Source organism: Pecten maximus, chromosome 6 (assembly GCF_902652985.1).
Source record: "Pecten maximus chromosome 6, xPecMax1.1, whole genome shotgun sequence".
Taxonomy (NCBI): domain Eukaryota; kingdom Metazoa; phylum Mollusca; class Bivalvia; order Pectinida; family Pectinidae; genus Pecten; species Pecten maximus.
This window is the reverse complement of record NC_047020.1, coordinates 41,595,211-41,667,299: the sequence shown is the minus strand read 5'-3', so window position 1 is coordinate 41,667,299 and position 72,089 is coordinate 41,595,211. Positions and strand designations below refer to the sequence as shown.

The following is a 72,089-nucleotide window of genomic DNA, read 5'->3' as shown; positions in this document are numbered from 1 at the left end:
TTCCGGTTTTCGTATCAAGACTGCCTTTACGGCATTTGCACGTGTATTGCCAGCGGGCTATGCGATTTAAAACAATGAAATTACCTTCTGTTGGCTGATGGAGGGGACTATCTTATGAAGCACAAAATGTAAAAAAAGAAAAAAATAAACTGTTGGGTTTACGATACTTGTCAAATCGAATTACTTTCAGTTTTGCTTACATTACTGAAATACTGTTCAATGTTCACTTTTTAAGGCATTGCGTATCAAACATGAGAGCGGGTGAAAGGAAATTTGTACTTATGAATTATTTCGTACCAGGTACTATGCGTGTCATGTTACAGAGCGGGCTCTCTGCAGACGTTGAATTATAAAACCATTGCTCGGGTTGTACGGGAAACTATGGCAACCCATCTATAAGCTGTATAGTCAATATCAAACAATTTTCTGTCAAATGAAAGGTAGCTTCAATATTATGGGCGTTTAGTGATCTAAATATGATTAAGATACAGACGTGTTATTTTCTTGGAGGGCATATTATATATGGATCATTTAAAAATGAGCCATCAATACACAAAACCAAAACAAAATCGAAACAAAAATAACGAAAGGTTGACTTATTTCATACCTCAAAGATAAAAAAGGTTGACAGATGAAGGGAATAAATTATTACAGGATCCTACGCGAGTGGGTATGTCATATGTAATCGATTTAACCACTTAAACCTGATCAATAATTCCATATTCCCAATGTATTTTATATAATAAGAGGCTAGTTTTGACTCGGGCGATCTGTTTTTCTATATAAAGACACTCGTGTGACGTCATATGTTTTTTGTGAGTCATGACGTACGTAACAATAGCGTTATTAGTATTTGAAAGGGTAAAACATGGCAGTTATAATAATCATAGAAATAATACTATTGTAAAAAATATCTACTAAAGATATGCAATTATCACTGTTACTACATGTATATAGACATACAAAAAAATGTAATTGTTGATCTTAGTACAAACAGCAATTTACATCACAGTTATTTCATTATCTAAATTGACGTTCAATACAATAACATTAAAACTACTATAGAAACAACGACGTTTATCCCATGTTTCACTCATTATGGCTTTCGGTAAATGACAAGTTGTCTTATTTACATATACATTGCATGTTACAAATAAATAAATAAAATAATAACAACATAAGCGCTTATATAGCAATAGTAATATTGTAGTTATTTTATGTATAGGTTTATATAGGATCATAAATAAATTAAGGCATCCAAGCAACAGAATGCGATCAGTTTTTTTTTTTTTTTTTTTTTTTTCTTTTCTTATCTACTGTTATTGCAGACTAATACTTTATAACACCAGTTGTTTTTATATCACAGTGGTCAAAAAAGCAAAGTTTTAATTATAATATATATGCGTGTTTATATCGGATTTATCATTCCATAGATTTTTATATAGAACACGATGTCTTGTTACCTTATCCTGTACTATATAAGTTCGATAGTTTCAAAGATATGTAATATTATCTTTCTCAAGCAAAGTCTATCCGTTGCAAAATATTATATCCACCATAGTCAGCATCAACCGTCGTATCGAGCATTCACCTAATATGGGTTGTATTGATGTGTTCTAACGATGCAAAAACAAACATTTACGGTTGTCCATTTTAAACCTTAATCAAGAAAATTATTGATGAAGTTCCTGGAACATATAATTTTTTGATAGAAAACGGATATGTCATTTCTGATCCATCATGTCTCATTAAATTGTTTTCCTCTCATTAGATTCATCGATTATATTCATCATCGTATATGACACTGACTCCAATAAGCGCCTTTCTAGTTTAGATATATGTTCACCAGATTTGACATAAAAATCTACTTACAAATGAGCCCAGATGAATATTATTACCACTATCGTAATCTGGACTGCTAACGTCAGTGGTCATTTAACGAAAAATTCCATCACTTGGCTTTAATAGCCGCCATAACGTGAATAACGCCGTGTTGATCTCCGACCCAAACACGTCCATCAGGATCTGTCGCGATTGCGCCATCACAGGAGGGGTAATCCCCGGTGTAAATGCACCTTGCGTCGCCACCGTTCACATCCAGGGAACAAATTTTGTTCCAAGCAGAATGTTGGAGCGTAATCAGAAATCGTTTTTCTTCGTTAATGTTACAAAAGCAAATGTCAAAGGGTTTAAATGGAGATACCTTAGAACCATCCTTCAGCTCTCCATTCCATTCCCATAAGAATTTTCCTTCTTTGTCAACCGCTTTCACGATTCGTCCGGTATCGCTCCAGTCGACAACAACAATAATAGCGAGTTCACTGCTTTTGCAGCTTACCCTTCCTGGTTCTAAAAAGTGTTGTTTTGTTGCAGTGAGCTTAATCTCTCTTGCTGTCCTGTCCCCAATCGACATTTTGGCCAATCTATTCGGCTTCTCTTCTACAGTCGAACAGAGGCACACTAAAACATCCTCTCCCTTTAAACAGAGGCCTCTTGTGGTGTAACCTTGCTCGAATTTGTGAAGTGATATTGGATTTTTCCCTTTTCCACATTTTTTTCAAATCAGAGCCGTCCCATGTCGTAAAAAGCACCTCGTCGTTTTTTGTCAAGCAGAAGTCCTCAAGATCCTCAGAATCCAAATTTCGTTTTTCAAGAATTTGACCGTTGTAGTCAACTAAATGTATGGTCGTGTCCCTGTAGCTCAGTACCCATGCCTTCGTTGAGTCAACAATGCATATTGACTTTATAAATTTGTTGTTCGAAGTATTGAAGGAGCCAAGTTCCACAAGTTCCTGATCCGGTGCTACGTATTCAAGTCGACCAATCACTTTTGGTATGATCCCCAGGAGATACTGTGATTGGATGAACTCAAGGTGGCTCGATGACTTTTTTTCAGTTTTCAATTCTCTTTTGATTTTAAAATATTTGTCTTCTTTGGAATCGCCTCCTTTTCTTATTTGGTCAATCGACTTTGCTTTTGCAATCTCTTTTTGGCGAACACTCTCAAGCTCGTCGAGAATTCCTTTAACGGCTTTACTAACTTCCTCTGTAACAACGTCCTGTCGATGCTTTACCTTCTTTTCCAGCGATTTAATTCTGTTGATGATGAATTGATTTCTGGAGTGTAAATCATCATACGCTTTTTCAAGGTCGGTAAGCAGAATTTTTTTGTGGGATTCATGATTGCAACAGTCCTTACATATTCTCCTTTCGCAATTCTCACATACAAATGTTGTTTCATTACTAGGATGGGTTTTGCATCTCGTCGCCATGTCTTCTCCAACGTGATCAAAAACAAATTTGGTAATACACAGTCCGATGTGACCAACTTCAAACGTCAATAAGAATAGAGTCAGGTATAGTATGGATATCTTATGGTGTATATAAATCTTTCACTGAAATCTACCAAGCTAATTTATTTCAATTTGGAAATGTTTCAATTATCTACCACGCGTCAGATCAAAATTTTTTATAATGCATTGATATTGACATATTTTTATCATCTGGAAGATTCAAGTGATAACAAAATTGAATCTCGCCCAAATCAGACTACATTTACCATTATAAATTGATTGACTCTTTATATGGTGCCAAAAAGCACAATAACTTGCAAACAGTCATGCAAATGAAAAAAAAAATGAAAAATTTGAACGGCGGAAGTTGTAATAAGTTATAAAATGCAAATTACATGAGTACTTTGTTAAATGTTCATACCAAATAAAGTAAAATGTTTTGCTCTTTAAAGCTGAAAGTGGCTGATTATATAAATAAGATAAAGATAACGTTTTGAGGTGGTCTACACACATATAACAGACTGGAAATGCTCGTGCTAGATAGTCAACAGATAACATGAAAAGGTCATTGTTGTTCCTGTGGTGGTCTGTCTATTGTTGTACGACAAAGGCTGCATAAACAATAACCTATTGATATATTGTAGTTTTATACATTGTTACGTACATATTGGCAAACTATTAAAGTATTATTCGCATAACAATAGGAACTAACGCTGGTTAAATATACATATTATGTTATGTGACGAGAAATAATTTGTATGATTTTTAAATCATAACCTATTTGATAACTAAATTTTATTGTTCCGACGAATTGTAATCAACTGATAACCGATTAGTGTATATGAACACAAGATAAACCAAAAATATTTCTATAGATATCAACTACAGAATTTAGATTGATGTTTATTTAATTAGTAAAACAACAAATGTAGATTTTTGGTACCAATACATGCTTTCATGTGTATCATATAGAAACTATTTCAATACATGTCTTCGTACCGTCGAAGACGTAAGCGATACAGTTTTCCTAGCTCCAGTTCAAGGTGATATGATACGTGAGGCAATTTAAGACGTATATTGGACTTGGATGATAAACAGAACTAAATTAGGTACTAATGACCTGAATTGTGTGACTTATGGGAAATGTATGCCTGTAGAAAATGTATATTGATATTAAATTTAAACAGTATTCAACAAAATAAAGATTGTCACGATAGGTGCAATCAACATCTTTTTGCATTTATATATCAAGCGTCAGTACCGCAATTTCAATACAAATAAAAACATTACAAAATGTATTATATCTGTAGGAAACATTATAACAGAGTGATATCGAATATTTCTCAAATATTGTCAAGTCCTAGATAACTTTGTCTCAGTTATAAACATACAAAGTACAAATGTTTAATTGTTTAAATATAATCATAATCAATTATTAACTTACCTTCAAGTTTCATATTAGTCTACCTGTGTAAAGCTAAGGCACAACATATCAATATTTTGGATGCAATGTCCGTTATACCGACGTCTTCGTTCCTGATCTGATCGATGAGAGCTTGACCCATGTAGGATGGAAATGATTAGATATGATGAAAACGCTCTACATTATATAATCGCTTACTGGGGCATTATAACGTTAGACTGTAACACGCATCCGGGGATAACTAACTGGATCATTATAACAATAGACTCGACCATTGTTTCACCTTACTCTTAACACCAGGACCATGGCTGGATGACTGGATCATGTCTACAATGATTCGACCATCGGTTTTCACTACCAGTCCAGGACCAGACTGACTGGACCTGTTGCCTACATAGACTGATTTGACCTTTTATCTTACTTTTAACACCAGCATAGACCTTAACTAAACGTTAATGGATGACTGGTCCATACCTGAATGACTGGAACATTTCTGGGTGACTGGACCTTTTACTTTACCTTTAACTCTAGCCTGGACCAAGCTTACAATGTCGGGATCAATTGGGGAGCCCAAATAAGTCACTTCCAGGTAATGAGCATGAAACCCGTGTGATCAGCTGTTATTTAATGTATGAAGGATGACTGTAAGTATTAGTTGAGAGCGACTCTTTTCTAATTATGAATTATAAAAAACTATATAATCCCATTAAACAAATCATTAAAAAGAATATTTTATTTTTTTATAATTATTTTATATCAAATATCTTGCCACCATGCATCTACGAGACCGTATTTAAATTTGAAACGTCACCTTTTTTTTAACACGATGTCATAAGGTCGGAATGGAGGTTAAAGTGAAAATAACAGGTTAAGTTTCCCAAATGATATACAATTAATACAGCATTGACTACCTTGTAGATTTTAAATACTTAATGGTATTGATATATGAGAGTAGGGATATAAGTTTATATTTATCAGTATCTACACAAAAGTCAGATATTGCTTTTTTTTTATTTTTTAGGTACATGTAACTGTCTCCGTGAAGTTGCATGTAATAAACTGTTTGTCACATTGGGATTGTTTGTTACACATATTGAAAAATAATCCTCAAATTTATTTATTAATTTATTATTAATGTATATTTGTGTGACAGACATTTCACAGTTACAATCATTCCAAAAAATGCTAACAATTTAGACAATTAGTTATTCTAATATTTGTTACGTGCTGTTCCGTCTTAATTAGATTGCTTAAACTTCATAGATATTACTAGGCTGTATTTAATAGTGTTACATGAGTGATCTCCCTTGTTCTAGCACAAGTTATTTCATATATTATAATTACATTTTGTAATGTTTATCGGGTCTTTACTATTAATGATACAGGGTTTCAAGATTAAAATAAATTCAATAACTACATATGTATTGTAAATTGGCAATGTAACATACATGTTACATAATAACTAGTTTAATGAACTCCATATAACATAATTGGATTACATGTATCACAAAATATATGGAAACACAAGCGTACGGTTCAAATTATTACTTCTAGATTACAGTGGCGAATTTTGTCTCGGGCGGTCATTATAGAAACAATACCGTGACGTCTTATTGTTATTATCTGTTATAACTAACGCCACCATAGCGTTATTAGCATGTACAATAGCAGAACTTATAAATTTGGTGTTCAAGGTATTAAAGGAGCAAAGTTAAAAAAGTTCCTGATCCAATGCTACGTATTCAAGTCGGCCAATCACTTTGGTATGATCCCCAGGATATACTGTGATTGGATGAACTCAAGGTGGCTCGATGACGTTCTTTCAGATGCTTTTAATTCTCTTTTTAATTATAAAATATTTTTTCTCTTTAGAACAACCTCCGTCTCTTATTTGGTATCTCGGATTGGCCTTTGCGACCTCCTTTTTACGAACGTACTCAAGGTAGGATAAAATTCCTTCAGCAGCTTTACGAACTCTCTGCATAACAACATCCTTCGTGTGTGGGATTCATGATTGTAACAATCCGTACATATTTTCCTTCCGCTCTTTTCACATAAGGTTGTTTCATTACTACGATGGGAAATGCACTTCTCCGACATGTCTGCTCCAATGTGCTCAAAAACAAGTCCATTTAAAAAGGCTGGTACTGAAGAGTCCGATGCATTGCACTGCAAGTTTAAAGGTAAATGATTTTTTTTTTAAATGGAGCCATGCTAGTTTTGTGAGTTTTATCTCCCTTTTACCAGCCAAGATAAAATGGAAAAATCTATAATCTATAATTATCATTATTTCTTTTGTATTCCTGTGACCGATAAAGTGAACAGCACTACATACTTTACCGAAATAAAGGCATACTGTGTAACGACTAACCAAAAAGACAATTGTTCAGGTTTTTTGAGAGTTTTTATACACATGCAGCAGACTGCACATGTTCGTGCTAGATGCTCGTTACTCGATACGTTGTGGTTTTTGTGGAGTCATGCTCCATTGTTGTATAACAAAGGCTATATACACGGTAGCCGACTGATTAGGTGTATTTCCTTTAAGTGTGTAAAACAGTCTGATTCAAACTTACTATATTGGATATTTGGGAATCCTTTATATATATATTTATTTTAAAAAGGATATATCATGATATTAAAGTAGTATTAAATCAAACAAATTGAATATCACAATGGCTAGATACATGTCAGCCAACGAGATACATTTCGCATGAGATTAAATCATAACGCATTTGATAATTAAATTGGTAAAAAGTGTTTACACGTTAATAAACTCATACATAATAAGTTTATATTTCAACAAAATAAAAAAATAGATAAATAACAAATTTCGGTACAAATTAAGTAATGTTTATTGTAATTGGAATGGTATTATCTTTGACGTAAGCAATACAGCTGTTGTTGTTTTATATGTGATATAATACGTAATATGTAATTCGAGAGGTGTTTGGGAGTTGGGGTGAACTTTTGAGCCAAACAGGACTAAAATATTATGTTATGGTCAATGTTATGTGCAATGTATCGGCCTGAAAACCCAGCGTTATGCAAAACGTTTGTCGTGTATAATACTAATTTGGGTCGGGTCATTGATCTAGCTATGCCATATACGGTTTATTATAAGAAACCCATTTTCGGATTTGGTTCTTCTAATCTTACAATTTTTTTTTGGTTATACTTGAGATTAAACACTGTTACATCCTTCGTATTCCCGTATTAGCAATAGATGTATTAGACCTCACTTTCATTAACACTGTTATGATTGGACTAAATGGTACCACGTGACATGCTTTAACTGGGACATTTCCCCGAAATTGCAGTACAGTTGCGACAGCCCCCGAGGGTGATAATCTTTCGTGGGGCCCTATAATGATGTCATAGAACTGCATTACAAGGGCGAGAACCCCGGGATGATCTCTGAATGAAATGTTGATTGTTTATGCTTCTATATATGAAATGATTAAATTATCAAGCCAATTTACACTTGTCCAGTTTCGTTCTGTATAATAAAATATTTATAACCCTCTGTATGAATGCATTTTGCAATATGTTGATTTGTAACGCCGGCGGAAAACATGCAAGAAAATTTGGCACTGACAATTGATATCGAATTGAAGAATTTGTTTAATTGTAGGACTTGTAGTTGGGATCCATTTATAATTGTCTTCCTGGGCAGGGTTAAGTGAAGCCCGAGCTAAAATAACCAAGTCAAGAGAGACAATTCTTAAAGGATCCCTCCACAGAGGGCCATAATTGTATAATATTGAATTCCAGTTTGTCATTTATAAGAATCATATTCCTGCATGGATAAAGTCTATGCTGATATGCTATAACGTCAAACCTATAGTCTTTTCAATGTTTAAAAACGAAAGTAATTTTTACACGATATGTCATACAATTAACAAAAAAAAATCTGCGTTTTAATATTAAATGGCTATGCCATATATTTCCTTGCATTTTCCGCCGTCTGTACGAATCAAAAGATTACAAAAAAAAAGCATTCTGCTGGCTATCTGACAGGACGGGTTATATACGAGATGTAGAATATTTGTCTTAAAACATCAACGTTATAGATTTTCTGACTGTGGAAGGAAACCAGCGTACCCGCAGAAAACCCACGTGGTCGGGCAAGTCACCCCCATACATTTTCATATCCAATCGGTTTTCCAAATTTGTCTCATTTACAAAAAAAAAAAGAGTAAACAAATTTAATTATTTAATTAGCTAAGACATGTACATTCAAATTTGTATATAAACACCTATTGAAGTCTGTCCAAGGTTACCCTGGTGTAGTAATTGGTGTCGTGCCAGGAGCCCTTTTCGTTGTTATACATTAGCAATATGTATTGTACATTATTAACATGAACATCTGTATGGACATATCACGTAATAACTCACAAGTAGACTAGAAAACTACGTTCTTAGCGCAGTTTACATTTAAAGACAATAAGGGTAATCATGACACCCGACAATGACAACGTATAAAAATACAGTTAGCGGGTTATTTGCAGACATTGTTTATTAAACAATTATGTTTTAAAACGACATCCTCACCAGCTGCTTAGGGTCACGCCAGAGTTCGTGAACACGATTCGTTGACCTGGAAATCAGAAATGTCGTTGTACTTAAAACGTTACCAGGCTGTAATTGGATAAGATATTAGTTGAGGAACTTCTCGAACCATAGATAAAACCTTGTTCATCAGGATTCTTATAGAGTATAGGGATCAAATTACATTTTGGTTGATCCGGAAACTTCCGACCAACCGGTATCTTGACAGATTGCCATATAATTATATAACAGAAACATTGGTCAGCATTTCGTCTTTTCTTCTTTTAAAATCTGGATAATGAGCAGATATGATTGTGTCCTCTGATATTTTTTTAAGGCAGATATTAGACATGTACAGCATATACATGGACAAAGAGGAACATACAACTGTACAGTTGAAATAATTTGCCAATTAGCGATGAAAAAAAATAGTAAAGTATTTACTGCTAACTACATGACGTTTAGCTATGTATTCGCTCGTTGTTAAGTATTTAACTGTCTTGATAGATTTGTATAGAATCCATGTGTCGATTAAAGAGCCAGAGCTTTCTCACATGCTTCACAAGGTTATCCGGCCGTTGCTAGGGAAAAGATAATTGATCTTACACAAGGGGTTAAAGACAGCTGGAATGCGCTATATGACGCTGCTCATAATAACGCGAAGTCATCATTTTACGTTGTGTAACCAAGTCGTAAATGATGACGTCATTAATTTTGACGCACATTCCAAGGAACTTTGAAGATGGCGCGATGCAAAACTTTCATAAAAACTTAGTTTGGTTGCAAATATGTGAGAAAAATAATCAATCATAGGTCTGTTCCGCGAACAAGGATATCTCAACCCGCGTGTAAGAGTTTGGCTGGCCAGCACTCGGTACGCCTCGTGCTGACTGGCCAAACTCTTACACTCGGGATGAGATAACCCTGTCCACGGAAGAGACCCATGTTAGATTCTATTAATCACATATACCATAGGGAGTATTTTTGATGCTTTGAAATGCTATGTTTGTTGTTCTTTTTCTTATGAGAATAAATAAGATCTCACTTCATGGTTTAATGCCCGTGCAATACCAATAAGTAGAAAGGCCTGTTGTCGCATGCAGTTAATAAATAGAACATGGAAATAATAGAAATAAATTAAAGATGCAAATTTTTTGTTTTTGTTTTTGTTTTGTTTTTTAAGTTTCTTTTCACATTACTATAATGGTTTACTAGATATTTGAAATTCGCCAATAAAGTGGCTTCGTAACGAGATTTGTTCTATGTAGATCCTTTCAAAAAAACATTTATTGCGTGCAGGTAATTGGTTTATGTATTAGAAAATCCGTGTTAGGTTTCAAACTGACATTCACTGGTCAAGTCATGAACACTTTTCTTTTTTGTGCGCGTGCGCGGAAAGAGTCTACAAAAAAATGAATACAGGAATGTTTGTAGAAAATTAACAATAACAATAATCAAAAATTAACAGGTTAATCATCTCCTGCTTGGCAAGTGAAGGGTAAAATCCATGGCTTGGCATACTGTAGTATTTTGTAGCGTCTCATTAGCACATACACGTCATTTGCGGACGGGCCTACTTAAATGTAATCAAGTTTTGAGTCACTGAACAGTGCCATTTCAGTATCATGACAAAATTGATATAATTAAATATCATTTTTTAGCAAAACCTTTTGTTATATAAATAACAACAGTTTTTATGCTTAACATATTTTATTAATAAATTAGTTTCTAGAATATTAGTGGATAGATATTATAAATTCGTGAAACGATGTAACACACCATTCCAATGTTAAATCTTACGTCATCAACAAACAATATATGAACAAAAACAGGATCAGTTAAAACTATTCGCCCGGGAATGAGGCCGCGGTGGCGAATTTCGTTTCAGAGAAAGAATGATATTTCTTGAAACCTCACCCGTGGTCCTACAGCGATATAGATAACCCCGTTTCTGTGTACCAGACCTGTGACGTCACATGTCCAACGCGATCAAAAGAATCTAAAATATTTACACAGCTAACAACTTACAATAAAGCATTGTTAGACATATTCATGAAATCTTACTGTGAGGTGATTTTTCCTTCTTAAACAAAGATGTAAAACGAAGTACCAAGAAGAACCAAAAATATATTTCAAAGTTAGTTAAGTAACATTGACAGGTCGAAATGAAAACAATGCAACTATTTGACCCTGTATCTAAATATATTTACATTTGCAAAGTTTTGTCACTATATAACAATACCAGACCGATTTGTTTACCATTCTTGCATGGAAACATTGACCTTTGAACTTTCGTATGGAAATATGACAGGGTACGTGAACTACTTTCCCCAAGCACATGGCTTTATTTACATTTACAATTTAAGTTACAAAGGGTTTGTTTACCATTGTTTAATGTATAAAAATAACATGTTTGACAATATTAAATATGATAATCTATCAAAATGTTTTTGTTATTTATGTTAATATCATAATAAAAAACAGAACTATTTTTTACCGCAGAAAAAAAGTCTCAATTTGTTGTGAAGCGTCACCATTGGCTGTTCTAATAATTGACTCCTCCCACTCTGTCCGACTTTTATGATTTTTTTTATTTACAAAGAAAAAATATTGTAATCACAAAGACTTATAGAAACAACATCCGTAAGTGTAAATATAGGGATTGGATTTCACTTTTATGTTAACCATGCTTTTATGGAGCAATTCCTCTAAGAATATATTCTAAGCGCACCCCATAGATTATTTTCTTAGAGGAATTGCTCCATAAAAGCATGGTTACCATAAAAGTGAAATCCAATCCCTATATGAACTGAGATCATGTCACATTTACAGAAGAAAGGATCGAAGTGACTTTGTTTGAAAACGTGCACCATCATCTTTTATACTGGTAACGGAAATAACACTTCCTTTTCTCTTATTTCTTCTGTAGTATATTCTATAAATAAATCCTTTCTGACCAATATTACCAAAAATACCTTCAAAATGCACATCCTGTTTCCACATTCCACATCATCTCAACCACTGCTTCGTTTTCTTAAGCGCCTCATCATGTTTACCCTCAGTCTGATTCGCTGTCATTTTACATCTTCCTTCTAATGTTATTATACGTACTTCAATACTATCCTTATATTTTTCCCTCGTAAATGAGTTTGCTTTACCTTCTTTGAAAATTTAACACCTGTGAAGAAGACCTATTTATCAACAATTTAACACGACACAATGCCGTAATAATAGATAATACTAAGACATTGTTGAGATATTCGCAAATAAAACACATTTTGAACTAAATTCTAATTAAACTCTATTACAATACTAATGTATATTAAATGTGTTAACCTTTTAACAGTGTTATAATTCCATATGTCTGTTATGTTACGTACTTTTCAAAGCGCTGTCATACCGTGGAAAATGTCAGCTAGATTTAACATCCAAAAACATTTAAGATAAGATCCCATATCAGGAAAGGAGATGCCTATCCAGATACTTATAAATAGATAAATATGTATATAATCACGTCAATTCCATAAACAAGCTATGAAACCATTTTTTTGTCCGTCGTCTTACTATAATACATGTCTATTTAGTAGCAGAAAAAAACGTTATACGTGGGTGGGTGTGAAAATATAAAAATTAAGTTGACGTGTTCCTAAGATATCTGTAACTTCCATCCGTAAATACATTTAAGACATTTTCATAGCATGTTGTCATTTAAGAACCGTCTATTATACTATCCCTTCCCATTGTAACATAAGTCTTGGTGGCAGGTATGTTACATGCATTTGTTAAGAAAAAATAAATAGTTTTTTTTTTTAATCTCTACACTAATTTTTTTATAGCCATGCATTCGCTTGAAAACGACACCAATCCTGAATTTGTCAATCATGTTACTACAATATTTCTTTCTTGTTACTTTTTCCCTTGAAAACATGACGGATTTTTTTTTTTTTTTTTTTTCCAAAATTAAGTTCTTCAGATTGTGATCTGTGATTGTGATAAGTTCATTAAAAGCAATTATTATTACCTCTAAAAAGGACACACACAGAACTAAAACCGGACATGCAAACTCCAATAACACGGTAACATCATGGATACCTAACCAATATACAGGTCCATTTTGAACCTTTGATAGTCGCTGACTATACAAAACCGTGTCGCTTTCAAACTATTTTCAATGCAAATGCAGTAAAGTTTTATCAGATTCAATATTGTTTACAAAAATATTGTTAATTTATTGTCAATTGAACGAATTGTACTGCGCGAACATAACAGACATTTTTAAATGGGGGCAGACATGAATTATCATCTAATTAATATTTCAGAACTATCTATGTAAAATAACATGAGAAAAACAAAAACTATCTAATAAAGGTAATGTATTAAAAGTACAATTTATGTTTTCTGATTATATTAATATTGAATTAAAGATTGACATTTACATTTATATTTGTTATTGTACAGTTGATGAAATACTGTTTTTATCAATAAATAAAATTTAATAAAATGATGCAAATTTAAAATCAACGCATTATTAATTTTTATAGTCAGCTTAAAGTGAGCGGATAGCAATTTCTAATCACTTATCTATGGCTCTTATTTCATCATGCTGAAAAACTTGTTGAAAGCATTTGATTCGTAATTACATTTAACACTAGGTCATCCACACATATATACACACTACGCAATGTTTAGATAAGTAACCGGATATAATCTCCAGCAAAGTCGCTACTAATCCTCATTGTAAATATTCTTCAGGAAGTTGGAATCCGTATATTCTGTATGTGTATGTAAACTTCATATGTGGTCCGCCGATGGTGAGCTGTCTTTTTCTCATTTTGGTCTAAAAACATCCTAAAACATGCTAAATAATGTCTGTAGATTTCTCTTGAGTATATGCTTCATTCATTTTTGAAATTATCCTAATTTGTTAAGTCCTCGAAATTTACGTAGCGCGTGCATCGCACATGGCATTAATGATAACATGGATTGCTCTTCGACACGTGGATTTCACAATACTGTTTCTTGGTCAACCTTTGTTGAATTTACAAGTGCGGTATGTAATCTCGATTTCCTCGTGCTTCAAGTGCACATTATATTGATCATTAATAAAGCCTTTAACTTTATCGACGATTTCCGACTGATTCTCACACATCCGAGTCCAGCAGGCCAACTGTCCGTATATAGAGTTCTTTCGTTCACGTTGCTCGCATCCGTTCAGTGAGTGAAATACGCAAGACATTTATGTTGATATTATAGCAATCAACTTTCTAAAAGCAAGTTTCTATGACCAAGGACTTATTTGAATGTTAATTGCATAATCTGTACATCTCACATCAATGCCTCGTTCACAAAACTGCCGATCAATCTACGTATATAGCCGCCATGATATGAACGATGCCGTTTTGGTCTCCAATCCAAATATGGTTTTTGGGATCTATCGCTATGGCACCATTGCAGGAATCCTTGTGCCCGGTGTAGATACATTTCGCGTCTTTTCCTTGCAGATCTATGGAACAGATTTTGTTCCATTTAGACCCTTGTAATGTTATGAGAAAGCGTTTTCTCTCGTTGATATTACAAAAGGAAATATCAAAAGGCAGAAATGGAGACAATTTCGAACCATCGTGAAGTTGCCCGTTCCATTCCCACAGTGATTTTCCATCATTGTCAATCGCTTTCACGATTCGTCCAGCCTCGTTCCAGTCGACTACAGCTATGACGGAGGGAGAACCATTTTTGCAGCTAACCTTTCCCGGTTCAGAAAAGTCAGTCTTTGCTTGGAACTGAAGTTGCCTTGCACTCCTTTCTTCGCACGACATTTTCGCCAGTCGATTCGGTTTGCTATCTCTAGTCGAACAGAGGCACACCATAACATCATCACCCTTAGAACAGAGGCCCCTTGTGAAGTAACCTCTATCAAATTCGTGCAGCGATATAGGGTCTTTGTCTTTGACCATTTTCTTTAATTCAAGGCCATTCCAAACAGTGTACAATACATCACCGGTTGTGGTGATGCAGAAGTCCTCAGTCACCTCACCCAATTCCCGTGTCTCGAGAATCTGGCCGTTGTAATCAACTAAATGTATTGCCGTGTCTTTGTAATGCAGTATCCATGCCTTCGATGGGTCAACGATGCATATCGACTTGATAAATATTTTGTTCAGAACCCTGAAGGAACAAAGTTCTACAAGTTCCTGATCCGAAGCAACATAGTCCAGTCGTCCAATGATTTTAGGTATGAATGTTTCAAGGTAATGTGATTGGATGAACTCAAGGTGGCTAGATGATGTATTTTTAGATTTTTTCATGGCTTTTATAATTTTAAGATATTGTTCTTGTATTGAATCGCTTCCTTGCTTTATTTTTACTATTGATTGTGCAATTTCGATCTCTATCTCGCGAGCAGCAACAACCTTTGCGAAAATTCCTTCACCGGCTTTTTTAACTTCATCAACAACGAGATCCGTCCTTGCCTGCACATCATGTTGCATTTTCTTGAGTTTGTTGATGGTATGGTTATTGAAATGTGAATTACGATACGCTTGTTCAATTGACTCGACTTGAATTTTGTCGTGTTCATCATGACCGTAACAGTCCTCACATATAAACTTTTCGCAAGTCTCACATAAAATAGTTGTTACATTACCAGGATGGCTTCTGCAGTTCGTCGTCATGTCTGCCCCGATGTTTTAAACAAACATGTCCTTTCAAGACGGTTGGTACTGCATGGTCCGAGGTGGAGACCTACGAACGTACAATGAGAATATGATAAGGTTAAGTATAAATATTATATAGTACATATGTCATATGCGTCTTTCTCTGAACTCTACCAAAAAAAGTATATTATCAGTGGATTGCATAGTAAAGTAAACACGAAAGCCAGCATATTAGCATTACTGAAAATAGCTAAAATAGAACCACATAACGCTATAACAAGCATAATTGAATGTCTCTGTCGCCGTCATTTCTGAAACACAAAGGCAAAAACAAAAACAAACAAAAAAACTAAAAATAATAGTTGTAGTTACTTTGCTTACCTAATACGTTTTGACGTGTTAAAGCTCCACGCTAACGAAACGAGTCCTAGACTAATTTTAATACTAAGCATGATGTTTAACACTCTTTTAATGTATCACATTTGGAAACGTTTCAAAAGTACACAACCCTCTACAATTAATTATTTTGATGCATTGAGATTGAACAAGTTTAAACAACTGGAAGATTTATCAAATTACCAAAGTATTTACTGCGGACTGCATGACGTTTAGCTATGTATTCACCCTTTGTTAATTATCTAACTGTCTTCATACATTTGTATAGTATTCTTGGGTCGATTTAAATGCCAGAGTCTCTTGATATTTTTTTTCCCCAAAATGATCAAAATCTCATTCCTTGGTTGAATGTCCTTGCCTTAGTAGAATAGCTTGTCGCGTGCAGATAACTCAACAAATAGTACATGAAAAATATATAAAACCTTTTCATTACTTATGTTCAGTAGAGTAATGTTTTTGCCTTTTGATTTTATATACTTTTTTTTTTTTTTTTTTTTTTTGTTGTTTTTTTTTTTCACAAATTATTTCCCGCATGGATAAATTCATTTCACAACGCTAAACTGAGTCATTTTTTAATTGGCAGTATAGTTTGTAACGTTTAAATTTGTATCTCCTGGATAGAGACCTGACGATAGTAAGCAGTTGATATATACTAATTTGTCGTTGGTCGTATAATGTTAAGATGTATTGCCGTCGTATACTCTTCGTCTTCGTCATATTTATTTACATGCATGTTTCATATATATACATGTGCAGGTATTTACAATATATGTATAGAGAGTGTTAACCGGTTACATGCTGATGTGGGATATAAAGTGTATCCCCACCCAGCCTACTGGCTGGGAATGACCCGAGGACAAGTCGCCTATGGTCTCTCATGCGTTCTCTCTCTCTCCCCTGTCTTTTTCCAGAGCCGATCTATAAATATACGAGGGAATAACATAATCCAAATCACTTAAAACTAAGGTAATTATATAACTCGTGTCTAAGTAGACAGATTTCTGATGTAAATAACATCGTACACGCAGGGCATTATGTCCCTGTCAACAGGTAAGTAGCCACGTATATACATATGCTGCACTTTAGACACAAACATGTATAGGCTAAAGTACCTATGAATATAAATTTTCATAGATTTAATCATTTTGATAGATTTTAAAATAAATCATTATACATCAGATACACAAGCCCGATTTAACGCATTATGTCAGGAACGCACCAGAAAACGTTTCCGATTGGGTCGGAGCACAGGGGTTCATTGTACGTCCTTATCGTAAGACTTTTCATTCGCATGAGTTGTCTGTTAGCTATTCCCTGTGAAACGCTGATACGGTCTTATAGGACTCACACAACTAAATCAGCCAACCAGCAAGTGTTTCACGTGTTTGTAGTTCCTATGTAAAAGTGAGTTCTGGTTAATTACTGAGCTACAGGAGGTAATGTTGACAGATTTTGGCATAGTTCCAATATGCAGGTATTTTATTCTTGACAAATGTATACTTGATATATTTGCATGCCTGTGTGCGGATTTACACAGGGGCAAAAAGTCCGGGGTCAGGTCTGTTTAGGTCACCGGTTTTAGTTGTAAACTTCCGGCTCTCATCTTCTAGAGGTGGTGACACTGAAATATGTCATTAAACCTGTCAAAAAAGATATGTTGTAGCCTCGGCAAGGTATGTATCTGTGAATGTAGGCAGTTGTCACAGGTGTTGAACTTCAAACATTAAAGTTATTAGCTAAAATGTTAAGTAAAACATATAGTAAATGATTTAGTTGTGTGAGTCCTTATACGACGGGCGACGTTTTATTAGGGTGTTTGGTTGGCACAGTGGTAACACACTTTCCTTTTACCTAGGACTCTGGGTTTGATTACTATTTGGTTACCTACATAACCAAGTGGGTTTTATCAAGTTTCCTTCAACACTAAGACCCCTCGTGTGATTCAACCCGAGTTAGAGAGAGGGATTCATATAAGTTGCTATAATTGATTGGGAAGTTTTTGTTTTAAACAATTAAAGTTTACATTAATTAGTGTACAGATTAACATAAAAGCGACGATAATCTTTTTGTGGACATTTGGGTATAAACGTAATTGTATCGCGTCTCAAAATTTGTAAAATTATATAGTCATACGTATGTAATGATGTCACGATTTGGTTGTCATTTGCATTCTCATATACTGCAAATCGTAACAGTTAAATGATACCATGGATTTGCCCTCTAAATGCAAATATGATTAGTTTCCTCATCATCTACGAATTCAATCCGGAAATGAATGCATTGGGTAAATTGGATGTCTACAACACCAACCAAATCTTTGATCTTGAAATAAAATAGGCGCCGGTTAGGCATTTAATGTATCCGATCAGCCTCAAAAGAAAATGTACAAAACTAGTCACAAAAAAAGACAAAATAAAAAAAAAACAAACAAACAAACAAACAAACAAAAAATGCAATCCAGTATATAGCATTTTCATGACTGGAATGAATTAACAAATATAATGTGTCCCTGACGGTTATTTTCCCAACCAGCATAATGAAAAAATGTGCACGAACGGAACTAAGGCTAAATTACGTCTCCTGTAATTCATATGATTTTGATCCACTTCGGACAAAAGCATCATTGGGTAAATTAGCCATAAAAGTCGCTTTATGAGGAAGGCATCATAAATGTCCATGTTACCAACACCAGGTTTTTGTACCTGTCCATTATACTGTCACCTTGTAAGTTTCCTGGCAAATACCATTTTAATGACTTCTGTATTTCCCGGCGAGGAGACGGAACCCAAAGACGTGTTTACGTATTAAGAAACGTTATGGAAGACAATCTGGAAGAAATCCCAAAATTGAGTCCTCTTTTTATGAATGAATCATTTACGACTGCAATCAGGACGCGTTAGAAATAAAAGCTGAAGAAGACACAATCAGAAACTATGACTGAAAGATAAGACAAGCATACCTGTTTCTTTGAATGTGCATGTAGTTAGGCATATCATGCACCACTCTCTAAACTGTAATTGATATAAATTATATTGACGGTTCGAAAACACAGATTAGAACATACATAGGCTTCAAACGACGATAGAAGCAATGAATTTATCGTGCAGTGCACAAACTTATTTTCGTTTTTGTTTATCGTCATTTAATTGTAGTCAAATATTATATATATTCACACGTATCTACAATTTTATAATTCACTGCCACCAAATTGCATACTTATGTTAATTTATTTATTTTCACATTACTTTTACGCTTTATAAGATATTTAAAACATGACGATAAGCTGTTTACGTAACGATGATATAGCAATTTAGATCCTTTTTATAAAACATCCATTACGTGCAGATAATTGGTTCATTTATTAGATATGTTTACAAGTCCATGTTCGTCTTTGCCTGGTTTGCATACAACCTACTTTCCAACCACATAGACAATACGGATCTCATTACAAAGCATTTTACAATGTTGAAGTTTATTAAAGTACATATTTTGAATACCACTTGATTTGCCAATCACCAGCTGTGATCGTCTCGATAACTCCCTTAGCAATGGTAAAATCTGTGCCAAACAAAACAAATATTATTATCTTTTCCTAACTAATTAAAAAACTTAATATATTTTTTCTGTTATTTTAAAACCTGTTTCTTACTAATGCGTCCTGTAAAACTACACTGGCCTGAATTGAGTTTGTTTCCCAGTAAAGCCCATATGCATGTAAAGGGAATGACGTGCAAAACGTCACCGAGTCAAGCGGGCTGGTCCCGGTGACATTCGGTTTAGACAGGTTATACGGTATATGTTAGCAAACCCTCTGAACGAACATTTTCTTTTATAGTACACGTATAACTGACTGGTTGCAAATTGCAAGTTATGGCAATGTAAAAGTAAACCTTATTAATTTGCAACAACTGCAAAACACGTTAAACCAAATCATATTGACTACTCTTGTTGTCCGGATGGAGGCGCACAAGGGATTTTACTTAAGGAGGCAACCAGACTACCTTCCGTAATGGCCAAAAGCCAAGTCTTAACGACAGCTCAATTTTAATTTCAACTAGTAGAACAGCCTGAACGTTCAACAGAATAATCGTACCTTTGTGTTTGTGTTTAACTGCATAATGACTAGTTTGGATTTCTTTGTTTCGTTTTTTGTTGTTTTTGTTTTTGTTTTTATCGAATTTACACCACATTTTGCGCATGAACAAATTAACTTTTGATCCGCCATTTCAATAGAACCGGGTCAGTTTTGGAATTTGAAGTATAGCTTGGAACGTTCAAATTGTCCTCTACTGCTTCGAAGCTTCACGATGATTAGCAGTTGCTACATCAGCCCGATTTTAAATGTCAAGACGCGTCAGAAAATGTTGCTAAGGCGGTATATACGTATGTAAGAAGATAAATTCTTATGTGTTAGTGTATAGACTTAAATGCGTCAAGTCTCAAAATATCCGATCATTCAAGCATGGAATGGCGGCTGAGCTCGAATAAAGTATGCATGGAATAATGTTACGATTTGGGTGTCAGTTGTGTTCTCATAGACTGCAAATACATCTATCTAGTTAGTTGATATAATGGTTTTGTTCTCATGTTAATGATAGCAGTGCTCCCATCATTTGTGGATACACATAGGAAATTAGTATATTGTAATTGATGATGAAGATTGATGATGATGATGATAATGAAGATGATTGAATGATGATGATGATGATGATGATGATGATGATGATGATGGTGATAATGATGGTGATGATGATGATGCTTGAAGATTATGATGGTGATGATGATGGTGATGATGATGATGCTTGAAGATGATGATGAGGAGGAGGAGGAGGAGGAGGAGGAGGAGGAGGAGTGATGACAATTGTCAAAAGATGATGGCAGTAGTGTGCAGGATGATATATTAAAACTATTGATTGTTAATGATGATATATATGTTTGGAAAATAAAAAAAATATAAAAACAAATATTGTGCTAATGGGATGTCAACAACACCAACCAATCTTTTGATTTCAAAACAAAAACTAGGAGCCTTGTGGTCATTTTGTTTAACCGATCATTCTCAAAAGAAAACGCACACAACTAGTAACCAAGACAAGACACGTTTAATTCACGATGTAGGGATAAAAGATAACCCTGGCGGTCTTTATCCAATCAGCTCTATAATAATATAATTATGCACAAAGGGAACTTAGGCTGACTTTTCCATATGTTATCAGCACAAGGTTTTTATCTTGTAGTCTTGTACTGTCACGTTATTAGTTCCCTTGCAAATACCATTTTAATGATTTTTGCACGTCCCGGCGAGAAGACAAAACCTAAAGACTTCCTTTCATATGAGGAAGTGTTGAAGAAGACATTACAAGGAACACGGTTATTTTAAAAAGCAGAAAAAAAGAAAATAATTAAGTTGAATTTTACGAATCATGCAATCGGAATGACCCTTACCTTCAAATTTGAAGGAGACGCCAACAAAAGATAGCGAAGACTACATGTCTTATTTTTTTGCTTGAACCTCATATGTATAAGAGTTGTATGGCGGATAGGAATGATTCGTCCGTTGTCAGTACAATCAGTGTAATATATTAATATATACTTTGTGTTCTTTCGTGCTACCAGTTATGACAATAAACTCCGGTCCACAGTCATGGAATACTAACGATGATGGCAATGATGACATAGCACTGTTCCTGAACTACATTTACACGCACAGTGTACAAAAAATCTTCCGCTTACATTGATCAGCATTCACTAATTGTAGTCTCAAGATATCTATAATTACTATATTTTATCTACTCCACTAGCCCGTAATTGCATACTTATATCTATTTTAAGAGTTTCTGTTCATATAAATATAATATTCAGCGATGTTTAGAAATCCACCTGAAAATGGATTGTATTAATACCGGAATAAGAATAGTGCAACGATATCATTTCATAAAACATTTGTTGCGTGTAGATAATTGATTCACTATTTAGTATGTTTACAAGTTGGTATCGATTCAAAAGGAGCATTTGGCGGAAGAATCATCAAAACGATAGTATGTTTTTTTTTTTTTTTTTTTGTATTTGCTGACTAGTTAAAGCCAGTGTATTATGTAGTTTTTATCCCATACTTTAAATACTGAAATTAGTCTGAACAATGCTACCAGAATATATGTATATGAAAATAATGAATGATTACATTAATGGAAGTTAAAATTATAATGTGTCCTTGTGGGTTGTCCGCTCCCAAGAAAAAGAATAGTCAACCCCAAATTTAAAGTATAGTGTGACCAGGTGGGTTGTCCGCTCTTCGGAAAATGAAAGGTCAACCTCAAATTTGAATATAATGTGACCAGGTGCGTTTTCCCTTTTTTGAAAGTTAAGCTTCAACCTTACATTCAAAATATAATATGCCCAGGTGGGTTGTCCCTCCCTGGAAAGTGAAAGGTCAACCTTAGATTTAAAAATCATGTGGCTAGGTGAGTTGTCCTTTTCTTTGAAATGAGAGACTCAACCTTACATTTGAAATATAATGTGACCAGTTGGGTTCATCCTCCCTGGAAAGTAAAAGGTCAACCTTAGATTTAAAAGTAATGTGACTAGGTAGGTATTCCCTTCCTTGGGATTGAAAGATCAACCTTAGATTTCACTAAAATATCACACAACAGGTACATTGACATGAATTCGTTCCCGGTTAATTATGTTGCTACGGGTTTTGCGTGGCAGGACGTAATTCTAACCTGTTTGTAAGCTTCATTTTTAAATTTCTCATAAAATAACATATGAAAGTGAACCTGACATCTTATAATCTAAATTTAATTTTATACATGAATGTATAAATGTGTTAGTTTTGTTTTGAGTATAATTCTTTTAACAATAACATACGTCATCAGTTCTCATTACATAAAAACAGAAAAGAAAAAAAACCAATAAAGCAAAAGATTACATATCTCCAGCCTAAAGAATAAATAATGAAAAAATAAAGGTTTCTGGAGCTTTTAAAGCGCCGTCACAATGAAATGCCAAATACGAACAGGGCAGAGTGATAACTCATCTGGTAACAATAACTGATAACAGGCGATTTACATTTTGCCATCCTTGCTATCACAGAAGTTAAACTAGTCTTCACAATAGGGTGCGGATGGTTAAAATGCTTGTGATATCTCAAATGTGTTTACTTATGCTCTTAAAACAAAATATTTAGATTATAAAATGACAATATTTGCAACATGTTTCTGCCTGTATTTCTGGCGGGAAAGCCAAAAGCACTCGTCTGTGAGTGCATTGAATTTGCATAAAGTTATATCATGATACTTAGTTAAATGTCGGTCATATTTGTATTTAAAAACAAACGTAGTCTTAGTTTTATACCAATTACCATATTTCCTGAATATATGATACAACTGTTCTTATATGAGGCTGGTCTCAAAGACTAAATTGTTATTTATCAAACAAAAGGTGTTAATAATCAAAACAGATTTACTTACAACAATACAAATGTTTAAAATGACATTTTAACGATTTACCTGTGAGATATACGCACATCTTAAAGCTGTAGTATTGTGCAATGCATTTGTCTTTGTTTTGTAAGCAATCTATATTCGGTCATATAGACACAACAAAACTGTTAAAAAAGCATTTCACAATGTTCACGTTATCTATCAAACGTATTACCTCCTTCAGTAGGCGATATTAATCCATACACTTTAAGAAATAAGGATATTTGGATCACGAATCGTTTCGAAAATGTCTTCAGTAACAAGGGGATATATATTAGCCCCAGAATAAGGCTTTAGTTTGACCCCTGCATGTATATCATCAGACACATCTAGCGGTGACACCCATACATATTTAGATATTTTCTTAAGTGTTTTATATTGAGTGCACATCGAACGGATCAAAATAAAGCGTTATAGTGGTATTTAATCACACTGTACCTTTCTTCATACGATTTAAAAAGATAAAATTGTATTTGAATGATGATGTGATGATGATGATGATGTGATTTGATGCATGGTGATATGATGATGATGATGATGATGGTGATGATGATAATGATGGTGATGATGATGATGCTTGAAGATGATGATGAGGAGGAGGAGGAGGAGGAGGAGGAGGAGGAGGAGTGATGACAATTGTTAAAAGATGATGGCAGTAGTGTGCAGGATGATATATTAAAACTATTGACTGTTAATGATGATATATATGTTTGGAAAATAAAAAAAATATAAAAACAAATATTGTGCTAATGGGATGTCAACAACACCAACCAATCTTTTGATTTCAAAACAGAAACTAGGAGCCTTGTGGTCATTTTGTTTAACCGATCATTCTCAAAAGAAAACGCACACAACTAGTAACCAAGACAAGAAACGTTTAATTCACGATGTAGGGATAAAAGATAACCCTGGCGGTCTTTATCCAATCAGCTCTATAATAATATAATTATGCACAAAGGGAACTTAGGCTGACTTTTCCATATGTTATCAGCACAAGGTTTTCATCTTGTAGTCTTGTACTGTCACGTTATTAGTTCCCTTGCAAATACCATTTTAATGATTTTTGTACGTCCCGGCGAGAAGACAAAACCTAAAGACTTCCTTTCATATGAGGAAGTGTTGAAGAAGACATTACAAGGAACACGGTTATTTTAAAAAGCAGAAAAAAAGAAAATAATTAAGTTGAATTTTACGAATCATGCAATCGGAATGACCCTTACCTTCAAATTTGAAGGAGACGCCAACAAAAGATAGCGAAGACTACATGTCTTATTTTTTTGCTTGAACCTCATATGTATAAGAGTTGTATGGCGGATAGGAATGATTCGTCCGTTGTCAGTACAATCAGTGTAATATATTAATATATACTTTGTGTTCTTTCGTGCTACCAGTTATGACAATAAACTCCGGTCCACAGTCATGGAATACTAACGATGATGGCAATGATGACATAGCACTGTTCCTGAACTACATTTACACGCACAGTGTACAAAAAATCTTCCGCTTACATTGATCAGCATTCACTAATTGTAGTCTCAAGATATCTATAATTACTATATTTTATCTACTCCACTAGCCCGTAATTGCATACTTATATCTATTTTAAGAGTTTCTGTTCATATAAATATAATATTCAGCGATGTTTAGAAATCCACCTGAAAATGGATTGTATTAATACCGGAATAAGAATAGTGCAACGATATCATTTCATAAAACATTTGTTGCGTGTAGATAATTGATTCACTATTTAGTATGTTTACAAGTTGGTATCGATTCAAAAGGAGCATTTGGCGGAAGAATCATCAAAACGATAGTATGTTTTTTTTTTTTTTTTTTTGTATTTGCTGACTAGTTAAAGCCAGTGTATTATGTAGTTTTTATCCCATACTTTAAATACTGAAATTAGTCTGAACAATGCTACCAGAATATATGTATATGAAAATAATGAATGATTACATTAATGGAAGTTAAAATTATAATGTGTCCTTGTGGGTTGTCCGCTCCCAAGAAAAAGAATAGTCAACCCCAAATTTAAAGTATAGTGTGACCAGGTGGGTTGTCCGCTCTTCGGAAAATGAAAGGTCAACCTCAAATTTGAATATAATGTGACCAGGTGCGTTTTCCCTTTTTTGAAAGTTAAGCTTCAACCTTACATTCAAAATATAATATGCCCAGGTGGGTTGTCCCTCCCTGGAAAGTGAAAGGTCAACCTTAGATTTAAAAATCATGTGGCTAGGTGAGTTGTCCTTTTCTTTGAAATGAGAGACTCAACCTTACATTTGAAATATAATGTGACCAGTTGGGTTCATCCTCCCTGGAAAGTAAAAGGTCAACCTTAGATTTAAAAGTAATGTGACTAGGTAGGTATTCCCTTCCTTGGGATTGAAAGATCAACCTTAGATTTCACTAAAATATCACACAACAGGTACATTGACATGAATTCGTTCCCGGTTAATTATGTTGCTACGGGTTTTGCGTGGCAGGACGTAATTCTAACCTGTTTGTAAGCTTCATTTTTAAATTTCTCATAAAATAACATATGAAAGTGAACCTGACATCTTATAATCTAAATTTAATTTTATACATGAATGTATAAATGTGTTAGTTTTGTTTTGAGTATAATTCTTTTAACAATAACATACGTCATCAGTTCTCATTACATAAAAACAGAAAAGAAAAAAAACCAATAAAGCAAAAGATTACATATCTCCAGCCTAAAGAATAAATAATGAAAAAATAAAGGTTTCTGGAGCTTTTAAAGCGCCATCACAATGAAATGCCAAGTACGAACAGGGCAGAGTGATAACCCATCTGGTAACAATAACTGATAACAGGCGATTTACATTTTGCCATCCTTGCTATCACAGAAGTTAAACTAGTCTTCACAATAGGGTGCGGATGGTTAAAATGCTTGTGATATCTCAAATGTGTTTACTTATGCTCTTAAAACAAAATATTTAGATTATAAAATGACAATATTTGCAACATGTTTCTGCCTGTATTTCTGGCGGGAAAGCCAAAAGCACTCGTCTGTGAGTGCATTGAATTTGCATAAAGTTATATCATGATACCTAGTTAAATGTCGGTCATATTTGTATTTAAAAACAAAAGTAGTCTTAGTTTTATACCAATTACCATATTTCCCGAATATATGATACAACTGTTCTTGTATAAGGCTGGTCTCAAAGACTAAATTGTTATTTATCAAACAAAAGGTGTTAATAATCAAAACACATTTACTTACAACAATAAAAAGTGTTTAAAATGACATTTTAACGATTTACCTGTGCGATATACGCACATCTTAAAGCTGTAGTATTGTGCAATGCATTTGTCTTTGTTTTGTAAGCAATCTATTTTCGGTCACATAGACACAACAAAACTGTTAAAAAAGCATTTCACAATGTTCACGTTATCTTTCAAACGTATTACCTTCTTCAGTAGGCGATATTAATCCATACACTTTAAGAAATAAGGATATTTGGATCACGAATCGTTTCGAAAATGTCTTCAGTAACAAGGGGATATATATTAGCCCCAGAATAAGGCTTTAGTTTGACCCCTGCATGTATATCATCAGACACATCTAGCGGTGACACCCATACATATTTAGATATTTTCTTAAGTGTTTTATATTGAGTGCACATCGAACGGATCAAAATAAAGCGTTATAGTGGTATTTAATCACACTGTACCTTTCTTCATACGATTTAAAAAGATAAAATTGTATTTGATTGTTCATGTGCATATCTAAATTATATTTGTTTTATGGTTTTGTCCGAATTATAAGCTTTTGGATTATTATCAGATATAAAAAAGACTGTGTCCAGGTGTGGCCTTTTAACGTAGCGGTACTATGAAAGCGTCAAACAGGAGCCCAATCATCAATGGACATCGTCCTTATTGATCGAAAGTAAAAACAACGCACTACCCAAACAAAAATAAAATAAACCCAAAAATAAAAGCTAGTGTTCAAAACTTGAACGAATGGATTATAATATTAGTAATAGTTTTGCGATGACACGGTCACAAAAAACAATGGTTATCTACAAAAACCAATGGATATGACGCAATATAATATATAGATTGAAATGAGCTGAAAGAGTAATTCCCTGCGTCTACCCAGCGGGCTATATGATTGTTGACATATAATGGTGTCGTTTGGGGATATCCGGTGAACCGAGCAATCTTTGTTATCTTTTACAAATATTTACATCTTCCGACTTTGTATGCCATTCTTTCCTCGTGTACATACAATTATCGGGTACATATAAATACAAAAGTAATATATGTTTTCTCTATCTCCTAGTTTATATTTAAATGATAGGAACTCCATTTTTAAAATAATATACTTCTTACTTAAATCAACTTTGGACAAATATAATGCGAGCCAAAAAATAGATGCATAGCCATTTTGGTTGATGTCGTGCCGGCATATTACCTGCGGGCAATCTGCTTGTGCGGGTTATCTCGAAATATTCTTTACGAAGTGCTATAGACATTTAACTTCCGCTAGGTTTTTCATCGGAGCGGGTAAACATAGGAAATTACAATATGGTTATAGAAAATTGTTCGAAACTTTCAGTAGAATCATCCTTCTTGGAATCATGCCATGTTGGTAATAAATAAGAGATATTTACCTGTTCAATGCGAGTGCTTCTGAGCAGGTGTTTCTTGCCGGGTAGCTGTTTACACTTTGATCTAGCACGACGGTTCCCCGTACTTTAACCCTACCTAACAAGCAATAAAGAACTGTTGTTAAATATTGTTTACTCTGTATTCGCCTGGAGTTAAATATCCCCTAAAACAGGCATGAGCTTGTGTGAAAAGCAAATACAATGAAACCGTATATTCTAATCAGCGATAGTGATAGCTATGCGACATTTTCCCGGTAATCACATAGAGAGGGCGGAGCAGAACCAAGTACACGAACAATGCGAGGGCTTAGCCCCGCCCCTCAAGTTGATGATTGACAGTATTTGGTATGGTGTGTTTTTTCGCAATTAGTGTCATGTGATTTACTGTGTGTAACAATAACCGTTCCTATTAATCAGTCTGATTCGAGCTACCAACAAGGTAGCATGTTTGATCATCCACTAATCAGAACTTGCCATATGTTGTCATTAACATGGCAAGACGACTCAAATAATAATAAAAAAAATATCCGGAACTTCATATTCTCATTTTGTGTATTATAAAATATCACAGCAAAAACAATAGTTTACCTTCCTGATATTATATTCGAAACACAATCAGTGATTGATAAAGAGCATGTCAAAGGGGCTATACTTTGAGTCTTCTTCGCAGGTATCATATTTCTACTACTCGAAGGTTTGAGCAAATAGAGTTATAGTTCGTGTTACGGAACTCTCCGATGTAAATAAACAAACATGACTGATCAGCCGAAAGCAGTCGGCATTTTCCTCAAGCTCAACAGGATTATATTGAGCTGCAGTGGGATTTTACAGCAACATAAGGCCTCGCGTTGTCCTGCTGAAACGCAATGTTAGGTTGATGGATAAGAGGAAGAACGTTTGGTCTCAAAACCTGATACCGATATCTTACTGGAGTAAAATTAGCATGGATAACGACGAGAGGTGTTTTCATGCCATGATATATCCCTGCCCTTACCGTGACATACCTCCCCCGAATCGTCGATTTCCGTTACGCAAGCGTCAGAATATCGCTCGTCCATAGACACGTTGTCGTCCGTCTGACCTGTAAAAAGTAAAGCGAAACTCATCAATGAACAACACTCGTCTCCAATGGGCTAAACGAAACCGATTAGATGCATGTGCAAGCAGCCACTGCATTCGACGTTGGCGTCGCCTCTGAGTAAGTGACGAACTAACACAGGGACAGCATGGTCTTAAATGTAACTCCCGCAACTAATTCATAAACGTTCCGTCGTCGTCTGCAATTGATTACGGAGATGCGAGAGAAGTATGCCTCTATTTTGACCTCGCGACGTAATGTGTGGGCGTCCGCTCCTAAGCTGCCAAACTAAACAGGATATTGTTGTACACAATGTCGCGCTGGGCTACATGACCTTGCGAATGACCCTGTACTGTTCCAAAGATTTAAAAGCATCTATGGTGCAGGAGTATCCCGAATGCACGCTTTTTTGAAAAATCTGCTGAAATCATACATCGCCGAGAAGGGTCACGGTTGACTGAATTTTAACAAAAGAACATTTTCACTGAGGTAGCTCAGTGTGAAATTTGATTGAATTTAGACCACGGGTCTAAAAGTTATGTTAGAAAATCGAACTTGCGTTTCTTTTTTTTTCCCGCTAGTATATATATATATGTGTGTGTGTGGAACCATATAGCTTATAAGTTGTAATAAACCCATGTGCTTCATATTTGTATTTCATTAATTCGATCCTGTCTTGTTGATTCTTTATTCTGGTATAATAAACAATTTATTGCTCTGGTTTTATTAAGGTGTGACGGTTTTATTTGCCACGACAAATCATATTTTAACATGACCTACCTTCAGTAAACAAATCGTCCCTGCGACCAAGACAATAAAAGCACAATATATACAATATATATATGTGTGTGTGTGTGTTCTCGTCCTCTTATACACTAGATGAGTTTTATTATTCTTTGATTTTGATATAAAGTATTAAAAGTTAATATCATATTAAATATGCATGGACAAGTGAGTAAGTTACCGACAACAATTTGATTACATCATTATTTTTTATTTTTAGTTTATCATCGAAAGTGACCTGTTGCGTTCGCGCATGGACTATACATGTATAGCACATGTCTTCAAAATTGAACATCCTTATCGTTTTGCCTTGTTTTGTGTGGATGGTTTCTAAATTGTCAAGCATTCAATCATTGAATGATTTGACTTTAAACTGTCTGGTCCCGGGACTCTTTGAAACTGAATTGGTCATACAAACCCTTTGATACTGAATATAGGTCAAGGTCATTCCTTTGAGTAAACGTGTTAGTCCTCCATCCACATGTGCTCCTGAGCCAATATAATTGCCCTGGATATGATGGACGAGACAAATCGTTTAAAGGACAAGAGGGACGGACGAACGGAAGGACGAAATACCATGGAATCAGGTTGAAAAAGATAAAAATTAAATAAGGAACCTCATAATTTTTGTATAAAATATACGGTGATTGGGAGAGAAAATCTATGTAAAAAGAGATACCAGAGAGACCATGCTATCCCATTTCGCAATTTGTTCCTTTTTGTGTCGTGTTCTTAAATCAAGGTTCATTTAACTGTATTCAAGCAGTTTTGTTTTCAAAAATTGCTGAGAATTTTATGTATTTTTTACGAGAAAACCAACGTCAAGATTTAAAAAGGGATAAAGACTTATACTGAGTATGTCTTTCAAAGTTTCGTCGTCTAATAAGTAGAATTAACGGTAACGAACTTCAAAATCTAAATCAAAGTAAAATTTTAGCTAGAGGCCATCTTAAAAAAGCAAACTATCGTTTAATTTAATTTTGAGTTAAATGCGAAAAACTTCAAATGTCAAAGTCCTGCCTACCAACCATCAATAAAGTTCAAACTGCGTAAAGCACATATAATGACAATGTAGTTATACATCTGTTTTAAACACAATTGTAAACACCATCGCTTTGAACCGCCCCTAACGGCCCCGATACTCTACTATTTATGTGTTGTTTATTTACGACTTGAGGTCTACTTCATTGAAACATAAGATCATTATGATACTAATTTCTCTTCATGAAATATATACTAAGCAACATTCTTTGCTAAGGTATCTCAATAATTTATCCGAGCGCTGCTGCCGTAGCTTGAATAGAAAACGTGTATAGCTTAGGCACGAATCTTCCCCTCGCAATACTTCCATAGCCGGCATGATGCAAATACTGCCTGTTTAATCTCCAAAGGTGACCATGTATACATGGTGTCATTATGTAAGCACGGGGTTACTGGTCCAAAAAGGTGGTTTATAAGATTAATTCGCATAATCTTTGTCAATGTTCTCCAGTGTCATGATGGAAACATTCCTTGCATATTTGCTTTCACAAAGTTTACATCAGATCGATATCGCATTAGATGGATGTGCATAACAAGGTGTCGAATAACTTCTCAGATTTCCCTGAAAACACGATACATCATTTTGAAGACAGAGAGTATTGCATGCTGTGACATGATCTACATGGTAACATTGTTTGTCGATGTGTATATGGTTACTGCTGAACTCGTATAAATATTAAAAATCACTTGATCTCTATGTATAAGTTATAAACACTCTTAAGAACTTTGATTTTGTACGCTGTGTATACAATTATTTGCACACACATGTCACGTAAGTAAAAGCCACCAATGCATGTAATAGATCAAAATTCAAATTTAAGTTGTAAACATTTCAAAAGTTTTACCGAAACAACCAAGCCACTTTAAGTTGTATTTAATAGTCCTTGACTTCGCTGCTACCATAAATCCTCATATGAAAAGCATCAATAGTTTCCACTATAAATTTATCGTTGTGCTTCCATACACATGAAAGATAGATATTTGCAACAAGGGACTTTTAATAACAGTTATTTTTAATGTTGGGAGATGGAAGATTTGGAGTTGTATTCTCGATCATTGTCATGACGTTCATCCATTACGAAATGCTATTTTTGCCTATGTCCCCTTAATTTTACCTCTTTGTCTTTGTTGTTCGAGATCTAATTTTGCATCTTGTTTTAAATCCTGTTTTCCTCTTAATGTATCCCTTAGTGCTGTCTATATTTTGATCTTCAGTTGAATGATCGCACCTGTGATAATGGATATGGATTTGTGTTTCCCGGACTAGACATACCACAGTCTAAACGTTGGTACGTGTTGTCCTTTGTTTCAAGCTGATCCGTTGTCAGTGTAATATTACCGGTCGCGGAGTCAAGCTACTAAGTCTAAATATGACATTTCGGTATGATGGCACTACAAAAGCCTCTAGGCCGTGATATACAATGTCATCGTATCCCCACTTGACTCTCAGTTCTTAAAGAGATGTACATGAATACAGCTAACTCGTCAGTTGTGGGGCCACAAGGCCGTAATAGCGGACGTAAAACCCATTAAATAAATAAATAAATACAACTAATACATGTAGGTGTAAGTATAATTGGCAAGATGACCATACCCTATATAAGTAGGTACATATTTTGAATATATTATAAAACAGAAAAGTAGATGTCGCCTCACATAAATGTTTCTTCTCTAATTGCGGCAACTTTTACATTGATTTATTAATATGATTTTCGAGAGCCGATAGCCTGGTACTGTATATATCGTGATAGAAAGAGTGAAAACATTTCTAACTTAATGATCAAAATGACGGTGCATATGTCTATATCCCGGAATAAAGAAATATAAGATATGATATGGTTTTTTTTTTCAATTACTTGTACTTTGTATAAAACTATTGCTGTCACCGTTAACTAAAGAAGGTGCTGTCAGCGCACACAGTACATTGAAGATAAACAAGTGGTAACGATCAGGATACATATTCAAGTGGATAATTCCTGTCATACACGGTGATAAATTATACGGTAATCCATATGGGTGCTGTCAGTGTACCTTAATGACCGTAGTTAATGTCGGGTAACAAAAGCAAAATGAAGCGGATAAGGTAAGCTCAATGCATACACATGTAAAGGGTTTTGAATATAGGTAGAAATAGGATGTCATAATTGTGTGGTATTCACGTTGATTTTTGAAATAAAAATCATTAGATATATTGTTCGAGCTATTTGGTGTAGTGTTACGCGTGAGGCATATTCATAAAAGAGAAATACTATGTATTTTTTTTTATTTATAATTGACAAGGACTTTGTAAAGACATTGTTTACCTTCGAAGACAATAATGTTCTACACAGTGTTCTATGATATATCTTTTAGACAGATTCATAAACATGGTATTGTTTACTTACATAGTAAGACAATGTCTTGTTGAAGATTAGATATATTGTTTTAGTCTTTGACATCTTAGCTTTATGTATGGTATTTTAAGTATGACCTCCCTTTTGTTTCAGATGCATGCGTATTGTGAGTGCGTATGGTTTAGGAAGCTGCGTAATATATCCTTTTTTGGTCTCTTTGTGATAGCGCGAAACCGACATGCCTTATCACGCCTTATCTCAATCGGGAACCGTCGGCACTTTCCGTAAACGAGAAAATACAATATTTTCTCGTTTACGGAAAGTGCCGACGGTTCCCGATTGGCCTTATCTCCGAATAACCGGAGATAGTTCTTTTTCGTGAGAGTTGGACACTATTACGCGGGCCAACATTTTAAGTACCATCTTACGGATAAGGGATTAATGTTTAGGAATGTAAATGTGATTTAAAGTGATTTGATATTGCTGTTCTTTTCACGTTATTTTCTTCCAACACAGTCTGCCATATTGTAAACTTACCAACTGTTCCAAATGTCCGCAATCTTACGTAACCACTCTGTTACACCTTTTCTGAATGTCTAATGTTATGACAGTTTTATGTCTTTGAATCACAGGCGTCTGCCTCTATACGTATTTATAGAAAAAACATATTAGCCCCTACTATACTTTATCAAAAAGTAGAAGTATAAATATGCAAATCAGTAAAGGGAAATGAAGGAGATTGACATGGAAGTAGCAATGAGTATATATATGTTGATGTATTATAGTGTCATTTATAGAGACCAACCAATTGTTTTCCCATACACTTTAATGTTAAAGTTTTGGAGTATTTCATTCAAATTCTTCAATTCAATATGAATTCAATTATGGTTTATAACAAAAGTTTAGGGTCTGATATAACACCTAATCAAAAATAAAAATTTGGGTCCTTCAGCTCAAATTTTCTCCAGGGTAGCCATTTTGAAAATAGGTGAATTTCGCAGTAAAAATTCTCAAAAATCTTAAATGTTTACCTGTTTATTATTATTACGTGAGCTTTTGGGGAAAAAATCTATCGGACTTACGAAATTTATATCAACATTTGTTATTGATAGTTACCTATCAGGCTACATTTCTATTTTCTCGCTTCATAACATACTGGCCAATCAGTGGCTGCCAGACATTTTATCCTTGGCTCAACTTTCTATACACAGGGGCTGTTTCAAAAATCTATTTTTCAATTGGTTGGTTGTTCCCTATAGTTAAATTGTTTACAGTTGTAATACAGTTATAATAGTGAGAACTATAAAAGAAATAAAGAGACAGCTCTATGAAGGAGGTACGGGAAGATGTGGTTTCTTTATTTTAGACGTGCAGTACCTGCTGTTGCGATATGGTGCGATTATATCATGATGAATGTAACGCGGACCTCATGGATAATGTCCCTGTTAAATAACTAGGTTTTTTGCTTAAAAACCTACTACGCTACTCATAGCAGTGAGTAAACAACTGGGTCACCTCGCAACTGCTTATTTTATGGATATCTATTATCGGGTTAGGTTTGTTTGTTTGTTTTTGTTTAACGTCCTATTAACAGTTGGGTAAGCTAGTCAGAGCGTATAATGTGCAGACACACATATGCTACATTGTATTGTGTCATACGCTCGTGGCAGTGTTATATATACTACGCCACGTATGTTATACACATTTCGTACCATATTATTCGTAGTAGGGAGTACAAAACTCGATCACCCCGGAATAGCTTAACTGCTGAGTATATGGATACATGTATATATATATTTGTTATCGGCGTGGGGCACTGAAGAGGAGACATCAAATCAATAATGGGGAATAAGTAGTCACTCACCCAGGTACAGTCCGTACAATGGGAACCTAACTAGTGTATATATAACGTAGCTGTGTCGCAGGGTCCGGATAATCAGCAGATGCGACTTACTTTGTTCCTTACAGCGCCCCATGGCTGTAAACTGTCCATATAGTCTATGTAAATAATCTATTGATTGTTGACATTTTAGTATAAGACAATGGAAGAATCTTTGTTTTTTTCAGTCAGGCTAGAGTTGCTTTGTTGACGCTTTACACATTGTAAAGGGATTTATTTTTCATTTATATTTTTCTTGTTCTTCAAAAAGATTATTTGTATGTTTCTGGCAAGAGAAAATGACATGATCTATTGTTTCTTTATTATCACCGAATGGATTGTGTGTTGACTATCATTTTAACATAATACACTGTACTTATTTTAGAGTTTTTTCCTGGTCTAAGGCTAGATTTGAAGACTCATCTCATTTATTGTTTGCATATAATTTTGTCTTTTAATACGAGTTTCAATTCTTTGCCTGCGGTTGTTGTCCTTATCATGATTTTTTTCAATTATTATTCCATTTTTGATTAATTTGATTGATTGATTATCTAATAAACCTCAGATTCTATAAGGATTATATAAGTCAATTTTATCATGTGTCAACGCATACCTGGAAAGTTCATCAGCTATTTCGCAATTTGTGATATCTATATGATATGCAATATATATGCAAATTCTACTGTAATACTCTCATTTTCGTGAATGAACATTATACGAAATTTAAGGTGGCCTATCTGGCAGTGCTTCTTTTTCTAAAGACTAAAGAGCAGATAGACTATCTTAGAGTAAGAGTGCTTGCCTGTTAGTTTACTCAATTATTCCTAGCATTAGTCCTATCGCTATTAATAGGCTGGAGTAAACCGCATACTTGTCCGACATTATGATATTCCAAGATGATTATCAGGGGATTTATAGACCCACCAGTATAGTACATGGGTGAAGTGTTGAAACCTGTTTTCTATGATTGCCAATGCTATTGACATTTGTCTGTAGTTTTCCAACTTTGATAATCTCATGTTCACATAGAAGCCATAGGAGAAATGGGTTTCAAATTTTTCGTCTACCAAGATTTTACATAATTTGTGTTCCTTCAATTAATTGTTAAGCTGTGATCGTATGTAGACTTTTTGATATTTTGATTTTGTTTTTAGTTTTCTTTTTTACAATAATGGGTTCATATCATGCAAAAGAGTCTGTAGTAGTATCAAGTAGATGATTAAAGGGAGATAATTCCAATATGGGTTTGTGAATGTACATGTATTATATTTATTAGCAAATAAAGTCAAAATCTGCGATGTCTTTTTTAATATTGATAATGTGATATTTCGTGCATATTTGTTGATAATTCATCATACATGAACGCGATGGAATACAAGAAATTACGTCCCCGTGTAAAAAAAAAGGCTGACCACCCATCCTTTGGAGATTCAAATATGTAAATTCAACAACTAAGCATTTTGTCAAATTTCAAATCTTGATTTTGTTTCCCAAAGTAGATGCAATACTTGGGGTTTATTCGCTTAATGCTCTGGGTATGAATATCAATAATATTTAGATGCTATTATTGTTTATGTAGTTCAATATCCATCCAGTCCAGTTATAAACTAGTGCATTGTAAGTGAATATTGTAAGGTAACTATTTGTTGTGTTCATCGAGTAAAGGAAGGTTAGGTTTCAGTTATGAGGGAGATTGCACATCAAATCAATTTAATCTGCTGTATATATCCAGTTACACATTATAGAACGGCTAGGTTAACATCTATGACATATAGTTTATACCATGTAGAAGACTTTTTATATATTGGAATATTTATTCTGGAATACCGAACTTATTTGAATTAGATTACAGAAGATACTAGTGCACTTAAGCAAAAAATCACTTATAATCTGACTGAGACAAGAACAGTCTTACTCAGAAATATTCATTCTTTTATCACAACATTTATCGTATGCTGTTTATTTTAAAAACAACTGTGAATCCTCGCAATATTGGACAACTGAAAATCTCGTCATCGCGGCGTGATTCGCCGTGAGTCTTTGCTCATATTAAATAAAAAAAAATGAATTAAAAAAAAAAAAACTAACGTTATCTTTACTTTCAGATTGTTCTATGAATATGTGATTTTATAGCTTAAATGCAATATCTTCTGTTATCGTCTTTGCCCGACCATTTGTCTTGTCTCTTGAGACCATTTCCTAACGGGCACACGGCAGCGAAATGTTCTCTCGAGTTAGAATAAAGTGGTCATACAAATCAGAAGTGTTTTACATTTTCATCTCTAGAGGTACATGTACAAACTGCTGTTCGATTAAGTGATCATTATAATCAGAGTTGAGGCTGCTGGCATGATTCCTTGGGTGACAGAGTAATAAGTTGTAATCTTTATTATGATATATTATTTCTTTAAGACCTTATTAGTTTTTTTTAATTCTTCTAAAGAGCTAGCATTTACAAAGTCATCATTGAGTAGATAGACTTCACTTAGTATTCTACAAAGCAAGGGATTAAATAATCCGGTGTTTCTTAGTTTGGTTTGTTTGGTTTGTTTTTGGTTAACGTCCTATTAACAGCCAGGGTCATTTAAGGACGTGTCAGGTTTTGGAGGTGGAGGAAAGCCGGAGTACCGGTGTACATCTATCATGCACATTATTATTTTTAAAGGGTTTTACACTTTTTTTTTTTTGGGTTTTTTTTTTTGAGATCCATTAGTTAGAACTTTGTCAATGGTAACATGTAGAATTCTGAGGCAATACTTGCAGACTTGCAACTTGTGAGATGAATTGTGGTTATCTTAATTGTAGTTTGCTTTTGTTTAAGGGCACATGCTATGCAAATAATCAAGGATGTACAGAAATCGGTATTACTTAAGATCACTTGATGAATATCTTGGTTGACGTATGTAGAATTCGATAGATTTTGGTAAGTTCACGTGATACAACATTTTATACAGGGTAAAGTTCTGTAAGGTACGAAATAGTTAAGTTCGTGAACAGGATATGGGACGGTTTCACTTTATACATAGAAATCAAATGCAATATATAATATGATTCATTGTACTTTTTTTATATTTATTAAGGTAAAAAATAAATACGATTCTATATCTTAGATATTGCCCGATATTCCTAAATTCGCATGGGAAAAAACATGGTCACGCGGAAGGCAATGTTTTGAGATGTTTCCATTTTTCGGAACACCGAGTTAATTTAGCAATCATGGTGCAATAATCGTTGTGATGTCACAATGCCCAAAGCAGTTTTCATGTTTTCAACAATAGTTATGATCCAATTTCATCATATCGCAAAAAAGTTTCTTACTAATATAAAATATAAACTAAAATATTTGCTAATCGTGATTAATGGTATCTTTTGATATGGTTTATGGGGTAATGTTGTATGTATACCTATACACATTTACCAATCATGGCCCTTTAATTCGGTAAATAGTATGCCATTTCCAAATATATGACCTCAGTAAAGGTCCATAATTGATAAAAATGTACACAATATATACAATATACCCTTATAATTCGTATCAACAGCACGCCTATTTACTTGTATTTATTAATTTGTTTTTGATACAGTTCTGTTTACAAACGTTTATTTGACGCTGAATTATATGTATATCTATATATTTTCGCCTATCTTTATCTATGATTGATATACGATGAAGTTGAATATATATTACATTCTAAGGAAACATCCATTTGCCCTCACCATTTCTCTTCGTTCTCTATTTGTTGGGCGTTTGATTAACAAACGTGTCTATGGAGTCATCAAATGCTTCCATCCAGGGTGTGTGATGTTTTATGCCCGGAGATTTAGTAAAAACTGAGGTGAATGCTTGGTCCCTGTACGTCACAACATCTGCGTACTTGTCATCCTCCCATCTGTCAAAGAGAGCTTTAACATCCAAGTTGTATTTGCAGCCTACTTCTTTAGCAAGGTCACACACAAACGCCGTCTGAAAGTCGATGTGGTCGTAACAATTCTTCAATAAGGATTCCTCTTTCAGCCATTTTTTAATGTCAAGCTCCATTTCCTGACGATTCGGCAGCTTCACCTTCCGTCTTATCACTGCGCATGCCCATTCAGCCTGGATGTCAAACATTGTGAATGTGTAGTACTGATCCTGCATACCAATGTACATTAGTTTACTGTTTCCGTCTCCCATCCATAAGGTTCCCTTATATAAACCAGCCGGGTATAAGCGTAGACTTGTCTTCAGACGAAGACTCTCGGACAGATATGGGAAGTGATATAAATATCCCGTGCAAAGGATTATGACGTCTACATCTGCCGTGGTTCCGTCTTTGAAATAAATTGTCTTTCCGTCTATTTTCGTCAACAATGGACGTTCTTCTATTCCTTTTGGCCACTTGAATCCCATAGGTTTAGTCCGCCAGCAACAGATGACGTCACCAGAGCCTGATTTCCTGCATTGCATGGCTAAATCTTCGGCTGAGTAGCTTGAGCCAACTATTAAAAGACGTTGGCCTTTGAACTCCTCTGCTTTTCTAAAATCATGGGAATGGAGAATTCTACCATTGAACGTGCCAATTCCGTCAAAGTCAGGAACATTCGGGACTGAAAAGTGACCTCCTGCTACGATGATATGAGAGAACCTCTCAGAGGGGAGAACTTTATCACAGCCTAGATCTTTAACCGTGACGGTGAAGTCGTCCGTGTCATTGTTGTAAGTCACGTGCTTCACAAGCTTATTAAAGCGGATCGGATCCCGGACATTAGCTTTGCTCCAACGACCTAGAGGCAAGGGAAAATGTACATACAATGTAATTATCCTTCAAATATGTTAAGATAGAACCCAGTCTAAATAACATTATTCTAATAACAGAAAACGAGATTTCAGTTTTTTGCTTGACAAACAATTACATCAACATTATATTTCTTTCACTTACTGTCCTATAGTTTGCTTCCATATTTTATGAATATTTGTAAGTATTTAGATAGGTGCATTGACAATTGTCGCAAAGATCAAACGAGTAAGATACATACAATAGTCAAAATCAGTTTATCAAAATGAAATTACAATGCGTACCTTGTAGATAGTCGAAAAGAACAGAACGCGGTGGATAGGATGGAATAACTTTCCCGAAATGATCCTCGAATGTATAATCTGGGAATTCCAGGCATTCCTTGGGACCGTTAGACCAAAGATCCCGGTACATGCTTCCGTGACAGGGTTCCCCATACTGGTCTAAACCTGATCAACAAAAAGTATACATTATGATATATACTGAATATTTGAGTAGATTTTGCGAGAGGATAGTAAGAGGGAATTTTCCCACGAGGAGAATCTTGAATATTTGACGTACGATCTTATATTCCTTATTTGTTCATTAATATCTTAATTACTTATTCATATTTGAATCCACAATAAGTTCTTAAATTTGACAACAGACTATAACAGCTTTTGCAGCGATCACGGTTACTTGAAACAGACTTCCAACCAACGTTCCTTATAGTTATATATGTATTATACGTAACTGATTCAGAAGCTGGGAGTCCTTGTGTCATCCAATATTTAATACCTTACATTTATCTAAAAGAGAAAGCTTTATCCATTGGCCAAAAAAGAGAGGTTTGTTTGAACTGTCTAACATCCATGTGCCAGATTTATTTATAGAAATGGGTGAATTTCGCAGTAAAAATTAATGTTTACCTGTAAATTAGTATTACCTGACATTTGGGGGGGGGGGGGGGATCAATCGGAACATTTCTTATGGATAGATATCTTTTTTACATTTGATCTTTTCTTAAATACAGTGTCTACATTAAATTCTAAACATTAAATCGGAGGTGCAATAATAACGCATTTGTACTCTCACCAAGGCGGCCGGTTCCACGTTCGGAGATGAAAAGGTATGGGACCACGTGAATTTTCTCCAATTACTCCTCCCACAATAACACCCCTCGCGCGCTTTTGTCCACGTCAACAAGCGTATCTGATATACATTGTATACAGCTTGCTTTGCAAATATTTTTAAAGTAATAATGTTTACATTAACTTCTAATTAAAACGAATTGACCCTTATCTTATTATGTACACATTTTGAAATATGTATGTTAACGATGTAGAATAAATAGCTGCGATTCAATTAAGGGTTTTACTGTAATCATAAAATGTTTAAAATCCAATTATAAACGAACCTACGTGACATACGGCATATTTTTAATCTTAAAAAAGTCACTTTTAATTAATATTTCTGTTTATCGGCCTGTTATCCGATAAATTAACACATTTGACATATTTGCATGTGTCACACTTGTGAAATACTCAGAGGCTTTTTTCATTGGTTGAGCCAATCAGCAATCGATTATGACGTCGTAATATGGACAATGACGTTACGTCATAAAGGGAAAATGATGGAAAACATGATTCCTAAAAATAATAGTTTTCTTAGTTTAAATATATCATAGATTTGGTTTCATTTCTTATGATATTATTGAAAACCGTCTTGAAATTTTTGCTCGGCAACATCTAAGACTCGTTTCATAAAATATGATATGAAATAAAATGTAAAAATTCATTTAAAACCCCATATGAACTATTAACGTAGAAAAACCTTCTTTTTCCTAATAATACATATTTTTATGTTTTAATGTTTTATCGGTTCAGTTGAAGGTATTTTTCTTCATTCATTCAATTTCATTTTCCACAAACGTTATTGAAAAAAAGTCAATTTGATTGGTCATTGGATCCATCTATATCCTCGTCAAGTAATTGACCTTGAGAGTCGTTTTCCTGAAAACTGGACACATAATTGTCACGTGACACCTTACACATGCTCAACAATGTACATTTCATTCTCTATATAACTGTTACGTAATAACAGTAATAACAAATTATTTTAATCACGTTTGTTGACTCAGTAGGAAGCGCACAAAGGGTCATGTTATGAGAGGACACCGTAATACATGTACCCGAGAAAAAATCGTGTAGTCTGGTAAACGGTCCATACATATTCACGTCAAGTCAAGGACTGTGCCACCCGACTATACATCAAAGCATAACGTTTTGTGTTACACAATAGTACACTCCTGGGAGATATCACAACTAGGTATTTTGTTACGTCTCAGAATTCGTATTTATACGAGAATGACCTTCGTCCGTGAGTAGGAAGAATCATGAGACGGGCGATACAAATTTTATTATGTGTGACGATTTTCTGAAGCAGACTAACCGGAGAACGGGGTCAGCAATCGTCAAGTTACAAAACTGCACATGTACTTTTTTTTAACGAAGCACTGTTGATATACAAGGCGTTTTAGAACACTTGTCGGACTTTGTTATTACATAATGAAATAAAAAATGGAAACTAATAAAAATTTATTGTAGGTAAGTCCAGTGGAGACATTAATATAATGTTATTAGTACATGGTGTATGAATATACTGTAAGGTGCCACAATACACACGATTTTTGTATGCTAAACCTAACAATAGTTTTACGTTTCATAATTTGTAACAAATGACATCATATTTATGAATAACGTCAAGATGACTTCAGTTAAAATAGTTACAAATTGGAGAACTCTATTTGATAATATGCTCCGCTTTTCTGATCCAACATTAATATCGTTTTTTCTCTAAAACGTTTTTTTTTTTTGGTCACATTTTCGAATGTCGGACTTGACATCCTGTTGAGCTCTCTTCTTATCGCCAGATGAAGTTCGTACACGTCATTTAAAAAGTGGAAGGTCATTAAGAAAACCACTTAGGAAAATGTCAAACGGATTTATATTTCAATTTTAGTTTCAAAATGCAACGATATACTGTAAATATGCCGTCATAAGTATTAGGCAGCAACGCCTACACAGGCAATATTCCTTCACGTGAATTTTTGTTCACGTGAATTTCACGTGAAAAAATTCACGTGAAATTTACATGAATTTTTTCATGTGAATTTCACGTGAATTTTACATGTATTTCACGTGAATATTTTTTTCACATGAAATTCACCTGAAAAAAAAATTCACGTGAATATTTTTTTTTCACGTGAAATTTACCTGAAAAAAATTTACGTAAGATTCACATGAATTTCACGTGAATTTCACGTGAAGGAATATTGCCTGTGTACACTAACTTTGCCAGGTGTGGAGTTTCCCCACTTACTGAGACCACACTTCCTCCAAATTGTTTCTTCTGCGTAGTAGCTCAGGTACAATAATTTTCTCTAACTTTTTGAAACAACAATCAGATTTCACAATAATTCCTTATCTACTCACTGCTGTGCAAACTGTTTTTTCTCGGTATGCTATGGTTTCGCGAAGTAAATGTCTGCTTTTTTTCTGTTCTCAATAAACGTGTCTTTTGTTTGATGACTAGGTAAGTATGCATAAAGTAAGCTTCATCAGATGCTGGAAGAAATATCGGTACAGTTAATATGCTGCTATTTGAAATTCTATATGATGTGGGCTTTAAGTCATTTTTTGTAATTCTATAAACAGACGCAATATTTTCATGAACCGAAATAGCACCGTAAACAAAAGCACAATGTAGGGTAAGTTATTACTTAGATGTTTGTTTGTAAAAGAAATAATAGTTGTAACATTTGATACCATGCAAAATTGTTTTTATTTCTTTCCAGACTCCAGATGGTCCAAATTCTTCGGTAAAGGCCTAATATCGAAAATTGAAAATTGACTCTATTCAGCAAATACGTAATTGATGTCCAGCAAACCGTAATGTATCTTTAGTACTTTGATAAGACAATCTGCCCGGAACGAGGTCCGATCGATCAAGAATATCGAAGTAGGCTTAATGGACTAACCAACCAATTGTTTTTCCATAGACTGTAGCGTTAACGTTTTGGAGTATATCATTAAAATTCTTTAATTATAAATAAAAAATCGTTTAGGGTCTCATATAACACATAATCCAAAAAATGAATTGGGTCTTTCTGCTCAATTTTTTTTCCAGGGAACCCATTTTGAAAATGGGTGAATCTCGCAGTAAAAATTCTCTGAAATGTTTACCTGTAAATTAGTATTACCTGAAATATTTTTTTTTGGGGGGGGGGGGGGGGGGTGTGAATCAATCGGACTTACAAAATGTATATCAACATTTCTTATGGATAGTTACCTATCAGGCTACATATCTATTTGATACTCCATAACACACTGGCCAATCACTGGCTGCCAAACATTTTATCCCTGGCTCAACTTCCTTTACTCAGGTGATGTTTCAAAAGTCTTTTTTTTTCAATTTGTTGGTTGTTCCCTATAACGTTGCTAACAGGGCGGGATACATGGGTATGTCTATATCGTAGACTTTGCATTCACTTGAGTGCTCGTTTCACTCTATCATGTAAGTGTGTGCAAAGCCATATGATTGTGAGTGTCCTTGTAATACGGTCGCATTATTGTATCTGCATATACACATTAATGCCATCGCGTCCCGAAATTGAATAACTGTATTGCGCGTAAATAAAATACGCTAAATTCATGCGCATGTAATGCTGTCACGATCTTGGTGTTAGTAATGCTCTCATAGACTGCAAAGCTGTCCAAATATAAATGTTTGTAGTTGGAACATGTTTTCTTACTCCCATGTACATGTGATATGCATGTTAATGATATTGTTGACATATGGCAAACATGCACGTCTCCTTTAAGCGCATACACAATTTTAATGTCAATATGATATAAATAAGTGCCCTTTCTTTGTGAAAGAGACGAGTTAGAAACTCTATGTAGGTGTATGGCTACATATCACAACACTAAAATGAATCTTTACATACGAACTAACCTGTTCTCCAAGTGTAGTTCCACAGTCCTCCCCAGTCCGACTGTTTTTCATAACACACCACCTCTAAACATGTTTCTCCAGCTTGTTGATATTTACTGTTATGGTATAAAAAGGACATGCCACATGGGCCTGCTCCGATAACGCATATTCTCGGTTTCCTGAGATCAGCCATGCTTAAACTGGTCTATCCACTCGTACGGGAGCTGAAGTCGGCAGGTCTAAGCTATTTATAGTGTATGTATAGCAACCAAGAGTCGCACTCAGACAAAAAGGTCTAGAACAGTTCAAAAGTTTACCCCTATTATTTCATATCATGGGATTTTTATCTATGTTGAAATGTGTCTTGCAACATCTAGACATGTTGACACGTTCTTTTACATCCATTTTTATAACAGAATAAGGAATTTTTTAAACATTATCTAGAAATTCTGTCTTGTTTTAGATAAACTTTAAGATTATTATATAACAATTGTGTACTATTAAGATAGCCTTGAACCCAGACACGGCGACAAGGTTTATATCATAGTTTCATACTTAAATAGTTGAGATGACACGATGATAAGACAGCGAATATCAGTTTAAGACAACAAAACATTAACTATGTGATGTTATCGTTCAGGACAGGTTGATCGAAGTTCACACAGCTCAACACTTAAGGAATGAAATTTATTTGTTCAACATTCATGAGGTCAAACCAACATTGGCTTCTGGACACATTTCGTAAATCGCGTTAGCATGATAACACTCTTATTATTAAAAACCAGCCAAATATCTAATAATGTATAAAATTGTATTCTTCGGTAACACTTTTGCTTTTTAATCTCCGGAGAACAATGTTGGATAATATTCAATTGATGACATTCAAATTTTTTGGCCAAAAGTCAAACCTTTTGTACTTATTAGGGAAAGGGCTTTAATAAAATACGATGAAATCAGTAAGAACACTCTGCCCGTTCACGTTAAACAAATAGCGAGTTTGATAGTCTTTACTTAAATTTCGCTGAAGAAAGTCATGCAATAAGTTGTTTTTACATGTATATATCGGACAGGGGATATTACCTTAACATTCTTCGCTTCAGTACCTAAGGCGAAATGATCATGAATTATTGAACAAACTATGTCGCGTAAAGGTTGACAAAATACATGAAAATAAGACTTGTCTTGATTTCTGAATAGAGTATAGTTGATTATATTTTGTAAGATAATCAATAACACTACGAAATTGCATGACCCTCTTATGTTCAAACCTCACAGGAACAAATGTTTTTACTAGCTTACTGCATTTTTTTATAAGGCGTTCTTCCGCAAAATGTATCCCAAACAAACAAAATCTCAAACCTGAAAGCCACAAAATGTCATCCCAAAAATATTAAAGCGATTATAACTGTAAAAAGCACTGTTGCACTATATTATCGGGCATATATTCTTTTTAAGATATAGCATACATCTTAGACTCCCCTTAATCAAGGACATTTGAATCTTGTCCACTTGGGGACCACATGTTCAGTGCACCATGCAGTTCATCCTATAAGAACGAATATGTTATCGCGCTTTGTGGATTCATCGCTCGCACCATGGTCTCTTCATACGGCTTCTTTATATGTAACATTCTTTAAACAAGCAACCGAGATAAACATTGCTTTCAAACTAGTAACTATATATCTATAAAACATTTTTTTCCTGTTATAGATTCGGGCATCGTTATATCTTCAGTGCATTTCACTATTGATCATGTCACAATTTATACGAAGAAATCACCGTTTAATGAGTATGTAGTTAACAGTTATAGTCGCTTTAAGACAACTTCCCCTCTTAGTTTTTGTTCTGTACCTAATACAAACGCATGTTTTCACGTAAGTTAAAAGGTAACACTTACACTTTATTTCCAAAGACCTTCTGCTTTGCCAAGTCGTCATTCTCCTATTATGAACTTTGCTAGAAAACATTAAAAACCCAGTAACAGTTTATACCGCGTTTTGTGTAAAAAATATGTATATAACAAGTTGCAATGATTAATTGATTTCTTTGGAGTTGAACAACGTCCGCCTAATGAAGTAGAAAATGTAATTATATATTTTGGATATAAAATCAATATGTTAAGCAAATTATTCTTTTCGTGTTAAAAATATGAGTGTTTTTATTATACAGTTCGTAATATTGAAAGTGGTACTTTTTTTTTTTTCATTTTTATAATTATTTATTTATTTATTTATATATTTATTTATTTTACTTAATTGTCTATGTATTTGTTATTTTTTTTCCGGAATGCATAATTAGGTTTTACCAGTACCTTATTAAAAGGGAAGAATCAATCATCAAATTCGCAACCGATATGCTAAGATATTGGTGATCGATCGGCCCGGATTTAACACACTTTCCTTTCACCTAGCTAGCCAGGGTTCGATTCCCCGATCGGACGTGAAAAGGTTAAGGGTCACCTGTCAAACTACCTTTTTTTTAACCGTATAATCTGCTTTTCCCCCACACTAGGACCTTTTGCGTACTTCTCAGGGCCAGCAAGTTGATAAATCGTTTCAGTACAATGCATATAGTAGTATATGGGATTAATACAATATTCAGTTATTAGCGGTAACAATGATGTGACTTTCCGTACTTGTAAAACGGTTTACGTTTTCCGCGTCGTGAATTGGTGTCGCTATTTTCCGTCATGTGTATATAGTGATATGTGTTACTGAAGCACTGCAGCGAATAAAAAATGCGTCTATACGCAGCAGTCATGCTTTGCATACCGGCTTAATCTGGTCTGGGTGTATTTCACTTAAAGCGACTGTATCTAGATTTAATATTCATCCAACAGTGGGTGTAAGATAGAGCGAAACGCGAGCCTAGTATAGTATCTATATATAAATACGGACCTTATAATACCTTTGATTGAGGTAAGTAAATAATAATGTACATGGGAAAACATGAATGAAGTCACGTGTGTGCAAATGACGAGTCTGTGCCGATTTCTGCTTATTGGCGGTATCTAATTGTAATTTTGTTGTTTTCCACTTATTTAGATATTTGAAAAAAATGAATGCAAACACTTCTTATTTTCTTAATTAGGGAGAGCCTTAGTTTTATGATATGATCAAATCACATAACGCCAGGTAATTTTCTAACTGTGATTTTTATAGATTTAGTCGCTTTAATATGGTTCTTGTCTGTCCGACATAAAGTTTCTTTCTCGGTAACTATTCATATTATTGTACTAATTCTGCATACGACAGGAGAAAAGGTCGTAGATAATGAAAAACGTACGATGTTATCTTGTGTGATTGTTTTGTAGTGTACGCTGTGCATGCGGTGTTATGATATCTGGTGATATAAAACCTAGCAACAGGCGGAGCCATGTAGGCGATAAACCTGTTACGTAATAACTAACTAGACTGGTTACAGATTACCAGCCCACAAATTCATATAAGGAACTGTTCATATGAATCGAACGCACGTTTATCTCCCTCATAGTTTGAAATATAGACATATTCCTAATGGAGAAAAATAAGTATGTCACATATCTTATTGTAACTTTGGTATTCAGTAGAGAGGAACTGCCTAACAAGGCTTTTGTTTCATCCCATTTAACTTTAGAAATAGAAATTCATAGGAAAAACTGTAAACCGTCTATCGCGATGATATCCCTGATTTGCATGATTCATTATAATTAAAGTGATTAATAAGTTATATTCATAAATCATGATTTCAGTTCAAATATTTATATATTTTATTTTCATTGTTTCTATCGAAATTTCGAACTTCTCTAGAGTTTCCATGCGATTAGAGGCGACAATTTTCCCTAAATATCCCTAAGCAGTTATAGGACATTACAGAAATTGTAAAATTATTAATAAACGAATATCAATTCACAATGACATTCCAAGAAAATGAAGATAGTATACCACAATGCACGTTGTACGACCATAACGTTTTTTTTTCGATCTTATGACGTCGTTATCTTCATATCATAGAGAGCGCAGCCCGTTCGCGTAGCGAACTTAATGGTAGAGATGTGTCTCGGAACCCCCCCCCCCCCCCCCCCCTCTTTTCCCCCAATATACTTAGAGTTCAAAAACTTTATCAGTAACCGGAAACAGGAAGTCACGACAAGATCCAGTGTTGCGCAAGACTGTATTCAAAGTCACATTCTCGGGAGATTACAAAATATCAAGATTTTAAAAATATGCAAATGTTTGACTTCACACTAGTTAGAATTTGTTAATAAAATTTATCACGAACAAGTTCTTAATTTTTTATATTCAAAACGTAACGGTATAATCTTCAACGAAAATAGTTCCGGTGTTTTACGAGCGCAGCTCCGGTCCGTTCGAGTTGCATACAAGTTTACCAAATATAGCACATAAAATAAAGAGGACTTCCGAATTTGTTTGTTGTCGTCTGCTGCTCATCTGCGAGATCTGCTGTCCCGTCACCTTGTCATCGCTTAATCACTCTATTTTAAGACTTATTCTACGATTAGTTTTTGTAGTAAGTTATCTAAATCATAATTCTTGTTGATATATACTTTATTACAAACCAGTGTATAGATCTGTTGGCAATATATTCCTTTTGTAACGTGGGATTTACTATTCTAGTACACTAGATTATGTGTGCTTGTTTCTCGAATTCCATGGGCACCGGGATTGCTGCTCTCTCACATAGGCCATGCCTAAAATTATATTACTTGTACATGGGATCTTCAATATTGTGCAATAAGCTTGATTTTCATTTAATTTATCAGCTAAATCCATTGGTGTAGTATCCGTCAAAACAGGTTACCATTGAATAACGAATAACTGTCTTACAGCACTTTGCTGCAATTGTTTAGGTAAAACTGTGTGTGAAATGAGTAAGATTCGAGGCCGATGTGGCCGAGTGGTTAAGGTGTCCCGACACTTGATCACTAGCCCTCCACCTCTGGGTTGCGAGTTCGAAACCTACGTTAGGCAGTTGCCAGATACTGACCGCAGGCCGGTGGTTTTTCTCTGGTAAAAAATGAACAGAGTACTACATTTTTGATCAACATAACCGAAAAGGAAAGCACAATGCCGTGTCCCAAAACGACAACTTGGTTATATAATAATTCATATATAACAGTATTCTAGTCCAGCTTCGCATAACGTCGTACGGGATGGTACAGCCTGAAAATTTTCTGCCGGAAGTGAGCGTGTGCAAGCCGCTCCAGTTGTCTGCAGAAACTGTATAAAAAGTCGAACGTTACGTAAATCCAGTTGGTGTGTTCATAATGCTGACTAATTATTTTTGTAAAAAATATCTGTTATAGTGTGCGAATAAAATGTAGCTCGAGTTATGGTTTCGAGGACGGAACTGGGAACATTCGGCATATTTCCGATGATTGCCGAAAATGTACCGAGATGTTGCACCCTCCATGTCGTTCCTAGGCAACGTGGTTACTATATAAATCTAGCCAATCAGATCGCGAGGTCGATTGTCCACCATTACCACGTCAATTTGTCGGACCTCAGTTGAACACCGCGAGAATACATATGTAAACAGAAAATGGTGAAAACGTGCTCGTGGGGAACTGGCAACAGTTACGGCCGATACCCTGATAGATTGGAGGGCGGTGTTGTATATTCTACAATTCATGGAACCTAAAACGTAAGTAAAAGCGACATAAAAATGAGCTGGAGGTGGCTGAAGGCGTACAAAAGCATGTCAAAACGAAAGTAGAAGCAACAAGGTAATGTCACCGTTGTGTACTGTACAGTAAGACTAGTGTAACGAAGTACATGTATGTGAAGTACATGTATTTACTGCGAAAGTTTGGAATCTTGTCTTCATGTATTTAGTCATCAACAGTGTACTTTCACTTTCTCGTGGCAAGGTTTGCCTAACGTTATACTGCAGTCTGATACGTATCATTGTATGTCTGGTGTAGTGTTAGGGACAGAGGAAACTCGGGCTATCTGATACCATTTGAAACACACTCATCATGTATGCATGCTTTTATTACTGTTAACTTATACCACAGGGGCATGCCTAGCCTTATATTAAAAAAAATAGCCAGATATACCTATATGAAGACTTTATATATAAGTATTTATGTCTGTTTTTAAAATATAAGACGAGACATGTCCATGTGGTTATATCAAATTCATTAGCTATTAATTTCAATAGTATGCCAAAATATTTGTTTCCATTGATTTCTCAGTCCATCTTGATATTTCAAAACTGAAAGTAGGATTTTTTTGTAGTGATGTACCATAAATTAAGCTTTTTTTCAATAAATGTGTATACTTATAATATTGTTTAGATCATGTCTTATACATGTATCAATGGTGCCCAATACCAGTTTTAATTAAAAGATGATAATCTCTCAAATCTTACTGTATTTCTAATTCTACTATAGAACACAGTATAGACATAAGGTTGGTAGAGACATTAAGTTTACATTGTAGTTACCAGCTATGTTACTGTTACCAACAATATTAATATTGCAAAATTACATCTGATTCACACTTAACCTTATTTTCCCCTCACAAATTACTAAATGCACTGCCACATGAAATGTCTATATTACTGGAATGCTTCCATTTGGCACTAATATTTGGGATATCTAATGATAATGTGATACTTTTTTAATGGAACACTTTCCTTTTGATTATCATATTGGCATTGAGTGAAAATGAAAATATTCTATAACTAAATATTTAATAAACCACATTTGAATCTATAAACCAGTCAAACATAATGGTGTGACAGCTGGACTAATGGTATGCATTTGATTTTCCTTCCTCTATAATAAACGTCGGTAACTACAATATAATACAAGTGAAATTTTGAAACTGTCTAATCTAATCCCTGAGTGTTATTAATCCATGACCTTATCCACCATCAGTAAACATATCTTATCCAAACCCTGTTGTCTAGATTTTTTATCCATCCTGGATCCACTTCTGGTTATAACTAGACATAACATTGTTAGACCTGTACTGTACTGTACTGCACTTTATAGTTTTAATTACTATACAGGTTTGGGAATTACATATTTTAACCGGCCAGTGTCTTGGTTATAGCTCTGTCTACATTGGAACTTAACAATTGTTCCTCTTATCAACCACGGGGACATGTCTTGTCTTATATTAAAAAATAGCTAGAAATACCTATGTAGCGGAACTGGACCGGGTCGATCATCGGCGACTAGGTAGCTCAATTGGTAGAGCATCCGGCTAGTGTTCGGAGGTCCCGGGTTCGAACCCCGGTCTGGCCGTGCATTTGTCCACTCCTATTACATTTGGTGCCGTGACCAAACCTTGTTTCAAGTAAGGTGTATACTTGACAAGGGGATACCCGAACCTGGGTTGTGAGTTGTGAAGTCTTCGGGGTCGAAGACTTAAAAAAAATAGGAGGGAAGAGTGTAGCGGAACTGCCGGGTCTATCATCGGCGACCAGGTAGCTAAATCGGCAGAGCATCCGGCTAGTGTTCGGAGGTCCCGGGTTCAAACCCCGGTCTGGCCGTGCATTTTTCCACTCCTATTACACCTATATAAATTAACATATAGCTATTTCTGGCTACAAAATGTATTTATTTTAAATATAAGACTAGACATGCCCCTGGGAATCAAGTTTACATGTTCACCATTGGTGTTGAAGTGATGCAATTTTATGTTTATCATTACATGATCATTACATCGTGATTTTTCTCAAAGACTGAGAAAGCACATCTGTACAGATATGTATAAAAACTGGATTTTCTGGGAAGATTTAAAAACAAAATTAAAATTGGTTCAAAACACATCAATTTCTAATTCCACATACAGGACACATGATGAGGTACTCGTCTTCTGATCCTAAATCGTACTGGAAATTGATTAAGAGATTAATTAAAACGTCCGACACTTCTCAATCTATACCATCCTTGGTTGACCCTTCTACAAATGACATAGTTACCAGAGATTAAGATAAAGCTGATTTATTAAATAAATATGTTTGTAGGATTACAAGAGTTGATGACAGAAATTGTATTGTTTCGACTATTGTACCTAGAACTGACAAATCATTTCGTTCTATTAGAATTAATTCAACTGAAATACGTGATGTTCTCCGGATTTTGAAGCTCGGCAAGGCCTCTGGTGAGGATAGAATTAGTCATCCCAATATTATTGATATTGTTATTAAAATATCTGATGATGTTTTCAGTATTTTTTAAATTATTTCCACGCACTATTTTTTTTTTATTTTTTTATTTGCCAATCAGCACGTGAAGCACAATAGGCTGTTCAATTTGTTGACCTCTGACAATGGAAACGTCGGTAAAAGTCAGATTTCAAATTATAATGAAAATTTTAAGTTGAAATCGAAAAGAAACTAATATAGAAAACGTAAATATAAGCATTAAACTGTCTTTTTATGGATTATATGGTCTATATAGATACCAGAGCTTTGCAGACAATCATTTCATAATGCGCTAGCTCTGGCATCTATATAGACCATATAATCCATAAAATTGAGGTTTTTAAAGTAAAACCAATTTTCATGAGGTAATACTTACCATAACTTTAGTATGCATATTCATCACTTACACCCATCTTTGTATCCCCAAAAAACAAGATTCAAAAATCCCGCCCTCCCTACCGTCACGTGACCTGTATCTTAATGATTACGCAACAGAGTGATCTCCCATCCTCAAAAACCTTTATGGAGCCACATGGGCAGCCAGGATAATGAGTTAAGGGGAGGAATAAAAGGGTGGGACTCCATAAAGTTATGGTAAGTATTACCTCATGAAAATTGGTTTTACTTTAAAAACCTCAATTTCATTTCAGTAATAATTACCATAACTTTAGTATGCGAATTCGTCTTACCGTAGTGGAGACTCGAAGCCAGGCAGCCCATAACGACGGCACAGCAACCCAGACGCAACTCCAGGTAGGTAGGGAGATAAATAGGTTCAAGAACCCCCCAATTTTAGCCGACAATGATTAAAAAATGGCAACTACCTCCGCGTATGCAGAGCAGTTGTACAATTGTGATGCCTGATCGCATGATAAATTAAAAAAACCTACAGATTACTGTGGAGGCACAGCCACAGACTGTGCCACCACCACCGGACCAAGAGAGTACAACCCATCTGAATGCGAAGCCAATGACCGGAGATAAAAATCTGTAAAGGTATTCTGCCCACGCCAGAAGGCAGCGGACATGACATCCTGAAGGAGGAGCCATTGAGAAGAGCCCATGATGTAGCAAGGGCCCTAACCTCATGATCTCTCACCTTGTAACGAGCCTGAACCTGATCATCAGAATGGTCATAAGCAAACTTGATAACCTGACAGATCCATCTGGAAATGGACTGGGAGGAGATCTCCTGCTGACCCTGCTTGATGGACAAGAAAAGCCGGGATCGAGTACCCCGCCCCCCCTTGGTTTTCTCAAGGTAAAACCTAAGTGCCCGACAGGGACAGAGCAGTTTATCCCGCTCCACAGAACCCATTGAGCCCTGCAAGGAAGGGATCTTGATAGGCTCAGGCAAGAAACCAGGAACCTGATTCTTAGCCAAAAAGGCAGGATCAGTGAGAAGGGTCACGGCAGAAAAGTTCCTAGCCCAACGGAGGCAAGAGGGGTGAGAGGACAAAGCATGGATCTCACTTCTCCTACGACCAGAAGCCAAGGCGATGAGGAACACCACCTTGAAAGTAAGAAACTTCAAGGTGGCCGACTCCAAAGGCTCATAAGGAGCACGCGTCAGAGAATCGAGCACCAGAGCCAGATTCCATTGAGGAGCCAACTGCCGTATTCTAGGTCTGTCCAACCCAAACCCCCTAATCAGGGCAGATAGAGAAGAGGATGAGCTCACCTCTGATCTACCCTGAAAGGAAAGCACACTGGCTATCGCCGTACGATAACCAGCAATTGTGCCCGGGGCAAGATTGCGATCTCTGAACAACCAAAGCAGAAAATCAGCAATCAGTTGTACAGATGCCTTGACCGGATCAACCTTCCTGCCGACACACCAATCACAGAAAATCTTCCATCTTGATTGGTAGACGGCAGAAGAGGAAGACCTAATCGATCGAGCGATGCGAGCTGACACGTCTCTAGAAAAGCCCGCCTGAGCGAGGCCTCCTGAGATAGCCTCCACGCGTGAAGGTGGAGTATCTCTGGACGAGAGTGCATCGTCCTGGACCGAGGCTGGCGAAGGAGATTCGTTCTGAGTGGGAGAATCAGAGGATCTTCCACCAGAAACGACAAAAGCTCCGGAAACCAAGGCTGCCTCGGCCACAGGGGTGCTATCAGGAGCAGGGAGCAATGATGCTTCCGAAACTTCTGCAACACCCTGCCCACCAAATTGAAGGGGGGGAATGCATAAGCATGCATCCCCTCCCAGTCCAGAGATAGAGCGTCCACGGCCCAAGCCCTCGGATCTGGAACCGGAGAGACAAACGTTGGCAACTGATTGTTCAGGGATGTGGCGAACAGATCTATGTGAGGTCTGTCCCACACCTGACAGACTCCCTCGAAAATCGAAGGATTCAGTTGCCATTCCGTCAACACCGGTTGGCGGCGCCTGGACAGAGTATCCGCCAACACATTCAATCTGCCCGGAAGATGCTTGACAAGGATAGTTAATTGCATCTCCTGGCACAGAAGAAGAACACGGATAGCGAGGGCACACAGGATGTGGGACCTGGTACCCCCCCTGCCTCTCCAGATACGCGACAACTGTTGAGTTGTCCGTAGCCACACAAATCACCTTGGATTGCAAGATCCCCCGAAGAGACTGCAATGCCAATAGAACAGACCTCATCTCGAGCACGTTGATGTGCTCGGAGAGCTGTTCCCCAGACCACTCCCCCGACCGGCAATGCCCGTCGAGGTACGCCCCCCAACCCGTCATGGAAGCATCCGTGAACAGGGTCATAGTGGGAACGGGCTTGGACAAAGGAACCCCACGGAGAACGTTGTCCTGAAGGGTCCACCAACGGGCAAACTCCTTGACCGACTGGTCCAGAGGAATCCAAGCTTCCCAGTCCCTTGACGAAGGGACCCAATTGCCAAGAAGGAACATCTGGAGAGGTCTGATGTGAAGTCTCCCCAAGGGGACCACATCTGCCAGGGAGTTGAGAAATCCCAGGAAACTGAGAAACCAACGCACCTGGACCCGAGACCAGCCGATGAAAGTCAGGGCGAGATCCCTGGCTTTCTCGAACTTCTCCATTGGTGGAAGGGCAATGCCCTGAACCGTGTTGAAACGGTTTCCCAGGAAAACGAAATCCTGAGATGGGGTCACCTCCGACTTCTCCCTGGATGGAATGAAACCGACCTTTAGGAAGAGTTTCAGGACCAATCGGGTGTCCTGCAACAAGGATCTCCTCACTAGGTGAAGCATGAGGGAATCGTCGAAATAGATGTGAACATCTATTCTCCGAGAATGCAGGAATCCCACGACCACCTGCAGCAGCTTGGTAAACACCAAAGGTGCAGTCGTGAGCCCGAATGGCATGGCCCGGAACTGAAAGACCTTCCCGTTGCAAGTGAACCGGAGGAACTTCCGTGCCGACTTCTTGATGGGGATGTGGAAGTAGGCATCCTTCAAATCTATTGAAGTGGCCCACATTCCATCTCTCACGGAGGCGATTATGCCCCGAGGAGTCTCCATCTTGAAGTGAGGAGAATCTACGTGCCTGTTGAAGGCACTTAGATCTATGATCGGGCGCCACGCCCCGGACTTTTTCCGTACCAGAAACATTCTGGAATAGAAGCCGGGGGTGCACTCCGCCAAAGGTACCTCCTCGACCGCGCCCTTGACAAGCATGGTCCTTACTTCCTCCTGGAGAGCCAAAGCCTTTCCTGGATCCCCGGGAGGAGGAAAAAAGATTGGCCTTGACGCTAACGGCGGATCCCGCAAAAGCGGAATGCCTAGCCCCTCCTTGACCACAGACAAGGCCCAGGCGTCCTCCGTGATCTCCCTCCACTCTGGGAGGAAGGCGGATAGACGTCCCCCCACAGGAAGATCTGGCCGTGGCAGATCGAGCCCTTGCCAAGCAAGAGAGTCGTCTGCCAAGCCTGATCCTAATCCTGCGAGAGACGGACCGGAATCTGAAACGGGAGGACTGCACTCCTCCCGTACAAACTCCTCGTCTGAAAGGACCAAGGAGGGTAGAAGAGAGTCAGGAACTCTTCTTCTTACCCCCAGGAGGGTTCTTCCCTTTCTTACCTTTCCCTTTGTTGCCCTTGAAGGAAGGCTTCGCCTTTGGCTGAGCAAAAGTTTGCGTAGCCGAAGGTTTTGCCTTCTTCTTAGGAGGCGCTGACCCCTGCGAGGTGCGGGCCTTCTCAGCCTGAATCCTCTTCACCAAAAGTGCTGAGGCGACTGAGTCCTCCTTCAAATCCTTCTGAACAGAAGGAAGGGACCCTCCAAAAAGAGTGGACCCAGAGAAGGGGGCAGTCAACAACCGGGAGCGGTAAGGTTCATCGACCGGGCGGTTTTTCAAAACTGAAAAACGCCTAGCCAACAAGACATTGACCAGCAAAGACACCTGCAAGGCTGCCAGAGCTCTCAATGCCCCGTTCAGGGCAGAGGTCATCCTGTCCTGGATGTCGGCCTGTTCTGTCTCGGAAATCCGACCCTCAGGCACATCGGAAACCCTATACAGACAAACTGTCAGAAAGTCTATATATGACAGAATCTGGATGGAAAGACGCAGCAGTCTCTCCATCTTGTGGTGCTCTTTAGATCCAAACACCACCTGATCCACTGACTTACCGGGCCAAGCCGCCAGCTCTCTCGATTCCAGTCTAGCTGGTTGAGAAACAAGCAGGCCATCATGTGTGGCATAGTCAGAGGGATGAACCTCAGACAGGTCACCAACACTGAGCTGCAACCCAGCAAACCCAGGCGTACGGGTTGAAGACGAATTCTTCTCCAGAACCCGTGACTGGGCAGTGGCCAGAGCTGAAGACACAATAGTGCCTTCTGGCAGAGAGCGGTCCGACTGGGCGGATGCTCTAGGAGCCACCAAGGAACCCAAAAGGGTGGTGGACTCCGGGATAGATGACGCAGAAGGAGGTGGGCAAACCTTCTCCCAGAGAATCCGGGAAACGTCGGCCCTAAGGGCCCGCATACCGGACAAGACGTGCTGGGCCTCAGCCTCAGCAGCCTCAGGGTCACCCTCATCCTGGGAATCCCCACCTAGAGGATCGTCATCAGACGACCCGGACAGACCAGCGTCTATGTCCGAGCACCCAGGAGAGAGATGAACGACATCCTCCTCATCTGCCATACCCGCGTCCTCACAGTCCATAGCCTCCACACTAGCGGGACATGAAGTCTCGACTGCATGGAACGGGCCAGCCATAGGAACCAATTCAGGAGAATCCTGAAGGGGCTCCACAAAACGGCGTTTAGGTGCAGATCGCCTAACAACCGTGGCTGCAGGCTTAGACTTAGAAGTCACAGCCCTGCCCTTGGACCCGGAGACAAACGAGTCCGCACGCGAGGCAGAAGTCCTAAAGGTGCGGCAAACCTTCTTAGGACCGGCCACAGTGGCCCCCGAAGAAGCAGAGCGCTGGAGGGGGTCAGCGGAACTGCCAAAACGTCTCCGTGAGGGGGAGACCAAACCCCAAGGGTTCCAAGCAGGAAAAGCCATAGGGTTAAAACCATATCCCTGAGGAAATGGAAAAGGTCCCGCGGGTTGGGAGTGACCCCAGAACTGGTCAAACTGACCCGCCTGAGACTGGGGCTGGCCACCCAGTCCGAAAGACATTGGTGGACCACCACTCCCACCAGGTGGAAACCCGGACATGTGCGGGCTAGGCCCGCAACTGCCGGGATGCTGACGATACCCAAAACCATCCGCAGGCTGGTTTGGGTGGCCCAAGGATGGTTGCCCGCAGGCAACCCTATACCCTGAACCAGAGGGAAACGGCGCCTGGAACCCAGTCGCCTGTCCAGCAAAACACTCCCGTGGGAGAACACCCCCTGGGAAACCCGAACCAGCACACTCCGGGCTGGACCTAATAGGACCAGGGCCGGGTAACTGGCCAGGATGAAAAGCCGGACCAGAATTGATGCAGGAATAAGACAGCTGCGCATCCCTTACCCCAGTGGAAGTGGACAATCCCGCAAGAAAATCCGTAACCCCTGGACCTGAACTCGGAGGAACAGGCCCTGCATCAAAACTGCCCCCATCGACAACACCACCTGGATTGCCGAGATCACTGACCAAACCAGTGACCGGCGGCTGAAATTCCCTACCCAAAGGCAAGCTCGAAAGCTTACGGGAATTGTCAGCCAATTCGACCCTGGGCAGAGTTAAACCAGGGTCGGGATGTCCCTCCCCTACTCCAGGGAGTTCCTGAATGGGAAGGACCACCCTCCCGTCACGAGAAGAACCCGACGACACGGGAGCTCCCGAGATAGGAACAACAGAGTTGACAACCGACTCAGAGCCGGGAGCAACATTCTTAACATGCTTCCCTCTCTTGCCGGAAGATAAAGACGAATCCTTCCTACGGGAAGAAGAGGGTCGCCCAGGTGCTAGAGAAACCCCGTCATGAGGTTTGTCCTGAGTAGTAACGCACGGCAAATCCTCATGACCGGAACGATCAAGGGAACATATCTCATTAGAATCCCGTTCTCCGTAGAGATAGGAACGCTCATGAGACGAACCCCGTCGTAGTCCCGAACGAGACATACTACCTACTAGCACACGACGTTTGTATTCAAAAAACAACAAACACGTAAAAAACAAACTAAAACATACAACGTACGTAAACAAGAATGAACTTTACATGCAGTGTAAAACAGGAACGATGTAAAAAAAAAAAAAACAACGAAAAACTGCTACAAACGGCCGAACAAAGACCGGCGATTTACAAACGACAGCGACTGCAAAACAATGGCGGACCACGTGGTACACCGCCCGCACACGTGGAATGTAAACACCGGCCGAAAACGGCACAAAACAAAAATATGTATATACAAAATGTATGTAACTCAACACAAAAGGGGAGATGGGCAAAAAGCAAACAAGCGTTGCCAAAATTTGACCAAATAGTCAAAACAAACAGCTAAATAACAATGTCGGGATATCCACAAACTATGAGCCGTCAGCTATCAGCAAGCGCCATAAAGGAAAGAGGATGGGAGATCACTCTGTTGCGTAATCATTAAGATACAGGTCACGTGACGGTAGGGAGGGCGGGATTTTTGAATCTTGTTTTTTGGGGATACAAAGATGGGTGTAAGTGATGAATATGCATACTAAAGTTATGGTAATTATTACTGAAATGAAAAGACAGTTTAATGCTTAAATATACTGCTCGTACTGTTTGTGTTCCCCTAGAAATAATATATATATATTTAACATGTCATTATCATCAGGAATTTATCCCAATAAATGGAAACTCATTTAACTCAAAATTCAAATGAAACTTAAACAGTCAATAACACAGGGGCTTGGCACGATTTTCCAAATGATAGTCCATATATATATGTATTATAGTGACACTATAATACATATATATATGGACTATCATTTGGAAAATCGTGCCAAGCCCCTGTGGTCAATAATGAAGTATAGGAAATGAGCTCACATATTTGGATAGGAAAGCAGAAAGTTATGATCAATTCAAACAAAACTATAATATAATGAACATTTTAATTGTAGTGCATTTATAATTAATAAGATACATCTATTAGCTTACCTTTGATGTCATATATTAGGCAGAATCATCCATAAGCCAATGCTCTCATTATTTGTGTACACCAGGCTTGCTAGTAAAATTGAGACAGCTCCAGACCTTACAAGTAATTGGGCAATATCTGAAATACAAAATAAACTATATTCACATACCATTGATTGCTTGTTTCACTTTAAAAAATCCTATTTCCCATGGTCCTTTTAAAAAATACAAGAACAAATTAACTTGATATTATTAATGTGGAATATTTCAAGAAGCCTTGAAATGAACTTTTAGAAACTAGAAAGTTAAACAAACTCGCCCATCCCATCACCAAGTCTGAGTTTCAAATACTCATACATGTAACAATGTTCTGAAAATCCAAATAAGCACACCAGTAAGTTTCTTCTTGCCCTATTACCAGACATTAAGACATTTTGATTGTAAGATATGTTTCATAAAGGACAATTTTCTATCAAAGTGTCTTATGTTTGGTGTTAAGGTCAGAGGAAACTCTGAAAAATACATGTTTATAATCCTGCTTCAGTGCCATCCTACTCACTAATAATAACTCTGAAAACATGTAATTACATATTATTTCTGTCTTGTGTGCATCCCAAGAGGATTAACCATAATGAAGCATAAAATGATAATTACTAGCTAACCAGCATCATATCTGCCAACACAGTATCTGTCTATGTTTGATTTATTCAAATTATTTTCTTTCAACAATGTTTCTAGCCTTTACTGGCATAGAATACTTACTGGTACATGTACATCTATCTATATCTCTATATCTGTATAAATGTATTCATGTATCAGTCTATTTCACATAAAATAAGTCTGACACAACATATACAGTAAGCTTGAATTGGGACCAAAGCTGGGGTGTCACATGTTGATCATCATCCATTTGTAGTAAGGACAGTAACACTATACAAACTTTATATATATGGGGTTGGGGATATGTGCCCTAACAGTAACATGATTACATTTGTATGAATCCAACCTATACTAGCACACCATGATCCAAACATTGTAGAATTCACAACCAGATAACTCAAGAACAGCTATTTGGTATATTCAGTAATCCTTTTTCACCTCTATCAACAAACACACCATGCAACATTTTTTCTTAATTATATATACCACTGTTGCAAAACTGAAATTCACTAAAAGGTCTCACTTTTAATCTCTCATTTATTTCATTATGTAAAATGCAATAAAATCTAATTTATCCAATGCATATAATATACTGATGTAAAGTAAAAGTCTAAATTAAATTCATAGAGATAAATATTGATAATTCTGATACAAAATACAGTAATGATGAAATGATGAAATTTAGTGTAACAATCCCCCCTCCCACCCAAAAAAACAAAAAAACAAAAAAAAGCAAAAAATAAAAGAGAGAGAGAGGGAAAAACAAAACTAAATATAAGAACTAAATCGTTGTTTTTAAAGGGAATATTTTTTTAACTGGTATTATTTCATTTGGACCCAATTATTTCTCTACAAATGTAGGTCTACACTGTATCTCATAACACAATAAATGACATTGTGTCGGATAGTTCCGCCTGAACGCACATGGTGACCTAGACAGCTGTACAGAGGCGCCAGCTTGGGTGTAACTTGGGTATAATTATCGCACTGCTTTAATCATCAAAGGGATTATGTAAGTTCTGTTTGTCAACATCAATACTGCAGTAAAAATAGATATGTTAAGGTAATTTAATAACAAAACGAAACAAAAACTGGATATTTCCCGTGCACGAAATTGTAAACAATTTAACCAAGACGTAATATGAGTATTTTGTTGACACATTTGTTTAAAAATGAAAATGATGTTTTTAACTTCGGGATAACCGGTACATTTTAAATAGGTTTTATAATATCGCGACCAATATTTTACTTCGGAATAACCGAGTTTTTCGAATTATCCGAGTTCGTTTTATCCGCGTTTTTATTACTAAGAAAAAGAAGGATTTTTGCCGGGACCGGAGTAATACTTCGAGTTGAACGGGGTTTTCGAGTTATCCGAGTTCGAGTTAATGAAGTTTGACTGTATATATTTGTAAAATTTACATATCAGATAATGCTGGTACATTTTGTATTCTCGTGTTCATAGAACTTCACTTTACAATTATGTACATGATCTGAACACATTTGATTGTTTGTCTGTTTTTGTCCATTTACACTGTACGTCTGCAACTCTTCATAATGCCCAGTGTTACTTCACGGTTTGTTAGTTGAGTTGACAGTGGTCACTGCATATTGTTTAGGTGACGACTTGTATCGGTAATAAGTGAGGTCCGCGAAATCAATCAGCACCAGGCACATTTTTGTCCTGCTAAAATTAAAGATTACAAAACTACTACATAAACTGGTCCAAGCCTCGAGCTCTGTTTGCTCCAAAAAATGCAGAATATAAAATACCAAACAATGTAAATGGCTGTAAAATCTTGGCATACCCCTTGATAAAGGGGGGGGGGGGGGGGGGGGGGGGGGGGGGGGGGGCAGCCGTTTATTATAAACAGAAACTTTTAACATATATATCATATTTTAGAATTAAAACGTAATTTTTTAGCAAAGGTGAGCGAGAACGTCTTGGCATACCCCTTGATAAAAGGGGGGCAGCCGTTTATTATAAACAGAAACTTTTAACATATATATCATATTTTAGAATTAAAACGTATTTTTTTTTAGCAAAGGTGAGCGACAACTATGCCTTTAAAAAACTACAGATAACTAACCCCTCTTTTTATGGGTCATCAAGCACTTCAGGAAAAACCTTTTAAAAAGGAAACCTGCGCCCGGCAGATTGGCAAAATGACCAGAAGGGAAGCACCGGGACTCCGCTTATAAGTATTATAACAATGCAATAATTAAACATTACTAGACAAGTACACATCAAGTAACAAAGTCTTATCAACATGAATAAAATTAACAATACTAATAATATACTAAACAAACACCAAAAAGAAAAGCTAGATATAAAGATCCACACATAAAAGGAGGAATGCAGGGCGGTTGGAGGGATATCCTTTTCCAAATAATTCTAACGCTGAATTCTGCTACATTATAAAAAATTGTTTACGCTTATTAAGGAACTTTCCAAGATGGCGTCATAAAATTCAAAGGATGGATTCTATAGTGGGGATGACCTTAGCGTTGCAGGGGCTGGACAGAGCCCTTGACCAATGAAAGTTATGTATTTAGCACGGGGGTCACTGAGGCCCCACAGTGACCACAACGACCATTGACCAATGGGAAGACACTAATTAGCATATTATTATTACATGCATGCATATTAACCCAATGTGTGAATCTTTATTGTACAAAAATTTGTCTATAAATAGACATTTGTCGTCTGTCCCACCGTTTAGAAACCGAAAGTGATCATCTAGGAAATACCCGATTACTATAAATAGCTTTTGCTGTCGTCGGCCTTATTTTTATTTATAGATATCAAAATATGTGCTATCACTTTATTTATCTTGTGACAAAAGTAATGTTTTCTGATGAAACCAAGACCATTTATTGCGTTACGAAAACAGCAGAACTAAAAGTTGTCGATCGTATTCGCGCAGGTGCTTGTGCCCTATCGACTCGCTCTTCGTCTCGTTACTGCGATATTTCGTTCATATAATGCGGATTTGTGGAAACTTTGCATCATTTATTTGGTACGTTATGAATGAAAGAATTGTGCATTTTGATCAGTTTTTTCTTGGCTTCAATTGTATATATAATGTATTACTATTTTTTATGCAAAAATCATAAAAAAAATTGTCGATTTGTGCTGCGTACGGTAGAGAACCATACATCACATTACTTTATTGAAAAAAAAAACATCACATTTTGGAGGATTCCTATAAAATAGTAGAATATACATAAAATTGAGAGTATTAACTACCACTACTGTGAATTACAGGCATTATTTCTCGCTATATTTTAAGTATTGTGAGATACAAAATTGAATCCGCGCTTTGACGATTACGCCGGCTGAAACACGACGTCAACAATTCAAAATAGTCCAAATAAAAGTTGGCTTGTTTTTTCAACTCATAAAATGCATCAAAAAAGTTTTATTAGGTATATTCGGTATTTCAATAGGTAAGCAAATAAGGGAGATACGACCATTTATCTTACACCGAAGTGCTATTGGCGTAGTTTGGCGTAGTTGGGAGTTAAGGGGTTAAAAAAGGTAATAGACATTTTCCTTCGAACTATAGACCAATTTCATTATTATCTACTGTCGGTTTTTGAAAGAGTGATTTTTAAACATCTGTATAATTATTTTATAGAAAATAATCTATTTTATAGGTATCAGTCTGGTTTTATGCATAGTCATTCTACAGTGTACCAACTCATTGATATTTATCACCAAATATGTACTGCACTTGGGGAAAGAAAACACACATGCATTGTATTTTGTGACATATCGAAAGCTTTCGATAGAGTATGGCATAAGGGTCTTATGGCTAAGTTAAAATCTTATGGTATTTCAGGTGAATTGTATATATGGTTAGAAAATTATTTGTCACAGAGATATCAACAGGTTTTTTTTAACAGATCTTTTTCTACTTTATGTCTAATTGAAGCAGGTGTTCCTCAAGGCTCTATTCTCGGTCCACTACTTTTTCTTATATTCATAAATGACATTGCAGATATTTTTGAACCTACATCTCGTCTTTTTGCAGACGACACATCTTTGATTAAATCATCATCGTCATGTCGACACATTCAAGAAACTTTAAATATATATTTAGATATTCTCAATAACTGGTCTAAAGCATGGTTAGTTGATTTTAATCCTCAAAAAACAGATGTATTATTTATTTCACAATCTATAGATATTGATGAAAACCTAGACCTTGAGTTTGATGGAAAAGTTTTGCATTTGAAAAGGCTGTCATAAGCATTTAGGTGTTGTTTTTAATTCAAGTGCAAAATGGGGGGGGGGGGGGGGGGGGGGGGGGGACCATATAAATATTATTTACACTTCCGTAATGAAAAAAAATCAATGTCTTAAGGAAACTGAAATATATTAAGCAGGGATTCTCTTTTGTCAATATACAGGACTTTTATTTTACCAATTTTAGAATATACATGCGAGTTATGGGACGGTTGTACTATATTCGATTCGGAAAAGTTAGAAAAAGCTCAACGCGAAGCTGCTCGCATTATATTAGGACTGCCTTCTTATACACCGATTAATATTTTGTATGACGAAACAGGACTTGAAACATTAGCTAACCGTAGAAAGAAAAGAGGAAACTACAGCTGTTGTAAAAGATGCATAATAAATTAATTCCTGATTATCTAAATACCCTTTTACCACCTTTAATTGGAGAAAATATCAACTATGCTCTACGTAACAAGTATGACTATAGAATTCCGCGATTCAGGCTCTCTCTTACTAACTCGTCTTTTATACCGACTACCCGTCAATGTTGGAATAATGAAGATAATTCAGTTCGGTCCTTGCCGTCCTTGCATTCGTTTGAATTATCATTATCGAAAAATGCCCAGTCACGTCCTCCAGTGCATTTTAAATTTTGAAATCGTAAACTTAATATATTTCATACAAAACTAACACACCAATGGTGTTCCCTTAATTATGATCTTTTTAGAGTAAACCTTGTAGAAAGCGCAGCTTGTATTTGTGGTCATCCTTATGAGAATGCCTTTCACTTTTTTATGGAATGTCACCGTTTTACTAACGAAAGGCATATTTTATTGCAAAACCTAAATAATCTGAATGTTACAATTAGTTTAGAAGTATGCTTAATGGAAACTCACAACTTTCCGTTGACCTTAATAGAAATATCTTTAGATATGTGCAATGTTTTATCAAGTTCAGTAACAGGTTTTGAATTTTGTAATTGGATCAGTTTATTTGGTAAACCGTACATCATATCATTTTTGTCATCATGCATGTAAATGTAACTATGCCTTAAGCTTGTGATACACTGTAATATGTTGGGAGAAGGCGTTGATAAGTTGTTGTAATTTGTGCCTAATCCCGTGTCTCTGTGTTTTGACAATAAATATGTTTAAACTAACATGGCTCTGGTATGTATACTATTCAATACCCATACTCGTTCAATGCGTAATATGGGAAATGAAAAGAATAATCATTTGATAACGCATTGTCTGCGACATGTATCGTCTGCAATCTTCGGTTGTCCCCGACAGTAGAACTGCAGTGACGATGGCTATTCCCTCGTCCGTATTGTTGAAAAAAGTCCCCCAAATTTCGGCAGGTTTCTTTTTGAAAATTGTCCCCCAAATTTCGGCAGGTTTTTTTTTGAAAATTGTCCCCACAAATTTCGGCAGGTTTCTTTGCTTTCAACAAGACGGACGAGGGAATAGCCATCGTCACTACAATTTTATAGTTCTATCATAAGCATATATACATGTATGTATATCAAAACCGCCTGCTATTCAAATCAAGTGGACAGTGGAAGGCCAAAATGTGGCGTCCTAGGTAGTCTAACTCAACATTTTGGAATAAAAGATGTAGCTAATTAAACCAAAATGGAAACAGCAAAGTATAAGGGAATGGTCCTGGTCTCCAACGCCTGATATTATATATATATATATATATATATATATTTACCATACATGTATCATAATTAATATTATTTAATATCCTGAAGCACAAAATAAAGTATTTTAGAGTAATAGTAAATGTAGCAAAACATGTGCCTTTGTTTTTTTGGGGTTTTTTTTTTTGGGGGGGGGGGTGTTCATTTTTAAGTTATCTTGCTTATAATGTTGAAAGGATGCCATGTCTCTGTATCTAAGTTGATAAAGCATGGCTTACGTTGATATTAGGGTTTCATATAAGTCATGGTCAAGAAAAGGTGATTTCCATCTTTGAGCACTGTGAGTTTCTACTTCGGAAAAAGGTCAACTCTCGTGAATGCACTTGTATCTTGTTTACGTAATGGCAGACTAAATGATATAACCTTTCAACAGTTTTTTTAGAGGTTTTTTTTGGGAGGGGGGGGGGGGGGGGGGGGTGGTAGTTGTACGTACGGTCACAGCAACGGCAAATCCTCAATTATACCGGAGATTTAAAAATCAGTCGTCACTGACGCACATGTGCTTACAACAGCATATGTGTGTGTTATCTTGAACAGCTGACAAAATCATGCTGTAAGCGCAATAACTCTTAGACGTCAGTGTTCTCTAGAAATCAACATTGTTTTTTTAAAGATTTCAAGAGGACTGAGATGCAGAGTTACAATAGCTAGTGAATAAAAGTAATTCTTTAATTTCCTAGGGCTGAATATAGACAGGTTTTTTCATCTTTCTTAAATGTCAACTTAGAAATACCTACTGCGCTACGGCTCTTAAGGTAACTTTGCTTCGGCAATTTATTCTATTATCACCGCTAATCAAACTAATATGACATGACATTTTATCACTTGTCTGAAAGCCTATGTTTATGCAGCTATTACTGCCGCTTGAATTTTTGCTACCTCAAAATTTCTTGTAATTTAATCGAAAATTCGAGCGAATATCTCTCAATTTCGAATTATTATCTCGAAATATTTACCTTATCCAAAAATCGAGTATTTATCACGAAATTCGCAATTTCGAATTGTATTTAATTTTGAAACTTCGAGACACATTTTTTACTTGTAATAACTTGAATTTTAGAATGTGACATCAATACAGAATAACTTGTGCCGTCTGTGTCGGGAAAAATCGGAAACAAGTCCCTGCGGTCATTTAACTTTATACCTACCCCCCTGCCCCCTCCCCCCCCCCCCCCCCCCCCCCCCCCCCTCTCTCTCTCTCTCTCTCTCTCTCTCTCTCTCTCTCTCTCTCTCAATTACTATTTTTGATATGCCAATTATTATATTTTCGTTACTTTATCACATTTTTGAATACTTGTATATAATGTATATGCCATCATGTGACTACATTAGTCTTTATTAGTGTGTTGTTATTATGGGAAAAGTCGTTTATAGGTTGGTAAAACTTGCTGATTAATCCCTTTGTCATTTTATGTCAATAAAATATGTTTAAAATAAAAAAAAAACATGTTCGTGCCCAGTAAGCCTTTACGTTCGTCAGCATATCCACGTATATCATTTAAGCTGTCAAAATGTAAGTCACTATTGAAGTAAAGCATATTTACGTTACTTTTACGTATAATATGGTAGAGGATACACAGTGTCTTAACCTTGAACCACAAACTGGACTCCTCGAACATACAAATGTACTCGTACATAGAAATCCATGCATGTATACAGCATCCTTCGCCATCAATGTTCCGAAGGGAAACGCTGGAATGAGATGATAAAGGTCGTAATTAAGGTACTGATAACGAGATAATAAGCCTTTCGTATACATTCTACTATTCAATGATCCCCTTGTTATCAAGACATGCGTCGAGACAAAGTTATGTGTATAGAGACATAATCAGTTTATGTGTATTTGGAAGCGTCCGTGTGTGTAGCTCAATTCCACACTTTTTTTTTTTTTTTGGGGGGGGGGGGGGGGGGGGGGGGAGGAGGTCGCTAGGATACACTAGGATATACATTGTTTAAAAAAAACCACTAGGCTACGTCAAAATGCACTCAGACGCACTAGGGGAAAACCCATTGCATCAATAACCACTAGGTTAGGTTAAAATATACATATACACACTAGGATAGGTTAAAATATACCTATACACACTTGGATAGGTTAAAATATACATATATACATTTGGATAGCTTAAAATATACCCATATACACTTGGATAGCTTAAAATATACATATATACACTTGGATAGCTTAAAATATACCCATATACACTTGGATAGGTTAAAATATACATATTTACACTTGGATAGCTTAAAATATACCTATATACACTTGGATAGCTTAAAATATACCTATACACACTAGATAAGTTAAAATATACATATACACACAAGGATAGGTTAAAATATACATATACACACAAGGATAGGTTAAAATATATATATACACACTAGGATAGGTTAAAATATACATATACACACAAGGATAGGTTAAAATATATATATATACACACTAGGATAGGTTAAAATATACCTATATACCCTAGAATAGGTTAAAATATACCTATATACACAAGGATAGGTTAAAATATACATATATACACATGGATAGGTTAAAATATACATATATACACTTGGATAGGTTAAAATATACATATATACACTTGGATAGCTTTAAATATACATACATATACACTTGGATAGCTTAAAATATACATACATATACACTTGGATAGCTTAAAATATACCTATACACACTAGATAGGTTAAAATATACATATACACACTAGGCTAGGTTAAGAAATACCTATATACACTAAGATACATGTAGGTTAGAAATACCTATATACACTAAGATAGGTTAAAATATACCTATACACACTAGGATAGGTTAAAATATACATATACACACTTGGATAGGTTAAAATATACATATACACTAGGCTAGGTTAAAAAATACCTATATACACTAAGATACATGTAGGTTAAAAATACCTATACACACTAGGATAGCTTAAAATATACATATACACACTAGGATAGGTCAAAATATACATATACACACTAGGATAGGTCAAAATATACATATACACACTAGGATAGGTCAAAATATACATATACACACTAGGAAAGGTTAAATATACCTATATACACTTGGATAGGTTAAAAAAATACCTATATACACTAGGATTTAAAATATACATATATACACTTGGATAGGTTAAAAAAATACCTATATACACTAGGATTTTAAATATACCTATACACACTTGGATAGGTTAAAAAATACCTATATACACTAAGATACATGTAGGTTAGAAATACCTATATACACTAAGATAGGTTAAAATATACCTATACACACTAGGATAGGTTAAAATATACATATACACACTTGGATAGGTTAAAATATACATATACACACTAGGCTAGGTTAAAAAATACCTATATACACTAAGATACATGTAGGTTAAAAATACCTATACACACTAGGATAGCTTAAAATATACATATACACACTAGGATAGGTCAAAATATACATATACACACTAGGATAGGTCAAAATATACATATACACACTAGGATAGGTCAAAATATACATATACACACTAGGAAAGGTTAAATATACCTATATACACTTGGATAGGTTAAAAAAATACCTATATACACTAGGATTTAAAATATACATATATACACTTGGATAGGTTAAAAAAATACCTATATACACTAGGATTTTAAATATACCTATACACACTTGGATAGGTTAAAAAATACCTACATATACACACTAGGATAGGTTAAAATATACCTATACACACTAAGATAGGTTAAAATATACATACACACACTAGGATAGGTAAAAATATACATATACACACTAGGATACGTAAAAATATACATATACACACTAGGATAGGTTAAAAAATACCTATATACACTAGGATAGGTTAAAAAATACCTATATACACTAGGATAGGTTAAAAAATACCTATATGCACTAGGATTTAATATATACATATATACACTAGGATAGGTTAAAATATACCCATATACACTTGGATAGGTTAAAATATACATATACACACTAGGATAGGTTAAAATATACATATACACACTCGGATAGGTTAAAATATACATATACACACTTGGATAGGTTGAAAAATGCATACGCACACAAGGATAGGTTAAAATATACCTAAATACACTAGGATAGGTTAAAATATACCTGTACACACTAGAAAAGGTTAAAAAAATACCCATATACACTTGGATAGGTTAAAAAATACCTCTATACACTAGGATTTAATATATACATATATACACTAGGATAGGTTAAAATATACCCATATACACTGGATAGGTTAAAATATACCTATGTACACTAGGATAGGTTAAAATATACATATACACACTCGGATAGGTTAAAATATACATATACACACTAGGCTAGGTTAAGAAATACCTATATACACTAAGATAACTCCAAATACACATACAGGTATACGTAGACTGTAATCAAGTCTCATGTGCACATGTGAGTTGGTCCATATAAGGGCGTGTGTTTGTACACATGTGCGTATG

The 72,089-nt window shown here is 36.0% G+C and overlaps 2 protein-coding genes across 2 annotated transcripts; both read right to left on the bottom strand.

Annotated features, from left to right (window-relative positions):
• Positions 1-12,434: 12,434 nt before the first annotated feature.
• Positions 12,435-28,527, bottom strand: LOC117329809. The gene is made up of 2 exons (XM_033887961.1): positions 28,438-28,527; positions 12,435-16,008 (listed from the first exon to the last, which is right to left on the bottom strand). The coding sequence occupies exon 2, from the start codon at positions 15,936-15,938 to the stop codon at positions 14,625-14,627; it is 1,314 nt and encodes a 437-aa protein (XP_033743852.1). The 5' UTR covers positions 15,939-16,008; positions 28,438-28,527; the 3' UTR covers positions 12,435-14,624.
• Positions 28,528-38,591: 10,064 nt separating this feature from the next.
• LOC117329808 (flavin-containing monooxygenase FMO GS-OX-like 5) lies at positions 38,592-45,541 on the bottom strand. The gene is made up of 3 exons (XM_033887960.1): positions 45,319-45,541; positions 40,608-40,772; positions 38,592-40,312 (listed from the first exon to the last, which is right to left on the bottom strand). The coding sequence occupies exons 1-3, from the start codon at positions 45,488-45,490 to the stop codon at positions 39,282-39,284; spliced, it is 1,368 nt and encodes a 455-aa protein (XP_033743851.1). The 5' UTR covers positions 45,491-45,541; the 3' UTR covers positions 38,592-39,281.
• Positions 45,542-72,089: the final 26,548 nt, after the last annotated feature.

Coding starts and splice junctions, on each gene's coding strand:
- LOC117329809 (XM_033887961.1), bottom strand. CDS start 15,938: ATGACGACGAACTGCAGAAGCCATCCTGGTAATGTAACAACTATTTTA.
- LOC117329808 (XM_033887960.1), bottom strand. CDS start 45,490: ATGGCTGATCTCAGGAAACCGAGAATATGCGTTATCGGAGCAGGCCCA. Junction 40,773..45,318: donor GAACTACACTTGGAGAACAG/GTTAGTTCGTAT, acceptor TTTGTTGATCAG/GTTTAGACCAGTATGGGGAA. Junction 40,313..40,607: donor TCTTTTCGACTATCTACAAG/GTACGCATTGTA, acceptor CCTTGCCTCTAG/GTCGTTGGAGCAAAGCTAAT.